The sequence below is a fragment of the Hyperoodon ampullatus genome (genome assembly GCF_949752795.1).
Source record: "Hyperoodon ampullatus genome assembly, chromosome: 1".
In the NCBI taxonomy this organism is placed as follows: domain Eukaryota; kingdom Metazoa; phylum Chordata; class Mammalia; order Artiodactyla; family Ziphiidae; genus Hyperoodon; species Hyperoodon ampullatus.
Window position 1 is genome coordinate 159,051,373 of NC_136914.1, and position 72,089 is coordinate 159,123,461.

The 72,089-nt window shown below is 36.3% G+C and overlaps 1 protein-coding gene across 1 annotated transcript; it reads right to left on the reverse strand.

The window, feature by feature from the left end:
* Positions 1-5,972: 5,972 nt before the first annotated feature.
* TET2 (tet methylcytosine dioxygenase 2) lies at positions 5,973-43,456 on the reverse strand (the record flags this gene model as incomplete). The annotated part of the gene is made up of 9 exons (XM_079696604.1): positions 5,973-7,429; positions 9,421-9,775; positions 12,066-12,203; positions 20,587-20,676; positions 22,634-22,784; positions 35,697-35,905; positions 36,771-36,864; positions 38,263-38,353; positions 40,051-43,456. The coding sequence occupies 9 exons, from the start codon at positions 43,454-43,456 to the stop codon at positions 5,973-5,975; spliced, it is 5,991 nt and encodes a 1,996-aa protein (XP_079552730.1).
* Between the last annotated feature and the right edge of the window lie 28,633 nt (positions 43,457-72,089).

A 72,089-nucleotide genomic window follows, 5' to 3' on the forward strand; every position in this document is an offset into this window, starting at 1 on the left:
CTTGGAGGTCCTAGTGCTGCTTCATAATCAAGAGCTCTTACACTGTTATGCAAACCTGTTTGGTCAGGCGAGGGAATTCGGGGTCGTGTTGTGGGAAGTCAGCTGGGTGGGCACTAACGTGTGGTCAGTGGGATGCACCTTCTAGCAGGAAGCAAAGGGTAGGGAGGGAGGGAGAGGAAAAACTTTGGAAGAATAACCGTGTATTTGAGTTTGTACTTAAAGTTTTACATTCCCATTAATCCTTACCACGTCCCTGTGAGGAATGTACTATTTTACGGACTTTTACAGATGAAGCTTAACTAGTAAAACTACTGCATCCAAAGCCAGGTGCTTTCTGCTGCACTTCTGCCGGTACTTCATCATGTTTCTTAAAGCTCAGTCAAGAGCTACCCATGAGAGAGGGGTTAGGGAACCAGGGGCATTTCAAGTTTCAAGCTACACCACCCAGATTTCTATTACTGTGACTATGCTGTGCAAGGAATATAAAGCAAGTGCTTGGTGAATATGCCTAGAAGTCCTTCATTCTGTGAATTTAAATGACCTGAATTCCTTCTTGTGGGGGTAGGGAAGAAGTGGAGTATCTCTCTGTAACTACTATTTTACTCATCACCTAAGGAGAAACCTCATTTCAGTTTGAATTAAGAATTGATTAGAGAGGAAAATGTCAATGTGAGTCGAGAAATTCCTTTTGAAAAAGCATAAAAGGAAGCCCCCAAAGAAAGCATACTCGTGCAGCGTGTGTGCAAGGAAAAGAGAGGCTCCTTTCAAGAGGGAATGAATGTTGTACCAGACAAGCAAAGACATTTGTGAGAAATTGCCTGGTAAGAGAGAGGGAAATGCAGGCACGTGGCCTCAAAAATATGGGAATAAAAGTATTTTTGTTCTTCGAAAACTTAAGAGTGCTGGTAAAACAAATAATCTATAATTATGGTTAATTCTCTTCTAGGCTTTTTTGCGAACGTTTTCTCACCACTTTAACAACTAGAGAGTATTTCTCAGCGGAGAGAGGGAAGAAGGCAGGGAGGAAGTAACCTCGCCCCTTACCGCAAAGCCCAGTGACTGAAGTTAGTTAGCAAGTGTTTCATGTGGCTCGCACTCTCCCTCTGCACTGATTTGAAAGAAAAGATGCTCCCCCAACTTTCCTTTTTTTTTTTTTTTCTGGACATTCACCTCCAGGTGGCCTTTAAACCAACAAAACCAAATAAAAATTCTCTGAAGCTTGAGGAGAAGATTCCTTGATGAATAAGGTCTTTTCTCACTGAATCTGGTTCTTACATAGCTGATTTGGTACAGAGCAGAATCAGGCAGGAGTCGAAGAGAAGCTCGAATTACCCAAAGCGGGAGGGAGGGTTTTTAGGATAGATCAACTGAAGAGACCAAGGAAAGGAGCAAGTGGTACTGTGTGACAGGGCAGCTGTGTGCATGCCTGCTTGCATGAAAAGGTTCATTCTTGGCAATTATTTCCAGAGGAGGCAAGGGGTCAATAAAGCTTTGTGATGCTGGCTCATTTGTTATTGCCAGCTGTCTCCCCTCTCCACCTGCGGGCTTAGAAGCAGCAGGGCTGCCTGCACCTTCATTTACAGGGCACTGGCATCACCAGCCTCCACTAGTGGGATCTGGATGGGCCCTGGCAGGAAAAGTTTTTGTGCTCACAGAACCTTAAATTCCCCTTGCCCTGCGCAGTGGAGACTAGCAAATGTGAAGAGTGGGAGGTTCCCAAGGTCCAACCAGAGGATAGATCATGAAATGAGTGTTGACAACACCCCCAGAGGGTTGAAATTAAAAAAAAAAAAATTGGTGAACCACTGTTTTTTAATGATGATGTTGCTTCTCCTCTTAACATCCTGGCTTTGAGTAGAGTGCTGGAGAAATCACCCAGGCTATGAGTTCAAAGATTTCCTGGGCTCAGGCATGACTATTTGACCCAGGCTGAACAGAGAGAAAAGTATGGGAAAGGGAACTCCCTTACTTCAGGTGTGATGTAAATGACTTCCCTACCAATTTCGGAAGGGGTCAGGGTGAGGGTTGGAAGACTCAGTCTAAGTAGAACTAGTAACTGTGTTTGATATCTTGTGTTTCTAGAAAGTGTTTCGGCAGGAGTGCACTGGGGTTGTGTGAGGGGTGATTGACATGACAGGGGAAGGAGTAGAGAGGAGGACAATCTAGCCTCCGGCTCCCTGAAGCCATGTGGGGTGGGTGAGGACATGCACATTTGTCTGGTGCCTCCCAGGCTACCTCTTCCCACTCCCATTGCCTAATATTGCCTGCCTTTCCGATAGACAGGAAGAGGAATTTTCCTTGAAGGGTGGACTTGAAGAGGAAAATGAGAATCTGAGAGCAGGGCTGGCCTTAGACCTATGAACTCAACCCTGGCGTCCCTGCTGTCACCGATAGCCCTCAGACTCTACACCAGGAGGGATGGTCAGCCTGCGGTCAGCAGAAGTGCTGTTACACCACTCCTGACTTACACTGGCTACACGTGCAAAGTGAAGGGGCTAACAAGTAAGCTTGAAAACAAAGCTGAATAACTAGAGAAATATTTTGGCCTTAATTATTTCGATGTTACCTTATAGTTCACTATTAAGAATAACCATCTACAAAGTATCTTTAAAAAGCAATTTCTTTTCATTCCCTTTTGCCTCACTGAGGTGGCAGTAATTCAGGCAGTAAATAGAAACTTCAACAATACTTAGAGTGCATTAAATAAATATAAATTTTATTAAAAACACTCACATAGCGTTATCAGGAATGATATAATAATAAACGCTTTCAAATAACCTGCATTCATAACATTACAATACTTACAGTATTTATAACCATCCTCAGATTTTTATAGACAACCAAACATCTCATGAAAATGAAATGAAACTGTTTTTTAAAAAAGCATAGAAAAATGCACACAGAATTCATTATATTAGTGTCAAACTGCAAAAGTTTCCTACACAAGTTAACCACTAGCTTTAGAAGTGAACTGTACACCACTGTGCGTCAATCAAGATGAAAAATTCATTCAAGTAAAGTTGACACCACTCAGAAGCATTTTCAAGTATGGCTATATAGTCAACCTGATATTCCTATATAAGCAAATTGGAGATCTGCTTTCCATTCATTCTGAGGCAGGTTTGATATTTACAATTATAGATCTGATATTTACAATATGCCACTCAATTTCCTCTCTTCCTCCCTACCTAACCTCTCCTCAAACCCCCAAACTATACTTCCTGCTCTTGTTGGCCAGCAGTTTGACAAATGACAGTGGATGATACAGAAACCAAATATTCACTCATATTGGGATGGCTGACTCAAAACCAACAAATGTGCATGAAGTAATCAAATATTTGGGGTTAGATATATGGTATATGCAAAATATTAAAATCATGCAGTTTGACAAATACAAATGTTCTTGAAATGCCTGTAAATTGATTACAGCCAAAAACTGGAGAAATTTTTTAAAAGACAAAAGCCATGTTATAAAGATTTGACCAATAAAACTCAAAGGCCTCTGTTGATTAAGAATTTATTTGAAATGTTAGTAAGAAAAAATGTACACAGACTAAGACATAATTGTACAGTTGATTGCACACCATCCCCCTAAGTGTTTTGTTTGTGTAGAGAAGTCCTCATGGATCTGTGCCTGTATTGGTTACAGGATCAAAACATCTTTATTTAGAGAGTTAAGGACTCTAGCCAACAGTCACTTGCCAAACTCCTGCCTTACAATTTTCCCTTTATCAGCTCAGTGCATTCTATTTTCATGTAATTTTTTTCTGCTTGAAACAGTCAAAAGATTCTCCAAACTCTTAAAATGCTTTTCTTTACAATAAAAAGAGCCAACAGATTTACAAAATTAGTTTTAGTTACATCAGGACATATACAAGTAAAATAGGAGGGATTCAAAAAAAAGGGTTAAATCCCTGAAAAAGAATATATTTATTAACCTACAACAATTTTACATAAACACAGGTGACATGTTGGCATAAGGAGAACATGAGCTGAAATATCCCTGAATTTTTAGAACAAAAGGTTGAAGTTCAAGTTATACTTGCTAAGAAATCAAGTATTGAAAAAAGGTATGCTTTTTTTTTTAATAAAAAAAAGACTTGGAAAAAAATGATGGTACACAATGCTATAAGCTTTCACTCTCAGTTCAATATCCTATTGCCAAACTAGTGTTGAGGTATATGACAAATAGGAACATCACTCAAACCTTTAATGAATTCTTAGCTCACATTATGATATATTTATAGCAGGCTGAGTAGCACCATCATGATGTGAATTCTGCTTCAAATCCATATATATATATATATATATATATATTTAATTTCTTTTTACAGTACTAAAATACTAAAGCATTGCGTTAAAAAAGTTTTGTTTACAATTTAATTTACTTACTATACATCTCTTTCACTTCTTTATACAAATTAATGATTTAAAACCACCACAGCAAACCAGCTGCCTGTTTTTTTTTTTTCTTTTAATTAATAGATTCACATGGAACTAACCCTGTTTATTAATCTTATGCAGGCATCAGTCTGCTCAATCTTCCTGGTAAAGAGGACACTTAAGCTAAGAAATGACAACATCACAATGTACAATTATCAACACAAAGGCAGCGCTGAAGAGCATACAGATCCATAAAATAGCATTGCTTAAGTGAACTAGCTTTGTTGAGTCTGTAGCATGCGGTTAATCACTACCTGCAGTTAACAGAAAATTCATAAAACTCTACATATTTGAGCAATGAACTTGTCATACAATTTTGTACAAAACTGTTTTACAGTATAGCATGTGAGATGAGCACCAGAAAACATGTATTTTGTGGACTAATGTATTCCCTTGAATCCAATAAGTCCCGTTTTGGATTTAACTGGCTATAATAAAAATGGACACATTGCTCATCAGCAGATGCATGGCTAAAAGCAAAAATATTTTAAAAGCTTTCTTTGTTTCCTTAAAAAAATCAACTTTGCATTCTAAAATGAAAGTAAACTTTTTTTTTTTTTAACGTCTCAGTACCTTAGCATTGTTCAAGTTGTCAAAGCTTAGGTAGACAAAGTGCTTCTAAAACACCATTTAAAATATTTATAGATATACATGTTTGTGCACATATACATATTTGTGTGTATATATATATGTACATATATATGTTTATTGTCCTACAAGGACTTCACTGGATGAGCAAAATCCAGAGGCCTTTAAAATGTCCACATTTTAAAAACTAAGCTTGTGTAAGAATAGGTAATTACGATTAAAAACTTGAATGAAAAGGTACCCCCATGATTCAAGGGCACTGCAGTACACTGATAGCATCTTGATGATATAAAGGCATTAATTTTCAACTGTTAAAGACACCATTTTCTTAGCACCATTTCTTAGAACATCCAAACAAATTCAGTGTTTTGCTGTTTATTCATTTATGCTTCCTGTAGCTATTTTGATAAATAAAAGTTAATATTAAGATTACAGTAAAAACCGCATGTTAAAAAGCCATAATTCCAGTATTTCAGTACATTGTATATTCAGCACCAGATGGTATTTTAAGATTCCTGCCCCTGTAATACTACAGTACTTGTTTGATTTGTGTTCCACGACTATGCAAACTTGGTATTATTAGAAGTGGTCACAGATGTGTAGAGTTGTAAGGGGGAAAAATATCACATTTAAATATCATCTCGTCCAATAATAGAACCAGTGTTTAAAAATGTAAATTGTGGAACACTTTCTTCTCCACCTTCTTTTTGCATAGAATGCTTTGGTCTTTTGCCTAGATTCCATCTGTGACCACTTAGGAGTCAGTGGAAATTAAGTGCTATGGTAAGATGACCTCTTTCTTTGCTGGTGAGCTGAGGTTCATCTCACCACATTTGTCAGGAATACTGTGTCCTTTCCCTACTGCCCACATCACGAGAACTACACTATGGACAGATTGGTTGTGGTCTTTTCAAATGAGGTAACCAACACAAGGGGCGACATCACATGTATCTGTTGTAAGGCCCCGTGACCCTAGTGAAGGCGTATGGAGATGTAGTTACTGTGGAGTCTGTGGTCACGGACATGGTCCTTTCGGCAAGGGACTTGATGAAGCGCAGGTAAGTGGGCTCGGCAGGTTCATGCGGCTCAGTGGGCTCCCGTTTCACTTTTTTGCCGTGGGTTTTCTGAGGCACATAGTCTGGGCCATACTTTTCACACTCCTCCTCTTTCTCGCGGGCTTTCTCGGCCATTTTGGCTTCCCAGAGCGCCAAGCCATGTTTTGGCTCATTCATGCTCTTGTGCTGGTAAAAGACGAGTGAGATCCTGGTGGGGTGATTCCTGTTGGGATTCTTTAAAGGGGTTGTGGCATGCAGCTCGCGCTTTGCACACTCGATGAGAATGGACCCATGAGTCGGAGCCACAGCCACTCCCCCAATGTCAGGGTCCAGGAAGCTCTGCTCGCTATCAGACCAGACCTCGTCATTGTCCTCAGCAGCACAAGGCTGCTTTTCCTGACTGCCAGCATCGTGTACTTTGTGGAAGCCTTCTTGGACAGAAGCAGTTTCATCATGGTTAAGACCTGGAAGCGTCTTAGATAACCCATTCGCTGTGTGGGAGAGCATGTCATTCTCCTTGTTTGGGAGATGCAGGGCATGAAGAGAGCTGTTGAACATGCTCGGAGCTGCACTGTAGTTATGGATTAAATGAGAAGATGGGTGATGCTCACCATTTTTATAGTCTGTGTTTGGATTGCTCAGATTGGGTGGTAATCGAGAGGCAGCCCCCATGAAGTGGCCATCCATCTCATGAGCGGAATAAGGAGGAAATGTACCGACATGGTGTACATTTGGTCTAAGAGTACAACTGCTGAAGGCATCTCCTTGCATATTTTGGTTTCCGTAACCTAAGTACTTAGAAGTAAAACTCTGGCTATTTCCGAACCTCGGCTGGTAAAGCGTATGGATGGGTGGTAGATTTAGCTTAGACAGAGGATCTTGGTTTGGATACCTGTATAGATCCATGGGCTGAGACTGGGGAGAATAGGAACCCAGATATTGGGAGCACTTGTCCATTGATATGTTTCCATTGCATTGATATGATGATGGATATTGGTTATTCTGATTCAAAAGCCCAGGGTAGGGGCTCATGGGATTAGAAGAATTCAAATATGAACCTGCAGCTTGGGATGAGGTGGAATAGAGGTTCATAGGGTTGGCGCCTCCATAAATATCTGAAGTGTGTGAAGAGCTTGGATAAGGACTAACTGGATTGGGCCTTCTCGTGTATAGACTGGTGGATCCAGAAGAAGTGTAAGAGCTGACAGACTCTGACTGAGGGTTATCAGTGAAGGGGTGATGTGGCTGCTGCAGCTGTGGTGGCTGCTTCTGTGGCTGTGGAAGCTGCTTCTGCAGTTGGGGCTGGGGCTGCTGCATGACTGGTCCTGAAAGTCGCAGAAGTTCTGTGGACAGGATAAGAGAGAGCAAGGACAAACACGCTCGATCAGCACTTTATGAGAACTAGTGAGGATGTCTACATGTATGTGAGAACCATCACTAGAATTGTGCAACACCCATCACACGAGGACAAGAGCAATGTCAGAGCTCTCTAATCACTGTCTGGCACAAATTTTTGTGTCTAGAGCATTAGAAATAAAATGGCAGAGCACACAGCAGTACATTTTGGTAAATGGTGAAAAATGTAATAAAACATCCAAAAGCCATTCCATTGAGAGCATCGTGTTCTCTGGAGCTTCTGCGCATTTGATCAAGCCACACTCTCTACTTGAAGTGCCCTGCCCCCTCCTCCCCATCTCCCTGCCCTTCCTTGACATAGTTATCACTTCCTCAAGGAAGCCGTCTATAAACCCAACTTCTAGTGCTTTTGTAATACTTTGTCATAGCCACTGCAAACATCAGTCAGATAAAGCAACAGTCATAATGTACTGGAATTATCCATTTTTAGTCCCCTCCTCACCTCACTGCAAAGTAGTCCCTTGAGGGAAAGGACCATGTCTTATTTTACTTTATTTCTCCATTGCCTGGCATGCAATCGAATATGTTAAATAGGTAATGTAGCAAAAAATTTGTTATGGAAGATTCAGCAATGTTATGAGTAAAAGAATGACATTCATTTAAATACCCAAAGCACCTTATACAATTGGCAAACCCTATTTCATTAGCGTGCTTTCCAGGAAGGAAATTTACACAGTTGTAGATACAACTTTAAAGGAACTTACAGCTTTGTAAATGAAACTTTTAAAAGTCATACTTCTGTTTCATGACCACACTTAAAAGAAAGAGTGATATGAGATGAGAACAGATAAATGGAGCCGCAGTGGCAGTCCTGAGAACTGAAACAATCACTGCAGAGGCCAGTTAGAAGGAACTAGACACAAAGTTCTAACTGATTGTACTTTATAGCTAACTTAAAAGAGATATCAGGGAGTGGATAGGATTTACTTCTCTTAGTGTAAGTCAACCAATCAACAAATATCTATTAAACATCTTTGACATATTATTCTAAATTACTTAGTTTTATCCCTGAGCTTCAAAATCAATCAGTAGGGAGATTTGACTTTGTGAAGCAAAGATGGTTGGTTCTAAGCAGAGCATTACACTAATGCAAAAGATATGCATTTTTCTTTTGTTAATGGCTAGGCCAATACCATCTCTGAAATTTGGATATGGACATCACATTGTATGATTTCTCTTTTTAGAGTATTAACTGTAGATAAAGCAAGAAACAGAATATCCACTATCATTGATAAATAATGCTCTATTGCTACTACTACAGATGTGATCTATTTTGATGGGTAAAAGCTTTTTAAGAGCTATATGTGGATTCCCCTCGTAAACCTCAGACTCAACATGGCTAAAGAAAGGTATCTTATTCTCCTGCCCTTCCCTCATAAATCTTATTTTCAAACTTACCTCAATAAATAGTACTGTTTTAATTATCTAGGCTTATAACTTGGGAGTCATCCTTAAATATTTTTTCTCCTTCATTCTAATGGTTTGTCACTAACGTATTGATAATCATTTTGGAAGAATTTGCTTCTGTCATCTTATGCTATATCTTCATTGCTACCACCAAAACTCAAGCTCTTATTACTTCACTCTTGGTTTACTGCATCAATCTCCAAACTATTAGTTCCTCTACCTCTAATTTGGCTTGTCTGTTGTTGATGGATTAACACTAATTTCACCATATCACTTACCATGAAACTGCCATTTATTATAGAATAAAATCCAAACTTCTCCCTCACACTGGGGCTGATGCCACACCTCACTACCATCTCCAAGAACAAAGCCTGGGCCTTGCTACTTTAGAGAAAATTCCAGTACAGAACTAAGACCATGATTGAACATAATCTTCCAAAGTTAACAATGTTCATTTTTAAAATAAGTGTCACGTAACACATATATCTACAATGCTTCACATTAAATTTACCTGCCAACTGTTTCACCTGGCTTCCATTTTCAATCTGTTTTGTACGAGAGGAGGCTGACTTTTCCTTTTCATTCTTATTTGTGCTGTTCTCGAAAGAGGAAAGTTTTTCAGCTGCAGCTTTCTTGGCTTCTAGTTTCCTCTGTCGGCATGTCTTGACTGGCTCTGCTAACATCCTGACTTTCCGTCGAAAAGAACTCAGTACCTGAATGGCACCATTTCGTTTTTTCTCCTCCTGAGCTTCTACACTCCCAAACTCATCCACATCAGAGACTTTGTAGAGAGGCAGAACATGGAGCTGCTCATCCTCAGGTTTTCCTCCAATTTCTCGATTGTCTTCTCTAGTGAGGGTGCATACCTGGTAGGGAAATAAGACAGCACAGACTCAGTTTCAGTCCAGATGACAGCTGGTGTATGTGTGCATGTGTTTTCCCTTCTCAGTATTTAGATTTGTGGTGCTGGCCTACTGGACCAGATTGGTTTGTTACCATAAAACCATGATTGTCTGTCATTAATGAAAATTGCATCAAGATGTACATCAAGATAAACAAGTTCATGTTGACTTTTTTTTTTTTTTGGAATCTATCAGGAACTGTTACCTGCAGTGACCCTGTTCTTCACATACATTTCTGACTAAGGGAAGAAGCTTCAAAAAGAAGCTACAAGTTTCCTCTACCAAATGACTTCCTCTGCTTTTGTTAACATCACATTCGCCTCATCTCATACTTTGTACACAAAGAGATTTCACATCTTTCCTCACAGCTAACTCTCCTTAACTGTGTTTAAGAAATTTCCACAGGATACCAAAGTGAAATCTAAATAATGTAAAATTGAAGATTTGATTGATACAGGTAATATGTAAGTTAACACTGCTTCTACTTTTCTTTTCCCTCCTCTGTACTTTATGAAATCTAATTTATTGTTTCTCTTCTCAGTCATTTCTCTTCTGAAAAGAAAAAACAAAGCTACTTCTGCTGCTTTGATAATTTGATAGTACTTTTTTTCTTTTGTTGGCCACAATCACATTGGCTTTGATGAAAGATTGTTGGTTTTAAAATACTAGCTTTTAGTATTTAGTGTTTTTAATTAATGGAGAAAATGCGACCACAGTTATTTAAAACCCAAGGTAATACAAAATCATTGAAAGATACTCTTGAAAGGAATGTGATGATTATATTAGATTTACCTTTATAAATAAGTTTAACATGCAATGGTATTAAAATGAGCGTTTCACTTTGTACACATAAGTCTTCCCAAATCCTTGCCTCTGAGCACTTGTCACCTTTTCCCACAATTTATCCCTACTCGCTTCTACCTCTCTAGTGCTGCTTTCCATTTCACCTCACAGAACCTGTGACCTATCAGAGACAAATTCCCCTTCATTCAAATTCTCATCCTCTGCCCACTCTCCATCACCTTGCTGGAGAAAAACCTGGTTATCTTCAAGACCTACTATAGCTCCAGCTATCATTTATTTCTTCTACTTCCCAGAATCTAGCAGAGGCTCCAAATAATGAGTAGGTGTTCGATACCTGATGAGTGACGGTGTTAGATATTGTGGATGATAAGTCTCATGTTTGGTCTCCTGAATCAGAAATCAGCAAACTAGGGCCTGTGGCCAAACTGCCTTGCAGCCTGTTTCTGTATGGCCAGTGAACTAAGAATGTATTTTTTGCATTTTTTAAAGAACTTTTTATTGAAAAAATCCCAAACAAAGAATATGACAGAGATCCTACGTGGCCTGCAAAGCTTTTAACAGAAAACTTTTCCAGCCCCTGCTCTAGACCATTAATCCAATACCTTCTTTGTTTCTCAACAAAAATTTCACACCAGATTCCTCGAATTAATTCCACTACTGCTTACTATCTCTCTGAATTCTTTTCTACACTATAATTTAACTATAGTGCCTGCCTTCTATTTTCCATGTTAGGTCTCATTGGTCATCTTCCTCAATTACACCTGTATCCATGTTGATAACTCATTAGGTTGATTAATTTATAGTTTCTGTACTTGAGCTTTTTCATTCTTTATCTCCACTCTGAGTCATCTCTTTAGGTGCAAGGCCACACCCTGGGTTTTGATGGTATGCAACATTGCTCCCCCCAAGACGGATCCATTTTCTCCCCTTACCAAAGCCTTCAAATACAAGGACCAATCCATTTTACCCACTGTAGTATGTAGTTACAATGGGTTCTTTTGCACTTTGAACCTTCTGTAGTAGTTGGTGTGACATCGATGATGCATTTTTCATTTATACTTTTCTCTGCAAGCTGGACTGGTACCTTAGCTCATATGTGGCTTTTTGCTTAACTGATTATAACCTACTAGATATCTGACAGTGAATTTTGAAAGAAGTTTTTTGGGCATCTGATTGTAGCTGGCGAGGCTTAGTCACTGGTTTAGATTAGCACCAAGAATTTCCATGATTTTCACATGCTTGTCAATACAGTTTTCCACTAATGTGACATGCCAACCTGTTATGAGTACTAGTTATGCAAAACAATGTCACCTTGCAATAGCAATCATTCATGAAAACACTGTTCTCTGCAGGGACACCGGCAGAAAACATATTACTCTAAATGCTGCTAACTTCCAGTCCTCTACTCTTCAACAGGACATGCTGCTAAGCTCTCCTCAACACCACTTACCAATGTGCTGCCATTCTGCATGTTGTGCAAGTCTCTATGGGCATGAGCACAGAAGTCCAAACATGCAGTGACCCCTGAGAATGGACGGCCTTCCTTCAGACCCAGACGGCACTCTGGTGCTCTGTGTTCATATTCAATCTGAAAAATAGAAGCGAGTGTGTGACTGGGGAAGTACTTAGGCATTTCAAATTTTTAGGCACACATTTGACAAAAAAGTACAAGACCTGTGTACTGAGCAGGTCAAAAAGGTTCCTTAGTATTATATTTTATATCCCCAAATACAATGGAATGACACAAAATAGAGCAAATGCCTTGACACAGTAAAGTTATTTAATAGTGTTACTGAGACATAATTGACTTACACTTTAAATATATGCTGTTTATTGTACTATATGATTATATATATATACACACACACATACATATACATACACGAAACCACTACCACAATCAAAATAATGTACATATCTATCATTCCCAAAAGTTTCCTTACGCCTCTTTATAATTCATGCTTCCCACTTTGTTCCCAGGCAACTACTGATCTGCTTTCTGTCACTAGAGATTACTGTAGTTTGCATTTTCTAGAATTTTACATAAATAAATCCATTTTGAGTTGATTTTAACATAGGGTGTGAGATTAAGAGTCAAAGAATTTTTTTCCATATGGATATCCAACTGTTTAAACACTGCTGGGTAAAAAGTTTACACTTATCTCATTGAACTGCCTTTGTTGAAAATCAATTGACCATACATGTTGAACCTATTTCCAGACTCTCTATTCTGATCTTTTGTTATGTAATGGTGTGCTGGTGTGTGTGTGTGTATGTATGTGTGTATATGCCAATAATCAACTGTCTTGATTACTAGTAAATGTGGATTTGTAGTAAATCTTGAAATCAGGGAGTATAGGTATTCAAATTGTTCTTTAAAAAAAAAGTTTGATTATTACAGGTTCTCTACATTTCAATTTATTTTAGAATCACCTTGTCAATTCCTTCAGAACACCTGGTGACATTTTGATAGGTCATGTACTGAATCCATTGATTAACTTGGGGAAAACTGAAATCTTAATAATACTTAGTCTTGTGATCCATGAACATGGTATATCATTCCAGTTATTTAGGTCTTTTATAATTTCTCTCAGAAATGTTTTGTAGCTTTCAGTGCACAGGTCTTGTACATTTTTGTCAGATATATATTAAGAATTTCATATTTTTGATGCTATTTTAATTGTTATTGGTTTTCATTTCAATTTTTAATGGTTTATTGCTAGTATACAGAAATACAATCGATTTTTGTATTTTGCAACTGTGCTAAACCATTTATTAGTTCTAGGAGGTTTTTTGGGAGACTCTTTGGGACTTTCCACACACATGTTGTCTGCAAATAAGGATAGTTTTATTTCTTCATATTCAATCTGTATCCTTTTTATTTTCTTTTTCTTGCCTATTGCATGGTCTAAAATTTCCAGTTAGATGTTAAATAGAATAAGATACAAGGATATATTATACAGCACAAGGAATATAGCCAACATTTTATAATAATTATAAATGGAGTATAATCTTTAACAACGTGTGAATCATTATGTTGTACATGCAAAACATATAATATTGTAAATCAACTATACCTCAATTAAAAAAATTAGGTTGCCACAAAAAGCTTGCTGGCAAGATGAGAACTATTCTTGAAAACATCCCTTGAATTTTCTTAAGAAAACATTCATTTGATAAAGAGTAAAAAGTATTTATTTTTATTATTGTATGACAATTGTATATTAAATTTATGTTTATAAATATGGCACAGAGAATATCTTCAACAAATAGTAAAACCTACTTGAGAAGTTAAAAAAAAATGTTAACTAGAAGTGGTGAGAATGGACATGCTTTTCTTGTTCCCAATGTATAATGTGTTTTAAAAAATTTTTTAGCTTTCCATTTACTGAGTTTTCACAGATGGCAAAGCCTACCTTAGGTAATAGGCATGATCCCATCACAATAAAATAGCATTAAAAAGTTTCATGTCACAAAACGGAGCAAGGAAATTACAGTTCCACCTAGCTGAGCAAGTTAAGGAATGAAATGCTTCTTTAACTTGCTGCTTTACCATAAAAACACTAAACAGTTTAGTTCTTTCACCATTATGTGTGATGTTAGTTTTAGGCTTTTCATCTATGCCCTTTATCAGGCTGAGAAAGTTTCCTTCTATAGATGTTAAATTTTGTCAAATGTTTTTTCTCTATCTATTGAGATAGTTTTCCCCATTATGTTGGTTAATACGGTGAATCACATTGATTGATCTTTGAGTGTTAAATGAACCAGCTGCTCCTGAAATAAACTCCATTTGATCATAATATATTATCCCTTTTACACATCGTTGGATGTATTTAGATGAAATTTTGTTAAGAATTTTCACATCAGTATTCATGAACATCATTGGACTTTATTTTTTCTTTAATGCCCTTGTCTGATTTTAGTACCAGGATATTTCCAGCCTCACAGAATGAGTTGGGAAGTATTTACACCTTTGCTACTGTCTAGAAGAGTTTCCACTGAACTATTCTTTCTTTCTTAAATAATGAGTGAAATTTGGAAGGGAAATCATCTGGGCCTGGAGTTTTCTTTTTGGGAAAGTTTTTAATTACAAATTCAAATTTTTAATAGATATAGAACTATTCATGGTATTTTTTCTTTAGTAAGCTTCGGTAATTTGTGTCTTTCAAGGACTTTGCCCATTTCATCTAAGTCATTTAATTTATTTTCATAAAGTTTTAATAATGTTTTCATTATTATTCTTTTACTGTCTGTAGGATATGTAATGGTGTCTCATCTTTAATTCTTGATATTGACAATTTGTACCTTCTCATTTTTTCTTGAACAAATTGACTAAAAGTATTAGCTTTTGGTTTCACTGATATATTCTGTTTTCTGTATTCTATTTCATTGATTTCTGTTCTTACCTTTAGTTTTTCCTTCCTTCTGCCTTTTATATGGCTAAAATTGCTCTTTTTCCAAGCTTCGTAGGATATAAACATAGATCATTGACTTGAGACTTTATATAACATTTCTGATATAAATGTTCAATGCTATAAATCTTTCTCTAAGTAAGCTTCATAGCTGCATCCCATAAATTTCAATGTCACATCTTCATTTCATTCAGTTTGAAATACTTTCTCCCTTGTGATTTATTCTTTGGCCCATAGGTCATTTAGAAATAAGTTGCTAAGTTTCCAGATATTTAGGGATTTTGTAGGTATCCTTCTGGTACAGATTTTCAATTTAATTTCATTGTGATCAGAGAACATATTTTGTGGCTTTTAAATTTATCAATACTTGTTTCATGACCCAGAATATAAACTATCTTGGTAAATCATCCTTGTATATTTGAAAATAATGTTAATTCTGTCATTGCATGGGGAGTTCTATACATAACATCAATTTCGTTAAAAGTGTTGTTCAAGTCTTCTGTCCCCTTACTAATTTTCTGTCTACTTGTTCTAATGGTTTGAGAGAGATATATTGAAAACTGACTGTATCTGTAGCTTTGTTTTTTTTAGTTGTATCAGTTTTTGTTTAATAAAATTTAAAGCTATTATTAGATGCATAGTTAGGATTATCATATTCTCTTGCTAAACTGACCTTTTTATCATTATAAAATGATCCTCTTTATAATATTCTTTGCTATGAAATCTACTTTGCTATTAACATCACTCCAGCTTTCTCTTGGTTGACATTAGCACGGTATTTCTTGGTTCTTGCTTTTTTAAATGTCACAATTGTTCTTTATCAATGTGATTATTCAATATAACAAGCTCTGCCTTTTAATTGGGAGTGTTAAAAAATTTACATTTAATGTGGTTTTTGATATGGCTGGGATTAAATATACCATTTGCTATTTGTTTTGTATTTGTTTTAGCTTTCTTTTAGTTCCATATTTTAAAATATGTTTTGGGATAAATTCCATTCTCATCTCTTTACTGGGGGATTAGTTATACATTTCTTGTTAGTGGCTGCCTGCTTTAAGGTTTACAGTGTAGTGTACAATCTATATTCAAGTAATATACCATTCCATCCATATATAACATAAGAATCTTACAACAGTATACTTCCAATCCCCAAGCCTCTGTGCTACTTTTACATGTTATAAACCTTAAATTACATTTTTAATGTATTTTAAAGTAACTATCTTGTAAAGAAATTTTTTAAATAAGGGGAAAAAGTCTTTTTACTCGCATATCTACTATTTATGATGTTTTCATTCCTTTTTGCCAATCCAGATTTCTATCATATCATTTTTCTTTCTATCAGAGGGCTTCCTTTAACATTTTTGAAGTTTTAGTCTGCCGGTGGTGGTAAATTATTTATTTCAGCTTTTGTATGCCTGAAAAAAAAAAACTTTATTTATTTATTTTTTTTTCGGTACGTGGGCCTCTCCCTGTTGTGGCCTCTCCCGTTGCAGAGCACAGGCTCCGGACGCGCAGGCTCAGCGGCCATGGCTCACGGGCCCAGCTGCTCCGCGGCATGTGGGATCTTCCCAAACCGGGACACGAACCTGTGTCCCCTGCATCGGCAGGCGGACTCTCAACCACTGCGCCACCAGGGAAGCCCCAAAAATCTTTATTTTTGCCTTCACTTTTGAGAGTTGTTTTTACTGGTTATAGATTTCTAGATTGATAGTCTTTTTTTTTTCTTTCTGTACTTTAAGGATGTTTTTCCTCTTTTTTCTTGCATCTTTCTCAGACTTTAAGTCTTATGTGTCTATTATCCATTTTTTCCCTATAAGTAATGTCTTTTTTCCCCCATCTATTTCACATTTTCTCTTAATCACTGTAAGCGAATTGATTTTAATGTGATTTTATATAGTTTCTTCATATCTCCCCCCCACCCCCCACCATTTGGGGCTTGCTGAGCTTCTGGGATCAATGGGTTTATAGTTTTGAACAAATTTGAAAAATAATTGGCCATTATATTTAAAAATATTTTTCTGTCCTCCTTTTGGGACTCTAATTACACATATATTAGTGTAATAATATTGTGCGATGCTGTGATCTAGTTAGCTTTATTCTGTTCCTTGAATAAAAATGTATACAAAATCTAGCTGGTCCTTAGACTCATGCTATCTCATAAGAAATACCATGCAGGGGTCTGTGAATGGATTACTGGAAATTTATCTCTATGTCTGGAAGACAGTTCTAAGTGCATGGCTTTCTGATGGTGTAAATCTGTGCTGTTCAATACGGCAGCTACTAGCCACATGTAGCAATTTAAATTTAAGTTAATTAAAATGAAAAGTTCATTAACTCAATTGCACTAACCACATATCAAGTGTTCAGTAACCACATGTGGCTAGTAACTACTGTTCTGAACAGTGTTGACAGAAAATATTTCCATTGTCAAAGAAAGTTTTCTTGGTTTAAAGTGTCATCTCCACACATGACGAAAGCACATGATTTTGAGATTTGAGCCTGCTAATTCAGTCCTAAAGTTTAATGGTAAGATAACCATAGAAAAGATAGAGAAATATAACTCTACTGATAGACATAAAGGCTACTTAAGTTAAGAAAACCTATATTCTAATTCCGTGGAGCTGACAGAAGAAATGCTGTGAAGACCCAATGAAGCTTAACTTCAGCAATAAGACTTTATGAAATCAAGGAACAAAGCAAAGAAGAACATTCATACATGAGAAATAAAGGTACTATATTCAGTTGGCGGAAGGAGGCAAATACTAAATAGTAGACTTCCACAGCACCTAAAACCTTGATGTGTTATGTATACTGTAGGAAAAGATCACATGGCTGTTTTCTGGGGTCTCTAAACCATGTTAAAACATATGGATAAACTTTCCAGTAGTACCTACCATGCAATATAAAAAACACCTTATTCATTCTTAGCCATTAGTTGATTTAGTTTATATAGACATTACATTTATTTTTTAATCTATGAATGTATGTATGTATTTAAATTTTATTTTATTGTGGTAAGAACACTTAACATGAGAGCTACACTTTTAACAAATTTTTAAATGTACGTTATCATTGAGTGTAGGTACGATTGTACAGCAGATCTGTAGACCTTATTCATCTTGCTTAACTGAAACTTCATGCCAATTGTTTAGTATATCTATCTACACATTTACTCATATACAAATATTAAAACACATCTAAGGAATTACACCTAATCATCTTGTTATAACTTAAAAACTTGGGGGTACCTTCATATTTTAGATATTCCAGGTTCAGGAAATGCATAAAATATTCCAAACAAAAAGTAATAGTGTAGAATATAAATGCTTAGATAATCAAGTTTGTATGACAGTCTATAATAGGAATCAAAGGAGTAAGAACATCAATGCTTGTTCTTCTGTCCCTTTCCCCAGTTAAAGCCATTTGATTAATATCCCCTATAAAAAATTCACTCAACAGAAAATCGCCAAACTTGAAATCTAGCAACACAGACTCAATTTATTTTCTTTTTATAGCTTGATTTATTATTTTGCTCACCAGAATTATTTTACAACGGTAGCAAACCATTCCTTATACTTTTCTGTGACACTGATTAAAATAGGTAAGGTTGTAAAAATAACAGTATTAATCCCACTGTTATTAATAGCATTTAAAATAATTTTCATAGACATTAACATATATCTAAATATCTAGGTTGTGACATAGAACAACTTATAAAGAGACAGTCATTATTGAAGTTGCCTCCTTTGCTCCCACTTAAAAAAAAAAAAAAGAAGAATTGAGGTTTGGGGAAAACATTAAAGTCCACAATGGAAACAAGAATAGCTAAATTGTTGACTAGAATTGGTGCCCTGTCTGTCTCTGCTATGTAGACTAATCTAGTCCCCTTAGAGTCTTTAACATTATTAAGTAAATGACAGTGTTTGCAAAATGTGTCACACTTCACGCTTTCCCGTATCCATGCTGCTGTGTACTCTGCTCTGAATACCTTCTCATCACCTCAAGCTTTCCTCCATCTATCAATCTTCCTCTTAAATCTTTAACCTCTCCTATTCCATTGCTCCTACCCCCAGTCCTTCCTTCACTGGTTTCCCTTCCCCCACTCACCCCTAAAATGTTAAATATTAAAATCATTAGCCCCTTCTCCTCATTGTAATCTTCACTCTGAAAAATTGTATTTACTACTAACTACTTCCTGCATTTTGATAACTCCCAAGTCACAGTGCTAACCTGGATTTTTCTCCCGATTTTTCTTTTAATTATCCTAGAAGTATGTCAAACCTAGCATGTCCAAAATGAAATTTGTCATCTTCTCCTTATCTGCTCCAAACTTACTTTTCCCCACTGATTCCTAATACTAATAGAACCACCTGTCCAAGCCAGAAATTTGGTGGACCCTCAAATTCTCTTTTGCTCATTCTCAAATCTGATTGGTCACTAAGTTTGTAAGTTCCACCAAATATTTCACATACTTATTTCATTTTCTCTATCACTACTGCTATTTCATTAAATCAGGACCTTAACGTCTCTTGCCCAGTGATTGCAATAGCTTACTTCTCTAATTTAATCTTCTATAATCTAAACTGTATTTCATTTATTTGGCTTGAGTGACCTTTTCAAGTTAAATCACTTCACCCTCACCGTCCCCAATATACACTTAGAACATCCCAGTGGTAGGCCTCTTACCTATATGATAAAGTTCAAAGATCTTTGTATGGCCTCCAAGGCCATTTGTGACCTTACATCTCTACTTTCAGGGAGAAGCTTTTTGTTCCTTCAGAAATGTGCATACTTCCAGCACAGCTGTTATCATGTTTTTCTATAGCTGGCATTTTACGTATCTCTGTCTCCTCTAAGGAAGGAGTTTTGTAAAGACAGAGAATCTGCACTGCTCATCTTAATGTCCACAGTGACTAAACACAGCATCTGGTTCATAACAGGCTTTCACTTAGTGCTTTTGCTGTTGATGTTATTGAAACAGTGTAGACTTTACGGTCTTTTGCCTCCTTCACGAGCATTTCTGAACAAATCACCTGGCCTTCCATATAGGTATAACCGAGCACACACTTAGAAAATAGGAAAGGAAAAAGAAAAGGGAAAAATCTAGCAAAATCTGACATATCTCGACACATGTATATACACTTATAAAGTAGTACACCCATAGCTTTACATGTATAGACTTGCTGTGGAAACACTTAACAGGTGGTTAGAACCTATAGTATGAACCATATAATTGCAATTAATCACTAAAGTCTGCTTACAGAGATAAAATTATCCATATGAGGACAAGATTAGTAGGTAAAACAGCTTGTGAGCCTTAAAAGCTCATTATCTTTACAGATTAAAAGACCAAAAATACACTTTTGGATGGTGTAATTTTCATATATCAAACATTCATATATCAAAAACCGAACACTGCAGTGGTTTCAACAATTAGGAAGAGAAAAAGTTAGAAAAATAAAGGAAAATCGTTGCTTCAAAAATATTTTTGGAAAGATAGGCCATCAATAATGAGTAAGTAAAGTGTTCTAATCATTGTCAATAACTGTTTAAACTTACCTGGTTATTATATGCATCAGGTGCAAGTTTCTTGTATGTTGGTGCCATAAGAGTGGACAGGTTTTGTAAATGAGACTCCAGTTTCTCTTCCTGTATAAAATGAATAATTCTACACATTAAATTCTAAATCCATTCTATTCATAGATGAGAGAGGCTATCAATTAGATTTTTTCCCCTACATCTTAGATCCAAATCACAAATATATACCGTCTCATTAAATATCGGCTAGGCCAAAAAGTTTGTTCGGGGTTTTCCCATAACATTGGCCAACCCAATAACTAAATATCATCTTAACGTGACTATTTCTAAGTGAAAAGCATAGACCATATATGACCTATTTTTGTATGTGCTGTTAAATGTCTAGCTCTTTGGTATTTACATGAGAGTAATCAATTTTCTACTTTGCATGCAGATATTTGGCATTTTATTAATATAAGTCTATGCTGGTAGTAGGATTCGGAGAATGAAGCCATACAGTCTTTAAGGGGTCACATTCTCTATTCTTCTCCAATTAGTGGCCGAGGAAGATGAGCTATTGAAAGGATTTGTTTGGTTTAATCTATTTCTAATCTTTATATTTTAAATGTTTATAAAAAATAGCATTACAAAATTTGAAATGATCACTCCATAGAACTAAAAATTACTATGTGATTCAAATATGAATAAAACTCTAAGAACTATAATGTGGTATATATGAAAAACTTTGTAAAGTTTACTTGAGAGGAAAAATGTTCAGGTATATTCACGCCCACCCCCAAGCAAAGAATGTGCTTTTTCAAATGGTAGGGGACAATACTCAGTTGCTCTATTCATACTTAGAAGTTCTCATTTCACATTGATATTTCTCTAAAAACCTTTGGAGATGTAAGCAGCTGGCAGAGGTATACTTGCTTGCATTTTAGAAGATGAGGAGGTTTCTGACTGGAGTCCTCCTACCTAACAGAGGGAGGATGTCACTAGCCATCCCCTGCATTTGTTTACATGAAACACAGAGTGATAAACATGTATGAAGTAGTGGAGAAAATGCTCTCCAGTGTGAAAATTAAAAGTGTAAGACAGCAGGCAAAATTGCTATTCATTAGGTTTATTAAATATTTGTGTTTTCTTATGCAAAGAGGCTATCTAGCACATTAATATAGCTTATTAAAATGTTATGATTCTATGAAAAATTTATATCATGACTTGAAGAGCTTTTGCACTTATTAAACTTCCACTTACTATGATAGTCACAGAAATAAAGTCTAACAAATTTTTCAAAGGGACATATAAAAATTATTACATCAATAGTATAATTGCATATTTCAATTGCATTTAAAATTTGAAAGAAAATTATAACATGTATAGATTTACTAAAAATTTGATCATATATGAATGCTAAATATACTGAGGTTTTCTGATTATTCAATTAGCATACTCTAGAACACATGCTACACAAAAGTTGTTAAACGTGATACCCATCTATAAGTTATATTTTGAGAAATATATTTTCTAGAGAAGGACAAAAACCAGTGATGTCAATGAGAAATCAATGTTCATTTATTTCCACTACACCTTTATATTAAAATCTAAATATGTTTTAGTTACTTGAATGCATTTATTATAGTAACATTAAGCCATCAAATCTCATGGGTTGAAAATGTGACTAGAAATGGACTTTTATGAATGTGGCAGTCACGAACATGATTTCTATAATTCAGGTTCAAAAGATGAAAGTTCTAACACTGAAGTGGTAATATTTAGTTTTAATATGCAAATGACAGCTGTGTGAAACTCTGGAGTTTACATAAAAGACAAAGAATAAGTGTAAAAGGCCATAAGTATAGTTTATGTTGATCAAACTTTATTACTTTAGTATCACATGGTTATTATGCTAATTTTATAAAATATTATTATGTGTGTCTACAGTGTAGCCAAAATTTTACTGATCTATCTCTGAGATGAAATTCTCTGTTAATGAGAGTTTGAGTATATTATATTGTTCACTTCATCTGTGCTCATCAATTCTCCATGAAAAATAAACAGATTATACATCAGGAAGTAAACAAACCTCTTTTGGGTCATCCCCAAGCAGCTTAAATTTTCTTGGGATCTTGCTTCTGGCAAACTTACATCCATTGTAGTACATGCTCCATGAACAACCAAAAGAAAAGGAGGCACCACAGGTCTCTGGGTCCAGCCCCTGACAGGCACACGTTCTCCTGAGAAATCAAAGAACCAAGTTCATGACTATGGATAGCACTGTCCAGGCTATCAATCTCATATTCTGGGTGTCTACATTCCAAAATGAATGCAAATTAGTTTTGAAAGAAGTCTAACTCTACATTAAGCTGTGCCACAATCACATTAGAAAATAACTATTTTGATTGACTTTAAAAGACAACTTGAACAAACATTTTATTGTAGTATAATACATACAGAGAAAGTACACGTAATTTTATAGCTTCTAATCACTCGCAAATGAAACATACACAAGTGAGTGCCACTTAAACTAAGAAACAAAACATATACTTGCACCCCTAAATCCTATCTTATATTTCCTTCCAGGCATTGTCCTCCTAACAGTAACTTCTATCAGAAGAGATTAGCTCTGCCTACTTTTATCCTATATAAAATATACTATATTCCTACTGAATATAGTGTGTATGTATGTATGTGTGTGTATATATATGCCTATTTTTATACTATATATACCATAAACCTACTGAATTTAGTGTGTATGTGTGTATATAAATGTGTGTGTATATATATAGTTTTGCCCATTTTTATACAATGTATAGTATAGTACACACACATATATGTATAGTTTTGACTATTTTTATACTACATATAGTATGCTATATATTTCTATACTGTAGTATAAAAATAGGCAAAACTGTATGTGTATATGTATATATATGTACACATACATACACACATACATAATATACACATGTATATGCAATTATCTAGTATAAGCTTATTTGTGTCTTGCTTCTTTTCTTCAACATTGTTTGGAATATCCATCCACAGTGTTGCATGTAGTTATACTTTATACTGATGTATTTATTCACTTAGTACAGTTTCTATTATATGGATATGCCACAAATTAATCGTTCCACCATTGATGGGCATTTGAGTGCTTTCTAGTTTTTGGCTAAAATACAGTATTGTGACTTCACATCCTAAGTCAGTTATATCCTAAGGGCAATAAACAGACAAACAAGCAAAGAAACCAAAAATTAAAAACAGGATAAAACAACCCACTAGTTAAACTATATTCAGTAGGTATTTTTTCACAGCTGTATTGAGGTATAATTGACAAATAAAACTAAGATATTTAAAGTATACAACGTGATGATTTGATATAAGCATATATTATGAAAGGATTTTCCCATCAAGTTAATTAACACATCTATCACCTCACATATTTTTTTTTTTTCTTGCAATGAACATTTAAGTTCAACTCTTTTAGCAAATTTCAGTTATGTAGTAAGGTGTTATCAGCTATAGTCATTAGATCCTCAGACCTTACTCATTTTATAACTGAAAGATTATATATACCCTTTTACCAACCTCTCCCTATTTCCCTCATCCCCAAGCCTCTCACAACTTTTCTACTCTGTTTCTGTGAGTTTGACTTTTGTTTTTTGTTTTTGATTCCACATAAAAGTAATATCAGGTATCTGTCTTTCTCTGTCTGGCTTATTTCACTTAGTATCATCCCCTCCAGATTCATCCATGTTGTCGAAAATGGCAGGATTTCCTTTTTTAAAAGCTGAATAATATTCCTCTGTGTGTGTTCACAAACCACATCTTTATCCATTTATCCATTGATGGACACTTAGGTTGTCTCCACACCTTGGTTACTGTGAATAATGCTGCAACTGGAATGCAGATATCCCTTTGAGATAATGATTTCATTTCCTTTGGATACATGTTAAGAAGTGGATTGTTTGTTTATGTATGGCTCTCCTGACCTCACTGGACAGCAGTAGTCTTATTTGTAGTAATGATATTATTTTGAAATTACTTATGTATGTTGTGACATGAAGAAATCATTGTTAATGTCAAAAAATAAGAATTTCAGTGTAAGATGAAATAAGTCTAAAGATAAGTAAATACCCTGTAAAATCCTATGAACAGGAAATAGTATGAACTCACGATATGAATTAAAAAGCTCAAATTTTCTTTTTCAAAAAAAAAATTACTTCCTATATCAGCCCACTGAAAATGCCTAAAGTAACAATATCTTTGTAGCAATGGGCACATCTGGACACATACTGTGACCTCTAAATATCATTTCTCTTAGAAATGAATGTAGGTTAAAATCCATGAGGGTTTTTTTTTTCAAATGAATTAATAATGATACCAAAAAGAAAGAACAAACTAAGTGATCATTTTTGGATGGTTACAAAGGCACCAAATCACTATTTTGAAATTTCACAACTAAAAATACTTACCATGCATTATTCTGTCATTTGTTTACAAACTATATTTAATGGTAACCAAACAGTTGATAATGAAAAGTTCTTTAAAGAATTCCGTCTAATAAATGCAGAAGGAATGTTATAATTAGAAGTTATAATTTTACAGATGTCAGCAAAACGGCAGAATAAGGATCTCTGAAAATACCCTCCTCCACAAAAGCAAAAAGAAACCTGGTAAATATTGTCAGAATCAACTCTTCAGAAATATGGAAATTAACAAAAGACTTGCAGCAGTCCAGGAAGCATTTCTTCAAGAAAGGCAATGAAATTTTGGTAAGAAGCTAAGCTTTACAGTGTTTTAACTTGCCTTATTTCCACTGTCCCCAGAACTCCACGACACCCTTGAAAACCAACAGCCCACATTTATGGTGAAAATCAGCAGGCTGGCAACCACTGGAGAGGGCAGAATTAGGCTGGATATCCTCCAAAGCCCCATTCCTAGAGAAATGTCATTATTTTACCTATTTGGTAGTTCTCTAGAAGACACCACTGGCAAGGCTTTCTTCATTTGATCTGACTTGGAGTTCACCTATTGTATATAGCCTTTTCCCCACTGGAGATATTTGTTGAAAATAGTCAGAGGCAATTGTTGAACATTGCAGCTGCCTGAGGTCTTGGTAGACAAAACTAGCTAGACTGACCAAGAAAAAGAGAGAAGACCCAAATTACTAAAAAATTAGAAATGAAACAGAGGATACTACCAATGACCTTATAAAAAGCATTATAAGGGACTACTATAAAAATGATCTATCAACAGGTTAGATAACTTAGATGAAATGGACAAATTCCCAGAAAGCACAAACTACTGAAACTGACTCAAGAAGAAATAGAAAATCTGAATAGACCTATAACAAAAAGACTGAATTAGTAATCAAAAAACTTCCCACAAGGATAAGCTCAGGAGTACATGATTTTGCTGGTGAATTCCACTGGACATTTAAAAAATTAGCCCCAATCCTTTACAAATTCTTCCAAATAAATAAGAGGGAACCCTTTTCAATGTATTCTATGAATCCAGTATTACCCTGAAACCAAAAACAAAGACATCACAAGAAAACTATAGACCAATATCCTTTATCAATATAGATGAAAAAATCCTCAATAAGATACTAGCAAATGGAATCCAGCAACATATACAAAAAGTATACATTATGGTCAAGTAATCTCTATCCCAGAAATGCAATGTTGGTCCAATGTATAAAAATCAATCAATATGAAATACCACATTAACAAAGTGAAATGCAGAAAAAGCATTTGAGAAAAGCACAACACCCTTTAATGATAAAAATACTCAACCTAAGAATAGAAAAAAAAATCTTCCTCAACCTGACAAAGAACATTTACAAAAACCCTACATTTAGCATCATACCTAATGGTGAAAAGCTGAAAGAAATCAGAGACAAGCAATAGCTGCTTGCTGTTGCTAATTCTGTTCAATATCTACTGTAGGTTCTAGCCAGGGAAATTATGCAAAAGGATCAAAAAAAAAAAAAAAAAGAAAAAGGTAGACAACTAGATTGGAAATGAAGAAATTAAGCTATCTCTATTTGTAGATGACATGATTTTGTATGTATAAATCCTAAGGAACCCACCAAAAAAATGTGGCACTAATAAACTAGTTAAATAAGCTTGTAGGATATAAGATTAATATATAAAACCCAATTGTGTAAGTGTATCCTGGCAATGAACAATCCCCCCAAAAATCAAAACAATTCTACTTAAAACAGCATCAAAAAGAATAAAATATTTAGAAATTTGACAAAAGATGTGTAGGACTTGTACACTGAAAACTATAAAACATCACTGAAAGAAATTAAAAACTTAAATAAATGTAAAGACACCCTGTGCTAATAAATAGGAAGACTTAATATTGTTAAGATGTCAACACTTCCCAATTAATTTGCTGATTCAACAGAACCTCTGTCAAAATCCCAGATGGGGAAATTATTAAGTTAATCCTAAAATTCATAGGGACATGAAAAGGACCCAGAGTATCCTGTAGAATACTGTAAGGATTCTGTAAAAGAAAAACAGTTGGAAGATTTATACATATCAATTTCAAAAGTTACTACAGCAACTACAGCAATCAACAACATGTAGTACTGGCATAAGGATAGATATGTAAATTAATATAATAGAAGAATCCTGAAATGACACATACATCTTTGTCAATTAATTTTCAACTAGAATGAGAAGACCATTCAATATGGAAAAAACAGTCTCTTCAACAAATGGTGTTGAGACAACTGGATAGTCACATGCAAAAAAATGAAGTTGAACTCTTATCTCACATCATAACAGTGATCAAAGACCTAAATGGAAGAGCTAAAACTATAATACTCTGGGAAGAAAACATTGGGGTAAATCTTTAATACCCTGGATTAGGCAATGATTTCTTAGATATGACACTGAAAGTACAAGCAGTTAATTTAAAAAAACTGACTTCATCGAAATTAAAAACTTTTGTGCTTCAAGGATATCATCAAATGAAGAGACAACCTACAGAATGAGAAAATATCTGCAAACCATATATCTGATGAGTTCTAGTATCCAGAATATATAAAGAACTCTTATAACTCAAAAACAATTAATTTAAAAAGGAGCAAAGATTTGAGAAAGGATTTCTTCAAGATATATGAATAGCCAATAGCAAATGAAATAATGACTAACATCATTACTCATTAGGGAAATGCAAATCAAAACCATGAGATACACATTATACCCACTGGAAGGGGTATAATAAATAAAATAAATAAATAAATAAATAAATAAATAAAGGCAGCCAATAAGTAGTTTTGGTGAAAATGTGGAAACATCAGAACCTCCATATATTGTTGGTAGGCATGAAGAGTGGTGCAGCTGTTTTGGAAAACAGTTTGGCAGTTCCTCAAAAAGTTAAACGTAGTTACCATACGACCAAAATTGTCACTCCTAGGTATACACCCAAGAGAACTGAAGAAAATATGTCTATACAGAAACCTGTACAGAGATATTCATAGCAGCATTATTCATAATAGCCAATAAGTGGAAATAACTAAAATGTCCATGAACTGATGAACAAAGAAAATGTGGTACACATATATGCAATGGACTATTATTCAGCCATAAAAAGGAATAAAGTACTGGTTAATGTTATGACATGGACTAAACTTTAAAACATTATAAAGACCTAGGAATAAAATATGTAGGAATAAATTTACCTAAGGAGGCAAAAGACCTGTACTCAGAAAACTATAAGATGCTGATGAAGGAAATCGAAGATGATACAAACAGATGGAGAGATATACCATGTTCTTGGATTGGAAGAATCAATATTGCGAAAATGACTATACTACCCAAGGCAATCAACAGATTCAATGCAATCCCTATCAAATTACCAATGGCATTTTTCACAGAACTAGAACAAAAAATTTTAAAATCTGTATGGAAACACAGAAGACCCCGAATAGCCAAAGCAATCCTGAGAAAGAAAAATGAAGCTAGAGGAATCAGACTCCCTGACTTCAGACTATATTACAAAGCTACAGTCATCAAAACAGTTTGGTACTGGCACAGAAACAGAAATATAGATCAATGGAATAGAAATAAACCCATGCACCTATGGCCAATTAATCTATGACAAAGGAGGCAAGAATATACAAAGGAGAAAAGACAGTCTCTTCAATAAGTGGTGCTGGGAAAACTGGAAAGCTACTTGTAAAAGAAGGAAATTAGAACATTCTCTAACACCATACACAGAAATAAACTCAAAATGGATCAAAGACCTAAATGTAAGGCTGGACACTATAAAACTGTTAGAGGAAAACATAGGCAGAACACTCTTTGACATAAATTGCAGCAACATCTTTTTTGACTCACCTCCTAGAGTAATGAAAATAAAAACAAAAATAAACAAATGGGACCTAATTAACTTAAAATCTTCTGCACAGTAAAGGAGGCCATAAACGAAACAAAAAGACAACCCACAGAATGGGAGAAAATACTGATATTTGCAAACAAAGCAAAGACAAGGAATTAACCTTCAAAATATACAAACAACTCATGAAGCTCTATGTCGAAAAAAAATTCAATCAAAAAATGGGCAGAAGATCTAAATAGACATTTCTCCACAGAAGACATACAGATGGCCAAAAAGCACATGAAAAGATGTTCAACATCACTAATTATCAGAGAAATGCAAATCAAAACTACAATGAGGTATCACCTCACACAGGTCAGAATGGCCATCATCAAAAAATCTACAAACAATAAATGCTGGAGAGGGTGGGGAGAAAAGGGAACCCTCATACACTGTTGGTGGGAATGTAAATTGGTATAGCCACTATGGAGAACAGTATGGAAGTTCCTTAAAAAACTAAAAATAGAACTACCATGTGAGCCAGCGATCACACTCCTTGCATGTATCCAGAGGAAACCATAATTTGAAAAGATACATGCACCCCAGTGTTCACTGCAGCACAATTTACAATAGCCAAGACACAGAAGCAACCTAAATGTCCATCGACAGAGGAATGGATAAAGATGTGGTACATATATACGATGGAATATTACTCAGCCATAAAACAGAACAAAATAATGCCATTTGCAGCAACATGGGTGGACCTAGAGATTATCATGCTAAGTGAAGTAAGTCAGATAAATATCTATGATATCACTCATATGTGGAATATTTAAAAAATGATTTACAAAACAGAAACAAACTCACAGATTTTGAAAACAAACTTTTGGAGACCAAAGGGGAAACGTGGCAGGGGGGAGGGATCAATTAGGAGCTTGGGATGAACATATACACACTACTATATACAAAATGGATAACCAACAAGGATCTACTGTATAGCACAGGAAACTCTATTCAATATGGGAAAAGAATCTGAAAAAGAATGAATAACCTATAATAACCTATATGGGAAAAGAACCTGAGAAAGTATGAATATATGTATATGTATAACTGAATCACTATGCTGTACACCTGAAACTAACACAACATTGGAAATCAACTATACTCCAATAAAATTTAAAAAAATAAAAATAAAAAAATATTATGCTAAGTGAAAGAGGCCAGACAGATTAAATATTTTATGATTCTATTAATATGAAAAGCCCAGAAAAGGCAAATCTATAGAGACAGAATGTTGATTAGTAGTTGCTATTTAAGGGGGGAGGAGAATGGGAAGTGATTGCCTAATGGCTTTGAGGTTTCCTTTTGGAAGCGATGAAAATGTTGTACAACTTTGTGAATATACTAATGCAGTGTATTGTATACTTTAAAAGGGTGAATTTTATGGTATGTGAATTATATAGAAATTGAAAAAACTCACACATAACAAAATGACTTCAAGGTGATTTCCTATATGAAGTGGCTTCTGAAAAGGCACCTTTATTTTTATAGGGGCCTTTCAAATATTGTTAGAATTTTTACATTGCAGCCTAATTTTAACATGGCTCAGAATTTGGCTAATGGTTAAATAACAAATCAGAGAAATTGTAATCAAAATATTTACCTATACAACAGGTATTTAAAAACACTCTCAACCTCTTTGGACTTCTAACTGTTAAAAAAAAAAAAAAAAAAAGGGACTTCCCTGGTGGCGCAGTGGTTAAGAATCTGCCTGCCAATGCAGGAGACACAGGTTTGATCCCTGGTCCGGGAAGATCCCACATGCCGCGGAGCAACTAAGCCTGTGCGCCACAACTACTGAGCCTGAGTGCCACAACTACTGAAGCCGTGTGCCTACAGCCCGTGCTCCGCAACAAGAGAAACCACTGCAATAAGAAGCCCACGTACTGCAATGAAGAGTAGCCCCTGCTCACCTCAACTAGAGAAAGCCTGCACACAGCAACGAAGACCCAATGCAGCCAAAAATAATAAATAAGTAAATATTTTAAAAAATAAAATTTAAACTAAAAATTATATCAGCCATTTAAACTTATGCAAGAATAGAAAAACTAGCAAAATAAATTAAATGTACATAACAAATTTATACTTTAAAAATAAAAAAATTATCAATTTGCAAACTAATGGAAACAGGTAATAATCATCGATGGATGTGCTAAACCATTAGGTACGTTTTCTAGTAAACTTTATGATGGGTGGATCAAGCTAACAACTCCTCAACTGAATGCTCATAACATCACTATAAATGGAACAAAGCAAATATTATGTCCCTCTTGATGGGTGTGAAGAACTAAGATTATTTCATCACCACTTATGAAGCATTTTGCTAATATATACATTCACGTATACACACATATTTAAGTCTCTAACTACCAGTGTACAGAAGATATTGGTGACAGAGTAACAAGTTAAGCAAGTGTGCACAGCCAAATCCAGAATGTGAGAAATGTTACAAAGCAAATCACACAGTCTCTTTAACAAATAAATTCATCAAAAAGAGAGGGGAAACTATAATAAAGTAAAAGAGACTTGTGAATCATATACTTTATCTTACAAACTGGGACACTGCTGAGAATAAAAGGAAGTTCTATCAATAACTATACTAGACAATAGACATGAACTGGGACCTACTCAAAACCCTCAATCAAATATAAGATATGGACTTTCTTTTTGTCAATATTTTTTTACTTTATATATATGTATATCTAATATGTATATGTGTATATATGTGTACATTGGAAACAGTATCCAATTAGGGAATTTGAACATGGTCTGAACATTAAATGATATTAAAGCATCACTCAATTTTGAGATGAATGATAATGACACTGTGACTAGGTTTTGTTCATAAAAATAAAAAAAAATCCTTGGGCATATACCCTGAGAAAATCATGATTCAAAAAGACACATGCACCCCAATGTTCACTGCAGCACTATTTACAATAGCCAGGTCATGGAAGCAACCTAAACGCCCATCAACAGAGAAATGGATGGAGAAGATGCGGTACATATATACAATGGAATATTAGCCATAAGAAGGAACAAAATTGTGCCATTTGCAGCAACATGGATGGACCTAGAGACTGTCATACAGAGTGAAGTAAGTCAGAAAGAGAAAAACAAATATCGTACATTAATGTGTATAATGTATTAATCGTGTATATATGTGGAATATAGAAAAATGGTACAGATGAACCTCTTTGCAAGGCAGAAATAGAGACACTGACATAGAGAAAAAAAATATGGACACCAAGGGGGGGAAAGAAAGGGTGGGATGAATTGGGAGATTGGGATTGACTTAAATACACTAATATGTATAAAACAGATAACTAATGAGAACCTACTGTATAGCACAGGCAACTCTACTCAGTGCTCTGTGGTGACCCAAACGGGAAGTAAATCCAAAAAAGAGGGGCTATATGTATACATATAGCTGATTGACTTTGCTGTACAGTAGAAACTAACACAACACTGTAAAACAACAAAGTCCTTATCTGTTAGTGATACACACTGAAGTGAACATAGCTTAGATGATATGGCCTCTGTTTTGCTTTAAAACACTGGTGGGGATGGGGTTAGGAAGTGGGGGGGGGGGCACAGAATATACGGAATAGTATTGGCAAAATGTTGATAAATATACTGCACTCCTCCATTTACGTATATTGGAAAATTTTTATAATATAAAGTTTCTTTAAAAGTTTAATATCACCCATCATGGCAGAGACATTTCTGGCTTTGACTTCCTTATAATGACAGATACACTCCCATAACCCTTACTTGCCAAAAAATTATTGGCTAGGCTTAGTCATAAAATAAAACTCTCAAAGGGAAATCTTTAAAGGAGAAACAGCTGGCTGGGCTCAAAGGAAATGTAAAAATCCGTTTTGATTTTCCCACTGGAAGATGCTCTCGGAGTTCTTTTCTGGACTGACAGTGGGTGGTTATGGTGCATGTGGGCACTGGGATTTATAAGAACTCAGTGATGAGGGTCCCACAGCTTTGAATATTAAAAATGAGTCAGCAGCCCCAATTTGAGATTACCCTCCATTCTTCACAAAAAAATCATAATTTTAACTTTTGCCAGAAATAAAACTTATTTTATAGGGTAGAAGAAACTTCAAAAGCTATATCTGAGTGAAGTCTCTATTGCCATTGGTTAAGTGTCTATTTGAATCATGTACCTCAAGTATATTTTTTGTTTTTGGAAACTTGCTCTAAGTATAGGTAGCTCAAAGCTAGAACGTCATCTAAATAACTACTCACTTTACCTTGAAATTATAGACGAAGTTAAGCAAAAGTATACAGATTGGCCTTTAAAATGTCAATATTTGAAGCACATCTTTTTTTTTTTTTTTTTTTTTTACGGTTCATGGGCCTCTCACTGCTGTGGCCTCTCCCGTTGTGGAGCACAGGCTCCGGACGTGCAGGCTCAGCGGCCATGGCTCATGGGCCCGGCCACTCTGTGGCATGTGGGATCTTCCCGGACCGGGGCACGAACCCGTGTCCCCTGCATCGGCAGGCGGACTCTCAACCACTGCACCACCAGGGAAGCCCTCCCAAGCACATCTTTTAATAGTTTTGTTCTTGTCCCTATTTAGACCAGTTAAACAAATGAATTTTTCTTAATTTTTCTTGGCCCAATCATCATTCATGGTTTTCAAATGCAAAATAACATAATTTAGGAAAGTTCTTAACATAGAATCTGACGTAAAGAAAGAAATTCTATTTCAGACAATGGCATTTATAGGAATCAAAGAAAAGCCTTTGGGGAAAAACAACAGAGATGTATAATATTAATAAAAATTAAATCAATTACAAAGAATGTGAAATATAGTTTGCAAGAAACTTCAAGAAATTTAAATAAAACAAATGTCATTTTCACAAGAAGTTCTTTGGTGGTTTATAAATTCCAGCTACGAAGTCTAAGAGGAAGCCTGCTTTACAAAAACAAGGCAGTGTCGCTGAATTCCTGAGAAAAATGCTATCACCAACATCAGCTCAAGATGCCTTAACTTTCATTTTCTTTCTGATTAAAGACACCTAAATACATTTTTTAAAGGAGAAACAAGGGATGTTAGGGTAAATGGAATATTACTCTATACCTAAAGCAGTCAATCACAAGTTTGAGTCATGTCTTATGAATCAGCAACTTCTACCTTCCAACCTATCATTTGTAAAAGTGGGTTGATGGCCTTGAGGTACACACCATGACATTTTGGGATCATAACTATCATAGAAAGCCAAGCCACACTTTCATATAGGAAAAGTAACTTTCCTAAATAGATTATTTATAGTTGATTTGCAACCCTCCCTACCCACCCGCAATGACCCAGAGGGAGAACCTACGTTAATATACAGTAAAACCATACCAGTTAGAGTAATAGTCAGCAAAAGAACAAATTTGGTTAGCAATGGATTGTTGCAGCGAGCAGCACAATATTTCCATAAGCTCAGTAAACTCTTTTGTAGTTTGGTGGACGCAAAAGAAAGGTGACTAAAGGAAGAAGTGCAGGGACTTCCCTGATGATCCAGTGGTAAAGAATCCGCCTTCCAATGTAGGGGACGTGGGTTTGATCCCTGGTCAGGGAACTAAGATCCCACGTGCCGCGGGGTGACTGAGCCCGTGTGCTGCAACTAGAGAAGCCCGCGTGCTGTGACTGCTGAGCTCGCGTGCCTCAGTGGGAGACCCTGCATGCCGCGAACTACAGAGCCCACGTGGCCTGGAGCCCGCGCACCACAACTAGAGAAGAGAAAACCTGCACGCCACAACTAGAGGGAAGCCCGCACCACAACGAAAGATCCCGCATGCCTCAACTAAGACCCGACGCAGCCAAAAAAATTTTAAAAACTAAGAAAAAAGTGCAATATTAAAATTATTTTAGTACCGACTGTGAGTAAAATAGCTACCTAGGATTTCAGTGCAGCACTGTGAATTTTCCTGTATTCTTTTAATGATATACAAGAATAGCATAGCAGAAGGAAAATAAAAAAATTAAGTTTTCTACAAGTGAAGATGTAAACTTCCTGCAGGTAGATAAGGTTAAAAAACAAAAAACACAAACAAAACCATACCAGCACTTGGACGCATTAAATATATTTAACTGCATACCTTGCTCTCCTATTCCAAATTTTTATATTCCTTGAAAATAATGCCCATCCATAGCCACTAACTTCTTGATTATTTAGTAGCAGTAAAAGTGGAAGTGATTTTGATTATTATTCTGGAAATAATGGACTAGATTGCAATGAAGTCAAAATCAGTTTGTTTCTACAGAACTTCTATAAATAAGCCTTGTATTTTTATGTTTGTTACATATAAAGTCCTTGACCTGGGAATCCTAAAGTTTCTCACCAAACTGTCTCAGATACTGCTACACAGAAGTGGTGTCAATACTTACTAATGTGGTGGCTAGGCACACAAAACAGTTGTCACTTGCAGTAAGCGGACACATAAATATTTTCAGGTTTATGGTATGGTTGAGTTTGTGGGTACAGACACTCAGATTTCCAGCAAGCTGCTTCTAACTCACAGCTACACTGTCCGAAGGTACAGAATATTAGTAAATGAAATTGCTTCGAAGTATCCACGTTAGCATTAGCAAATACAAGTTCCCACTGCATGGCTGTGAAGCAGGCATTTTGATCCCTGTTTTGTAAATGTGAAAACGCAGTTTCAACTCTCTGCCCTCAAACCAACAATTAAGCTTTCCTAGCAGTGGAAAGAGAGGAGAGGCCTGGGATGCACTTACTCTTCATTCAGGGCACACCGACGATTGGTGAGCGTGCCGTATTTCCTCAGTGTCTCAGTGAGCTCGGAGTACAGTTTGTCAGCCAGAGAGAGTGGGATTCCTTCCCACACCAGGATGAGAATCACAATCACCGCAGCCTCACAGGTGTGGCCAGCTCGCTCCCGCACCAAGCACAGTAGCTTCTCCTCGCTGCAGCTTCTGCGAACCACCTGTTCGGGTCACCATTCCACCCCAACACCCACCACCCCAACCAAAACAAAACAAGGGTCACTTGCAGCAGATGAGAGGATTGATTGATGTCCGTATATTTTCTCAAGTCTGGGTCACAATTAGGGCGACATTTACCAGCACCTGCAACTTGCCTTTTGGTGCCCATCTATAATGTCGGGGCTTACCCTGGGGTCAGAACTGGGAGAGATGCAAAAGCACTCGGGGTGGAGCAGACTCGACCCAGTACAGTGGGGACAATGCTCCCTGCACTAAAGCCAGAGCTAGATGGAAGACAAGCAAGACTTTAAAGTTCAAGGTCTTCAAAAATGACAAGATAAAGATTAACTGCAGGGCTTCTCTGGTGGCGCAGTGGTTGAGAGTCCGCCTGCCGATGCAGGGGACACGGGTTCGTGCCCCGGTCCGGGAAGATCCCACATGCCACAGAGCGGCTGGGCCCGTGAGCCATGGCCGCTGAGCCTGCGCGTCTGGAGCCTGTGCTCCGCAACGGGAGAGGCCACAACAGTGAGAGGCCCGCGTAACGCCAAAAAAAAAAAAAAAGAGATTAACTGCAGGTACTTAAAGGATGAAGGACCTCTTCCTCACATGCCGGGAAGAATTACACTTCTAGCAGGCACTTGAACAGACCTCCTCCTCACTATTAAATTTTTTCAATTAAATACAGTTTGTACATGATTTTATACTAATCTGCCTTTTTCTTAAGAGATGACACGTGATAAATATAAGCAATATTCCTTTCAACTGGCATAAATGATTCTCTGATCTGATAACCCAATTCCCAGGGTTAGATGAATGAATCAAAATGCCCAAGACTGAAGACCAAAGGCCTTGTCAAGTCACACTTACCCATTTGGCAATAGGACATCCCTGAGAACTTTTGCCTTCTTTACCAGTATAGATGACTCTTTCAATCCTAATAGCTTTACCCTTCTGTCCAAACCTTAAAGAAATCCACAGAAACACACACACATATAAAATTAGCAAATGAATCTAAGAGGCAACCAAAATATTGAACATTTGAGCATAATTTTACTCTATGGCCACATCCTGAGAAATGAATAGTTTATTTTTAAAAAACAGAACTAAGCCAAGCAAACTGGATAGTAGACTTTAAGCCTTGTATTTCTTCAGTATCAAAATATACTGAAAATTGTAATGAACTATTTTGAAATTATATGATGGGTAAAAATAATGGGAAAGCTTATTTTTATACATAATTTCACAAAGCACAAAACTTTTTAAAGTTTGTTAAATTCAGTCTTCTAAGATACGTACTATTTGTCCTTTACTAAATTTAGTTATTTTAAAACTTGGGGAATCGTAAGATTTTAGTTAGGAATGTTTCTCTAAGAATCTCTCATTTTTTAAAAGGCTGGCAAATAACCAGTATCCAGCAATTTTGAAAATATAGGATAATTCTAGAAATAGATTATATTTTCCCTTTTGACCAAAGCACTACTTACTCCTTGCTAATAAAAGAGGGCACTTAGGGAAATTCACTATTTTTGCCAGGCTACTAGATGATTATTTAGTGAATTTCTATGTGCTAATTTAGAAATGAATAAATTGAATTTGGGGCAACAATGATATGGAATATGTCCTTGCTGCCCAGAATGTCTCCTAATGTATTTTAATGATAAAAATGCCTACCTCTTAAAGAAAAGGCACCCTAGCATAATAACAGCTCAGAGCTGTGGATACCTATATGAAAGTCTCTCTCTGCATTGATTATCTTGCTCATAACAGTCTTCAAGTCTGCAAGATGACATGCAGGAGTAACTGTGTAGATTCAGGTAAGTACTTGCATACCTATGACTGACAGTTAAAAAAAATGCAGCTATAAATAGAATCTGTCTCTATTTCTATTCAGTATATCACTCTTGCCCTCTGCTCATACTAATGGACAACTTCCTTGGAGATAACTACTCATTTATAACTCTAGGTGAATTTAACTCAATGGTTCCTTTCTTATACCACCTTTCCCCCCTTTTCCTTTTTTATCATCAAGTGGGAAAACCAGAGTGGGCGCTCTCTTTGCAGCCTGTGCCAGCACCCTTGTGCCTGGCAGGCTGGCTGGCTGGTTCTTGTTCATGCCTGGGTTTTCTGGCATCCATCTCAAAGTGGGCAGCCTATGCCAGCTTGCAGACTATTAGTCCTGTCAAATATTGTGACTCTCTGGTGAATAGCAGTGTGTAGTGTTGGCAACCCTGGAATAGCTAAGCCTACTAATAATTACTCAATTTACAATTGTTTACTGCTTTGTATGTGAAAGCTGGAAAAATTCTGACATATACAAAAGGATAAACGTTAATCTGCCCTGTGCCTTTGCGTTAATTACCTTTCTTCCATGATTTCTCTAATAGCTGCCACATTAGGACCTGCTCCTAGATGGGTATAAAAAGGACCTTCATCTTTTTCAATAATTTGCTCTGTTGAGATAATAGAAGATTATTATTTTAGACCTCAATTATACTAAATATAAAGGCTACATCCACAAAGCTTATCCCCCACCTGTACATTAAGGGTCCTAAATGTGACTTTAAACATTTTTTTTCTTTAAAATGAGTAAACTGATGGACTAATCTGTTAGAAAATGTGCCAAATAATTAAGTATATGTCCATTCTGCCTGTTTGATAAAAATATATTAAATTGCATTTCAGATATGGGATAAGGAATTATTTTAAATCAAGTAAGTGGAACTAAATAGACAGTGAGGGAATTAGAATATATTATATGTAATATCAACTACAGTTCAATTTTTTAAACTGAAGAAAAAAAATTACAGCTTACTAGATGCCTGTCTGTTATTTGGATGTTAAAAGATTAAAAATAAAATTTCCTGTCCTATCTCACCCCCAGGATTTTGTTCAGTTTATTGTCAAGATACCTTTTTCTCCTCTCGTTTCCCCACAATATTCGATTACTCTGTTTTGAAAATAAGAACATTCAATCCAGACCCATATTGTATGTACTACTTTAGAACTTATGATGAGAGAACATATTGAAGAGAGGGTCAGATAAAAGGAAGAGGCTCTTGTAAACTATCAAAGATGAAAAGTGGGGAAAAAAGGTTTGTGTGATAGGAGAAGGGTGTGAAGATGAGTATAACTTACCCAATGTTGTCTATGACATGTGTGGCACATTAGGCCAGTGAGGCAATAATATTACCCACACACAAAGGGGCAGTATGGATCTTCCCTCCATCCTTCTATAAAATGTGGAGTGTCCCATTTTAAGAGGAATAACATAAAGTGGGTGGACCATTAGCCACATTAGTCGAACGCTGGTTTTTACAAATGTCTTCTACTGTATCCAAGCTGAGTAGCTATAATTAAGATCTTCATATATATATATATATATATATATATATATATATATATATATATATATATATATATAAAACTGCATCAATCAGCAAAAAGTTTCCCTATTCCAACAGACCTATCATGCATCTTGAATTTTAACAAAAAGATGCTTGTTTAAAAAAAGAAAGGGAAATACCATATTTTCTATCAAAAAGATGAAACTTTTAAAGAGAAAATATAAATCACACAATGTTTCAAATGTATACACGGAGAAAGGGCAACTTTATGAATATTCAGAACTTTGGCATTAAAATTTCCCCTAAGTCACCAAGACAGAAGATGATAATGTCCCCTTATCTATTATAAAAGTTAATCTTGTAAAACTACTAATACATTCAATCTTGAATTAAAAAATATTAAAAGCTCCTACATTAGTTTGCATATGGCAGTTATTTTCTCATTTTAACAAGGTGTTTTTACTGCCTGGCTATCTCTCCAGGAGATGATATACAAAGAGTTAACTAGATTGATTAGGCTAAAACAGATACCTTTATATTTTAAATGGTTTGAAGGGAGGGACAAATGAGCATGCATAATTTTTTAATTTTTTTGAAAAATTGAATGTAAGTGAAGTTCTCTCTTGCACAGCACAAGCATCTGTAATTTAAAGACAAGAAATGTAAGCTTCAGGTTTTTATGAGCCTTCACAAATTGCTGCCAGACTCCAAATTTTTAAAAAGAAACAAAAATCCCATATCTGAAGATAAATTTGCTAATTCTGGATAAACACCATGTGTCTCAGTACATTTCTGGCACTTACCTACACATCTGCATGATGGGAAATCATACTGAGTCTTGACAGGTGTATCCAATAAATTTTTTATAGGAGTATCTAGTAATTTGGAAGGTGACTCTAAAAAATTATTGAGAACAGAACCAGCTGTTCTTTTGGTTGGTGTCTTTTCTGAGGAAGGCATTGCTTGCTGCTCTAAAGCTGGGGTGTGGCTATCAAGTTCTGCAGCAGTGGTTTGTCTAGTTAAAACTGTGACTGGCCCTGACATTTCAACTTTTACTTGCTTCTGTGATTTTAGAGTAAGAGCCTTATGGTCAAATAATGATTTGACCTGAAATTGCTTCAGATGCTGCTCCATGGTCTCAAGGATGCTCCGCTGCTGCATGTTATCACAGCTCGGAGGTGGAATCTCTTGCTTGGGTATCTTTTTCCACATTTTGTTTTCTGGCTGTGCTGACATGAGGCGCATACAGGCGTGGGGCTTGGATCCAGGTTCGACCTTAATTGGCCTTTGCATCTGACTATGGCAAGACTCGGCTTGGAGTTGTTGTGTTTGCTGCTGTTCTTGCTTCTGCAAAAGGTGCCACCTTAGAGCAGCATGCTTTTGGATGTCCTTCTGGGGCAGGGTCTGAATGTGACTTCCTGCCTGATTGGGCAAAGGGAACGCATTTGCTTGGTTTTGCATCAGGTACCTTTGCTGAGCGAGCTGTGCAGCTTGTTGACTAGACATATCTTGGTGTCTATTTTTATATCCCTGTGGAACTGAAGCTTGTTGAGGCTTCTGTTCTAGTTCTTGAAAGCACCTGTGAAGAACATCTTGCTTTGGGGTCACATTATTTGGAAAATATTGCATGTGATGCAAGTTTGGGATCTTGTTTCCTGCAAAAAGTTCAGAATTTACAGTCTGTTCTTTATTTTCTGGAACTACGTGTATATTGTTTGAACAAGAAATCTGCACTTTGTTTGCATTTGACTTCAAGATCTGACCATAGGGGGAATTTATACTATTCATATTTTGTACTTGCTCCAGTCCCACTTGGGGATTATGAGTCTGGAACTCACTTGATTTTGAATGTTGATCTTCACCATGAAAGCATTCTTCTGTTTTAATCTGGCTAAAGAATGATGCTTCTCTTTGCTGATCACTGTTGCCTTGGGGATGAGAAAAGGTCTGGGGCATTTGTTCCTTATTCTTCATCTGTAGTTTTTGCTGCTGTTGCTGGTTTTGAGAGAGATGTGAAGTCTGGGATGGTTGTGTTTGTGCTGCCTGCTTATGAGGCTTATGTTGTGAAAGGTGTGAGTTTGAGAATGGGTCAGTCTCGGAAGCCTGTTGATTCAAGTGCCGTTTTAATGTTGGTGGCATGAGCTTCTCAGTTTGGGGATCTGGTCTTTGTTGGAAATGACACCTCAGGGCACAGACTGACTGTCTGTGAGCTTCGGGTGAAGGGTCTGTTTTGGAGAAGTGCACCTGGAGTGAGGGTTTTTGGAACTGGAGATGCTGGTCCACTGTACCTTGAGACTGCCCTTGGTTCATCTCAGCTTGGTACCTTGGTGGTCTCTGCTCCGGTTGCATTATTTTCTGGGTGTAAGCTTGCCCTGGGAGCCCCCCAGGCACTTTGGAATTTCCAGTGTATTGTTTGGAGGTCATTTGATGGGAGGGGTTGGACTGATACTGAAGAATTGACCGCAGGGTTGCCTCATTACATTTTAGATGGGATTCTGCTTGATGATAGTGAGGGGCCTTCAATTCAATCCATCCTGGTTTCAGATAGGGCTGTGTTGGGAGCACAGGGTCTCGTGTTTGTTCCTTGTCTTGTCTCTTGAAGACCTCTTGCTCTTTGTGTCCCATCAACTGCTGGCAGTGGTCCTGTGCATCTCCACTGCTACCAAGAATTGGTGGGTTATGTTTGAGATGTTCTGATAGTTGTCTTGTTTTCTCAGAACACAATGGAACCGTCATTGTCCCTGGAGTCCGTATGTCATTCTTGTTAACACAATAATTCTGAGGCCTTTCTGGAAGCATCGGAGAGGGGTTGGATACTTGTGTAGAGGGAGTTGGACTCTGGGATGGTGGTGCCTCGTGTTGACCCTCCATTTTCACTTCCCTTAAAAGAGTTGTGTTACTTTGGTTGGGGTAATGATGGTGTTCTTCCAAAAGTCCATCATTCAGAGTGCTTTTTCCTTCAGAAGGAAGCTGAGGCACCTGCGGAGGACGAGGAAGGGGAGGAAGCAATTGTGATGGTGGTGGTGTGGTAGTGGCAGAAAAGGAATCCTTAGTGAACACTGAGCTTTGCTTGAAGTAAGCACCATTCATTTCATTTTGCTTTAAATACCGTTCAGAGCTGCCACCAGGAGCCTGCAAATTGCTGCTGGAACCTGAACAGAATTCTTCACCAGATACTAGTTTTGTGGTTCCTTGGATGTTACTGTTTTCTGCCGGAGATGGGCATATCTCAAAAACTGACTTTCGTTGTTCTGGTTTCTGAAAGGGACAGGTCCCTAGCATTGCAGCTGGTTTACTGGCACTATCAGCATCACAGGCCTCAGTCACCACTGCAGCTGGCTCTGGAGGCAGCTCAGAGTTCGAGGTCTGTGGGAAATTGATCTGCCCTGAGGTATGCGATGGGTGAGTGATCTCACAGGACAACTCATTAGTAGCCTGACTGTTAATGGCATGTATGTGAGATGTGGTTTTCTGCACCGCAATGGAAACACAATCTGGATAATATTGAGACAGTGTTTTTTCCAGGAGTTCACCATGTGTGTTTTCCATGGAAGAGGCAGAAACTGTAGCACCATTAGGCATTAGCACTGCCTTATTTTTAAGAAGTAATACAATGTTCTTGTCATGGTAGTTAGCATTTTTCCCTTCCTGTTGGTTCAGAATCTGAAGCTCTGGATTTTCAGATCCACTGCAGTTATGTGATGAAAAACCAGTGAAATCTTTAACTTCGTTTTCTTGGGCTGCAGAGCTAACAGATTCTCTCTTATCACTCATATCGGAGACATTTGGTTGACTGCTGCCTTTGCCTGGATTTCTTTCTTGGCTTTCCCCGAAGTTCTTTCTTTCTCCATTGGCCTTTTGGTCTTGTTTCAGTTTCTTGTTCTGATGGAGCCCAGAGAGAGAAGGTTCACTAACTGTGCGTTTTATCCCTCCATTTTGCAAACATCTGGAATACCCTCTACTTTCTTGTATAAAGTCCGGACTCACGCGACTATTCTGGCTTCCTTTCATGTGGGGTATTCCATAATAACTCTTGAAAGACTGCCACTTGGTGTCTCCATTTACTTCTGGATAAGGTCTCTTGGTTAATGGGCTTCCATTCTGGAGCTTTATAGCCAGAGGTTCTGTCTGGCAAATGGGAGAAGAAGATGGTATCAGAAATGGACTCAGTCTGTTGCCCTCAACATGGTTCGTTCTATCCTGTTCCATCAGGCTTGCTTCGGGGCCATCCACAAGGCTGCCCTCTGAATGAATTCTAAAGCGTATGGAAACAAAAATTAAAGTACATTAATATATATCTAACACAGTACACCTTAGAGAAGAATCGTGGCATTAATAATACTGGAATTCCTAGACATAGCAAACTGTGATACTCATTTTCATGTCTCGGAGTGACAGCCAAGAGCTACTCAGGAAATGATTATTCTTGTCTTACCAGCAACTCTGAAATATTTATGGTCACAGTAAACAAAGATCAAAATCACCAGCTAAGGGCTTCCCTGGTGGCGCAGTGGTTGAGAGTCCGCCTGCCGATGCAGGGGATACGGGTTCGTGCCCCGGTCTGGGAAGATCCCACATGCCGCGGAGCGGCTGGGCCTGTGAGCCATGGCCGCTGAGCCTGCGCGTCCGGAGCCTGTGCTCTGCAACGGGAGTGGCCACAACAGTGAGAGGCCCGCGTACCGCAAAAAAAAAAAAAAAAAAAAAAAAATCACCAGCTAATGTGGGAAGTTCATACTGTATTAGTAAATAGTATCAACTTCCTTCCCAAATAATTATTTTTGTCAAAATGTTAAAAACAATAGAGAAAGACGACCTCCTTTCTTTTTTCTCTAGCACCTTACATATCCAATCATTTGCTTAGTTCTATCAATTCCATTTCCTATGTATTCCTTGAATTATCTTCACTGCCACTTGGTAGCCAGATCTACATTATCTTGCTTCATTATCTACTGTAATAGCTTTTTAAAGATTTCTCCTGAGCCCAGCCTGTCCTCTCCCCAGTCCTTCAAGGATCCTTCAAACTGTTATCAAAGGGAATGTTCTAAAAGGCAAATCTGATGTCATACCCTTCTTAACACACTTTATTGACTCCATAGTGCCTGCATTAGTAGTTCTCAAACTCTTTACCCAAATACACCTGGAAGATAAGGCACAGTCTCTGCAGTGCTGACATTCCAGGGGAGGGGGTAGGGGTGAAAGTGTAGTTTATAAAATGCCTTTTCTAAGTGATTCTATATTTTCCTCTATAAGAGCTGGCTGCCTACTTCTTTTGCCTAATATAAATGGTTTTTCATATGCAGGTTTCTATTTTTCTGTCCACCTACTTCCTCCCACAGATTATACTCCAACTATAACAACAGCTTATAAATACCCAAACATTGTAAGCTGTTTCAGACCTCCATGCTGTTGTTTTATCTGCCTAGAATGCTTTCTTAGTCCTCTTATTGTGCCCTGTGACTCCTGTGTCTGGTTACAACTGTCTCAGATCACCTCCCCTAGAATTTTTTCCTTGATTTTCCAAAAGAATTACTCACTCCCAGTTTTATCCTGCCTTTTGATCTTGTATATGGTCTACTGCTGAACATATCACATTCAACTGTATTTTGTTTACTCTCTCTTACTGGACTGTGAATTCCTTAAAAATATCCTACTCTGTTTATTTTTGTGCTTAGAGTGAGCATCCAATCAGTTTCACTAGATTGATATAAATTTGCTGATCTTGTGATCATTTCTTTATTCAGTCATTCATTCAAACATTTCTGAGATCAATACTGATGGGGATTTCAAAGTCCAAATGATAGGGAAAGCAGGAAGAAATGGGCACTAAAAAAGCAAAAATAATCCATTATATAAAGTGAATGCTGCCCCATTCATTATAGAGTCATGCTTTATTTTCCCACAGTTTTTCCCATTAAATTTATTTTAAGGCTATAAGTAGAAAAAAAAAATCAAGACTATTTTCCCTTTGGGCTATAAAAAAGCTCTATTAAAATAGCCATTGCTTACTAACCAATACAAATGAAACAGAGGAAGAAACAAACACTGGGAAGCAACACTAAAGTTATCATTTGCAGAGAATAAGATTGTATACTGGCCAACTAAGAGAATCAACTGGAAAACTGTTACAGATGACAGTAAAGTAGCTAGAAAAAAAATCAACAGCCTTGGTACCTAAAAGCAACAACCAGTCAGAAGCTATGGTGGAATAAAAAACTGTAATAGAAAAAATATTTTAAAAATACTAAGAACAAACTTAAAAAGAAATGTGAAAGACCTATCTGAATAAAACGTTAAAACAATACTGAGGGATACACAAACACAAAAACAAAACAAGTAGAAAGATATAATATGTTCTTGTATAGTTGTCAAATTACTCTATTCATTTAATGTATTTTCATAAAAATTCTAAAAGAATGGGTTGAGTTATTAAGAAGCTGACTCTAAAGTTCACGTGGAAAAATAAACAAACTGGATAACCAGGAATAATCTGAAAGAGAATCTAGTGGGGCTTGGGCAGGGCAGGAGCCAAATGGAGAGATATTAAAAAGCAACAAAAGCTCTACTGTACTTAAAACAGCTTGTACTTGCACATAAATAGATAATAAGGGTGTTTATAAGACCAACGGAATAGAATAGAATGTCCAGAAATAGATTCAAACACACATAGAAATATAGTATGAGGTAATGATGGCATTTCAAATAAATATATTAGAACAATGGAATAGTTTTCTGAAAAAATGATACAGTTGGATCGGTCCCTTACATCTTATACCAGAATGTATTCTAGATGGATTTAAATTCTGAATATGGAAAACAAAACCCTAAAAAAGTTAAAAACAGCCTGAGAAAACTTAAAAAAAATAATCTAATGACTGGACAAGTTCTTTGTGACACAAAATCTAGAAGCCATAAAAGATGAGGAAGTTCAATAAAATTTGTGCATGTAAAAATAAACCCATAGCAAAGTTAAAAGTTACATAATACTTAATATATAGGACTCATACGAACTGACAGGGAAAAGACCACCCATTGAACAGGAAAAATGAGCAAAGGACGTGGACAGTTCACAGAAAATGAAATGCAAGTGGCTGTTAAATATTTTAAAAATGTCCATCAGAACTTATAAAAAGAAATGCAAATTAAGACTGCAACAAGATACAGTTTTTTTTTTTCAAATTGGCAACAAACAAAAACTTTAATAATACACTACGTTGGCAAGCATATGGGGAAACAGACATGCTGTCGCATAGTTCTCAGGAGCCAAAACTAATACAGATACCATACAGGAGGATTTAGCAAAATCTACAGAATTTCATAGAAACTTCCCTTGATCCTTCAGTTTTAAACTCTCATCTAACAAATATGCACATATTTGTTAAACTATGTATGCACAGTGTTTTGCACTAGCAAAGTTTGGAAACAACCTATATTTTCAGATGAAGTATTTCCAAGTAATTAAATGAAATAAAGAAAGCTGCAGAACAGTATGTATAAGAATGCCACAACCTGTACCTTTACAAAAATAAAAATAAAATCAGTTCTGGGAGAATATACAACAAACTGGTTATAATACTTTGCCTCCAGGAAAAGGAATGGAGAGGCTGGAGAATAGCACTGAGAGGGAGATTGTTTTTAACTGTGTCATTTTGGAACTTTTAGGCATGTATATTAATAAATAAAACTTAAATCAAAAGGTCATAATTCCTAATGACAAATAAAAATAACAGAACAAAGTGATATCTTTATTTCTGCTAGACCTACTTCCTTTCAAATGTTAAGAGATGGGCTAGATGTGCATAGTCACTAGTCACAAATGGCCATTGAGCCTTTGAAAAGTGGTTAGTCCAAATTGAGATGTTCTGTAAGTATATATACACACTGGATTTCAAAGACCTTAGTGTGGACCAAAAAACATAAAATAACTCAATTTTTAAAAATATTTATTACATGCTGAAACAGTGCTATATTGGATATAATAAGTAAAAAATATATCATTAAATTTCATGTGTTTCTTTTTACTTGTTTTAATGTGAATACTGGAAAATTTTAAATGTGGTATGTGGCTTATGTTGTATTTCTATTGGGTAGCTCTGAGCTAAACTAATACTCTTAATTATCCTTTCATAAAAAAAAAACCTTTAGTTTCCAGAATCATGAAAATTGATTTGTAGTCTTTGATGTAAGGAGCGTCTCCAAAATCAGGGGCATTACCACTTTTGAAAAATTAAGAAGCATAGGAGAGCGGCCAAGATGGTGAAATAGAAGGACCCTAACATCACCTCCTCTTAAGAGCACACCAAAATCACAACAATCTGCAGAAAAACCATCCTTGAAAAAAGACTGAAACCTACCAGAAAAGATCCTCTACAGCTAAAGACATAAAGACGGAGCCACAAAGAGACTGGTAGGAGAGGCGAACTCCCAATGTAATCAAATCCCATACCCCCCACCAAGGTGAATGACCCCAAACTGGAGAATAATTATATTGCAGAGGTTCTCACACAGGAGTGAGAGTTCTGAGCCCCCCACCCTGGGGGTCCAGCACAGGGAAGAGGAGCCCCAAAGAGCAGTTGGTTTTGAAGGCCAGCAGGGCTTGATTGCAGGAGCTCCCCAGGATTGGGGGAAATAGAGGCTTCGCTCTTAAAGGGTGCACACAAAATCTCACGTGCACCGGGACCCAGGGCAAAAGCAGCAATTTGATAGGAGCCTGGGACAGACCTATCTGCTGGTCTTGGAGGGACTCCTGGGGACTGGTGGTGGATAGAGAGGGGGGAATTCATCTGCATGAGCTCTCCCAGAGACTGACATTTTGGCACCAAGACCCAGCCCCACTCAGTAGCCTGCAGGCTCCAGTGCTGGGACGCCTCAGGCCAAACAACTAACTGGGTGGGAACACAGCCCCACCCATCAGCAGACAGGCTACCTAAAGACTTCCTCCGCCCACAGCCTAGAAAATGGGGGACAATATTTGCAAAGGATGCAACAAGGGTTTAATTTCCAAAATGTACGAACAGCTCATATAGCTTAAAAAAAAAAAAAAATCCCAAGCAACCCAATAAAAAAATGGGCAGAAGACCTAAACAGACATTTCTCCAAAGAGGATATACAAATGGTCAATAGGTACATGAAAAAATGCTCAACATTGCTAATTATTAGAGAAATGCAAATCAAAACTACAATGAAGTTTCACCTCACACAGGTCAGAATGGCCATCATCAAAAAGTCTACAAATAATAAACGCTAGAGGGGGTGTGGAGAAAAGGGAACCCTCCTGCACTGTTGGTGGGAATGTAAATTGGTATAGCCACTATGGAGAACAGTATGGAGGGTCCTTAAAACACTAAAAATAGAACTACCACATGATACAGCAGTCTCACTCTTGGGCATATATCCAGAGAAAACTCTAATTGGAAAAGATACGTGCACCCCAATGTTAATAGCAGCACTATTTACAATAGCCAAGACATGGAAGCAACCTAAATGTCTGTCGACAGATGAATGGATAAAGAAGATGTGGTACATTTATACAATGGAATACTACTCAGGCATTAAAAAAGAATGAAATAATGTCAGCAACATGGATGGGACCTAGAGATTATCATACTAAGTGAAGTAAGTCAGACAGAGAAAGACAAATATCATATGGTGTTACTTATATGTGGAATCTTAAAAAATGATACAAATGAACTTATTTACAAAATAGAAATAGGCTCACAAACTTATGCCTACCAAAGGGAATAGCAGGGGGTGGGGGTGGAGGGGTGGAGTAGGGGAGATTGGGATGTACACACTACTATATATAAAATAGGTAAACAAGGACCTAACATATAGTATGAGGAACTAGACTCACTATCCTAGAATAACCTATAGTGGAAAAGCATATGAAAAAGAATATATATGTGTGTGTGTGTGTGTGTGTGTGTATAACTTAATCACTTTGCTGTACACCTGACACTAACACAACACTGTAAAATAACTATACTTCAATTAAAAAAATTAAGAAGCATAGACATAAGCTTAGATAATTCTTCATAGACTAGGTTAATTAGCTTTCTAAACACTACAGCAAAAAATGCTTCCCTTTGGCAACTGTAAAATTGATTTACACATATACCAAACAAAATGTATTTACATGTACATTATGTTGTTATATATTATATAAAAACTTGTAGTCTCTGTATACTATATTGTCCTTAATTTTTTAGATAAAAATATTTATATATAAAGTATTTAACACATTACTCTCTATTACAATCCATACCACATAATTTGGACATTCTTCAAAGTGTCAAGGGCAGAATTACAATGGATGGAGTTTGCAAATCTTTTATGAGCATAATAATAGCTTCTAAGAAGAATGAAGGTGACTTAAATTAAATTTTTTTCAATATGGAGTTTTAAACACAATAGCCATTTTTAAACACTAATTCTGTTATTAGAACTATTCTGTCCATGACAGCAATTCCTTTACTGAATACAACCATCAGATGTAAAAAGTTAAATGGTTAACTTTTTCAGGGAGGACAGGAAAATTGTACATTATCTTTTTGGATGAGGATAACTTGTTATTTGAGAATTATTTGTTATTGGTCTATGAATCTAATTCAGAATATTTAAACCAATAAAGTGCCATTTTAGAGGGAGAAAAAGGAAATATTTTCTTTGACTTCTGACTTCTTTCTGTGGCCAAACCACACTTTTTGTGTATACACCCCAGAATATTACACAATCCAGTAATCTTCTTGCAACAGCACTCTTATAATCACCTAGTGCTTTTATACTGATATTGGAAGCATTATTTATTTTTAATGAAAAAAGAAAGAAATGAGACCTGTTCATTTTGATCACTGTAGAAATATTGAAAAAGCTTTCATGCTGGGCTTCGCTGGTGGCGTAGTGGTCGAGAGTCCACCTGCCGATGCAGGGGACACGGGTTCGTACCCAGGTCCGGGAAGATCCCACATGCCACGGAGCGGCTAGGCCTGTGAGCCATGGCCGCTGAGCCTGCGCATCCGGAGCCTTTGCTCCGGAACGGGAGAGGCCACAACAGTGAGAGGCCCGTGTACCGCAAAAAAAAAAAAAAAAAAAAAAGTTTTCATGCTATAATTTTTACAGTGTATATAAATATACAAAGTTTTTTTCAAGCTTATAAAAGTCAATAATTTATATATGACAAATCTTCCAAGATAATTTTTTATAGATATCTACCTGCTAATCTGTGAAAATAGAGTTAACAGGTTATTTTTACAAATTGAGGGGAATAAGGAAACTTTTTCCATAGTTTAACTAAGTTTTTTTTTGAATGAGTGAGTGCAAATTTTTGCTATAGAGATAATTTTGTGTGGCATTCCTTTTGCTCCTCAGAGACTAAGAACAGAAATAGTTTTTATTCATTCAGATCTGCTCTTTTACATGACTGATATCAGAAATATTTTGAATTCTCATAATTGATTTGAGATTCAAATGAAATATCCTTCATTTTTTCCTACACTAGAGAACATATAATTAATATGATGTATAGTATTGATCAGGATACTATTCCATTGTGAAACTGAATGTTCAATTTTTTTTTTATTGGAGTATAATTACTTTAGAATGTTGTGTTGGTTTCTGCTGTACCACAAAGTGATTCAGCTATATGTATACATATATCCCCTCCCTCTTGGACCTCCCTCCCCCCCATCCCATCCATCTAGGTCACCACAGAGCACTGAGCTGAGCTCCCTGTGCTATACAGCAGATTCCCACTAGCTACTTATTTTACACATGGTAGGGTATGTCAATCTTAATCTCCCAATTCGTCCTACCTTCCCCTTCCCCCCCATGTCCACATGTCAGTTCTCTACGTCTGTGTCTCTATTCCTGCCTTGCAAACAGGTTCATCTGTAGCATTTTTCTAGATTCCATATATATGCACTGATGTATGATATTTGTTTTTCTCTTTCTGACTTACATCGCTCTGCATGACAGACTCTAGGTCCATCCACATCTCTACAAATGACCCAATTTCCTTCTTTTTTATGGCTGAGTAATATTGCATTGTATATATGTACCATACCTTCTTTATCCATTCATCTGTCGTTGGACATTTAGGTTGTTTTCAACCTGGCTACAGTAAATAGTGCTGCAATGAACATTGTGGTACATGTGTCATTTTGAATTACTGTTTTCTCAGGGTATATGCCCAGTAGTGGGATTGCTGGGTCATATGGTAATTCTACTTTTAGTGTTTTAAGGAACCTACATACTGTTAACAGTATTCAAATGTTTTTAAAGTAATGCCAGCTCTTGGAGGTTTGTATATGGTAATTTATACCAAATAAAATTGTAATATAGTTAATGCCAAATAAATTTATATCTATAAAAATCAGGAGAGAGAATTTTCATTTTAGAACAAGACTCAATTTTTACAATAGGGACAATGACTCACCTACAAGGACATTGGCCAATTAAAACTAAGGCACTAATTTTTTTTTTTTTTTTTTTTTTTTTTTTGTGGTACGCGGGCCTCTCACTGTTGTGGCCTCTCCCGTTGCAGAGCACAGGCTCCGGACGCGCAGGCTCAGCGGCCATGGCTCACGGGCCCAGCCGCTCTGTGGCATGCGGGATCCTCCTGGACCGGGGCAGGAACCCGTGTCCCCTGCATCGGCAGGCGGACTCTCAACCACTGCGCCACCAGGGAAGCCCTAAGGCACTAATATTTTCTTAAAACTGTTATGAAGTTTATATGCAAGGGCATAGGCAGAAGAGCCTTTGGTAAACCTGGAAAGGATGATTGGTTAAGCTTACCCAGTGATGTTTTTCATGGTGTCAGCACTTGATGTTATAGCATTTAGTTACAGTTTCAAAATGAACAACGAGCTTTTAACATATTCCTCAAGAGATGTTCTTACAAATGATGGCTGATTTCAAGCTATCAACCGCCAGCTCACAAAATTCCTGAAAACTTCACAATCTGCTCTTGCAAACTGTTAAGAGCTGGTTCTAGGTACACTACTGTTAGGGCTACCAAAATATTAACAAATCATATTTCTTTCTTTTCTTCTTTTTTGGAAATCGAATGAAAGTTCCCCAGGGACAAATACATGCCATATTATTTGGGTAGTCTTCCTTGTTTCCAGAATAGTAGTGGACAAAGCGCTCTTGCCCACAGAATTACTGAACAGCATTTTAAACTTTTGGGAGGCTAAGAAATTTTAAAATTACTTATTCAAAATGAGTGATAAATGTGAAGTTCATGGTTGTAACAATGTACAAAACATTTCAGAGCATAAGAAAGAATCTAGTTTTACTCTCTCATTTTACCGATGTAAAAACTGAGCAATTTGTTCAAGTTAGGCATCAAAATAATTGCTCCCACAGGGTCTAGACTGGCAGCTCCATAGAAGCTCTTCCTGCCACATAATATTAAGAAAAATGCATAATTCAAAGAGTAGGTTTTATTTTGTTAATAAATTCACACTTTGCCAACATTTTAGTTTTTTTCAGGCTTAGGATAAAAAGATAAAGTATTCTTTTTACATATCTGTAGGACTGTAATTATTAGCATGATTAAAGGCATTGTGCATGTATTTCACCAAGGTATTGTTTCTTTGTGTGAGTTGGAATAGAACAAAAAAGAAGATGTAAACATTTAGTACATGGAATTTGAAGTTGCCACAGAGTTATTCTGATCCCTTCCTTGCTACCTTTCTCGATTACCTTTTTAATTGACGCTGGGATGCTGATGATTTTCCTCTAAAATAGCCGAGCACAATTTATAAAATTTCCCTAGTAATGTCATTGAGAGAATTGGAGCTCAACTTGCATTAGTTCATTTGCGTATTCAGTCTAGCATCAGTTGAATCCCCACTCAGTGCAAGTGCTCTGGGGTGGAGCAAAGACAAAGAGGCACAGGCTCTGCACTGCCCCGGACTGTGGTTACGGTGACACATTGTGACTGTAAAGGAGAGGGGAAAAGCACTTCCAGCTGTCAGGGTCTGCATGACATAAACCCAAATTTCTCTCATGAAATTTAACTTCATCTCCCTCTTACCATAATAAGAGAGAAATACATGTCCCACTAAGTTTTAAAAGAATGACAATGAGTGTTCGCAAAACATATCTATCAACATCAGTGAGGCAGAAGAACTAGTGTCCTATGTAGAATGCATATATATCAGTAGTTACCAGGTACAGAGGAGACTATGTAAAAAACTCAATGCATTTTTAAAGAAACTAGTAACGTTCAATAAATGACTTATGGAAACTTTTCTGGCTATTGAATCCCTAATTTAGGAAAAGACATGGCATATATTCATCTGCTTTAACTGCTCTGTTATCTTCCCTAATCAAAATGTAATAAGTAACTCATTACTTAAATTGTATACACACACACATACACGCACAGTTTTTGATTATGTGGTAAAGCATGAAGTTTCTTTATAGGTTTACCAAAAAGGCTTAAACTTAAACTTTAAGAACGTGACTTAAACTTTAAGAATGGACTAAATATAACACTCAAATTCTAAAACCAGCTTTGGCATTTTGTCAAAGCCTAAAGAGGCAGTTTTAGAAATCATCTACCTAAATGACAGGTGTTAATTAAATCACAGTTCAAAATGTCATAATTTAGATCTTACTAGTCATATTATTTATGTTTCTCCCTTTATTCTAACAGTCTAATATACCCCATGAAGTATGGCCTTCTAAGGAACCAAAAAGAGTAGTTTTGTCTGCTATAAATACCACCAATTTTTTTTCTTCTGGAAATTCTGAAGGTCAAATTATAACCAGGTAATAGAAATGTGCAAGAATATGTTATGGCCACTCTATGATTTCAGCTAATGCTCCAGAATAATGTTTCATAAGCTATTAGGGAGAGGGAGAGAAAGAAATATATTGAGATAGAGCTTGAGAACTTTAAAAATGCCAAGTATGTCAACCTGCATCCTCAGTGTCAGAGGTACACGTTTATGAAGTCTGTTTATCTCAGTTGAAAATACTAGCCTTTTGACTAGTAGCTAACATTTTGGTTTCCTAAGACCAAAACAGGTTTTAGCCACAGCAGTTTTCCTTTGGTATTTGATTTTGTTCCTTCTCCCCCCTCTCTGACAATAATTTATTATGAATTCAAGTCACATCGGCAGCATCTGTGAAACAATTACTGCATCTAGGACTGACTCTGCAGTCTAATCCATCATAATTATGACAGGCCTCTTTGAAGATGCTATGATGCATGACTTAAAAATAGCACATTAGTGTGCAAATGGATCAGCATCTCATTTCACCAATATGCATTTAGGGTTATAATTTAGCTCAACACCATTTGACTCCTTTTGAATCACTTGAGAATGGTGGCTGCATCTCTCACCACATAAAGCTGTAGATGATGCTCAAAATTTGTGAAGAGGGCTTTTACTTTTTGGTTTATTGATTTTGTTGGTGGTGCATTAAGAGAAAAAAAATACACATCATTTAAATCTCATGTCAGCTTTTTCCAAGGAGACAAAAGAGTCAATTTATAGATCTGTATAGCTGCCATAAGGCAATATTTTTTTTTATAAAAAATCTTTGACTTCATGTTCTAATATTGAAAGTATATAAAATACTCTTCCATCATCAGATGAGTCCTGCTTACTGATACATGCACACTGCTGGGGATAAATTCTTAAGACTAGTTACTTGCGAGGACTGTATCTACTAAAGTACATGTGTCTCAACATCAACCTTAGGAGATTACTATATATGTCTCTATCACCTCCATGACAGACTTTGCCCCTATTGTAATTCTGGTGTTAGGAATTTATTAGTTCCTGACATGGAAAACATTGAGTAAAGATGATATATTTGACTACACTTCCTGCATAGATGGCACTATTTTCCAAAACTACTATAGATTCTTCCTACCAAAATGGGAGATAATTTGTGTCAACTACACATTTATTTCAAGATATGTGTAGGACAATGGGCCTGTTTTGTCTATTGAATGTCCCTGTGGGTAGTGCTCTAAAATCCTGACAAATTTCAATACTTATCTTCTGCATCTGTCAAACTCCCTCCACTTAGTTTGACTTTCTTTCTTAATATGTAATATTAGTATGGTTAAGTCCCACTCTGGAAGTAAGCAAAGTGTTTTTTATAGGGCATAACTTATGAAGTTAAAAATTATTTAATATTAACATTAATTTAATATTAGAGCTAAAATTTTTAAGGAAAACAATCTATCCAAAACATATTTTCAACAGCTAACTTTATGTATCCAAACTACATGTTAAGCATGGAACATAATGCATTATGTATGCATTAAATATGGAGAATATAAGGTGAATTAATATTTTTACTGCAAAATTGACTTTTCTATTTCTCATCTTGTAAGAGCTTTCAATTTTATTATTAAGAAATCTCTTAAGATGTACTTATCTTGGAAGAAAAAAAAACCAGTGAACACACAAGCATATCAAAATCTCAAAGAAATTCCTGCATTTCCAGAAGTGCATTAATAAGTAGCTACACACATGACAAGCACTTGCTTTGCTCCTGCTGTGTGTTATACATGGTTATAGGAGAGACCTTGTCCGGTTTTTCATAATCCTCAGTAGAAACTATATAATTCCAATGTTTGAAGTTTTAAAATTTGTTTCTTATCTTAAAATAACATTATAGACACAACTGAATAACATATAGATTATTTAAGGGAGGAAAGTCAGGAGAAATGTCACTGAAGATTAGAGAAGAGGCATACAGACGGAAGTCTGCATGTAAGATGTGGACAACTGACCGTTTAGAAATAAATCTGCTTACAGTTTGCAACTCTAGTCAACTAGTTTCCCAACTGGTAAGATGGGCATGCTCTTTTGTCAGTTTTCAATTATCCATGTATCTGTTAATCCTGGGATTGTTTCTCGAACTGGGCTTATTCCTGGTCTCTAACTCTCACCAAACTAATAGGTGCTGAGGGAAAAGATCATCAAACATAATTATAAATATCATTTGTCACAAGCGTTATTTGTTTCTCATAAATTATAAAAGTTATTCACATTTTTCAGTTTCAGTCCACTCATAATTAGAATGGTTAATTGTGAGCTGGTTATTCTTACTAGGACACTAGTGTACTCTTATTAGAATACACTCGATACAATGCTTGACATTTTCAATTAAAAAAATGTATTAGGGGCTTCCCTGGTGGCGCAGTGGTTGGGAGTCCGCCTGCCAATGCAGGGGACACGGGTTCGTGCCCCGGTCCGGGAGGATCCCACATGCCGCGGAGCGGCTAGGCCCGTGAGCCACGGCCGCTGAGCCTGCGCGTCTGGGGCCTGTGCTCCGCAGCGGGAGAGGCCCGCGTACCGCAAAAAAAATAAATAAATAAAATAAAAATGTATTACAGAAACTGTAGTTGTTTGTGTTTGATCCTGCTGATATCCTATCTGAGAATCTGTCTAGGGGACAAGCATACCCCAGCACAAAGAGGCTGTAGGGTGGACTCTGTAGGCAAAGCTGAAGTGGGTGTGGTGATAGAAGACACAAAGCGAAGACAGACTTCCTGGTCAGGGAGCAGTGCAGTAAGAGCCCCTGCAGGCCCCTCTGAAGAACCCATGTGTGCCAAGAGAGAGCCAGTACTTTGATTCCTGCCCCATAGAGGGCATCCAATGGCTAGTCAATGTCAACTACCAAAGTAGCAACATTCAAAGTCCTGCAGCCTTGTTCAGGTGAATAAGGAACCTTAAGCTTTTTTCATCCTTCCTCCTAGTGGCTGGTGTTTAAAAGAGAGGGGGCAGGGGCAGAGATATTCAGAGTGAGACTCTCCAAGTGTTGGAGCCAGAGGTTAAGACTGTGAATCAGGCTTCACTGGGGACTTTTAAGATGAATAGGGCTGAGTTTCAAAGACTAGAATAAAACTGTTCTAATTACCAGAAAATGCTGTACAAAGTACAGAGTCTAGTCAAGAAGACACCATAGGGATAGTAGGGCAGGAGGGACAATATCATAGTATGTTTGGGTAAATTACAGGGAAAAATGCTTTCATTTTTATACCCTGGAGTATGACTTTTCCAATAAAACTGTCACATAAATCCAACAAAACAATTTCTAGTAATATAAAAGAACTTTATATAATTTCTGACAGGGTTCATAATCATGCAATGACAGAGGCAGAGGCATAAGAATAAAATGTCGATGTATTCATTCTTTTAGTCAATAAATATTTATTGAACATATCCTATGCCTATGTGCTATACACTGTTGTAGCCAATAGCAGTACACCAATGAGCAAAAGAAACAAACAGCCCTGCCCTCTTGGATTTGATACTCTACTGGGGAGAGAAACAATAAACATAATAAGGAATAAACTGTATGGTACAGTAAGAAGATGTTGAGTGCTAAAGAAAAAATAAAGAAATAATAGGGCAGGGGATGGGGGATCAGGAGCACCAGGGAGGGTCTGCAGGTTGCTGTATTAAATACTACAGTCAGAGCACGTCTCATTGAGACAGTGAGATCTGAACATAGTCTTGGAGCCAATTATACAAGAAACATCCAATTCACCACGATGATCTTAACTAATCAATGTGTGAAACTGTATTATTGGATACACTAGCCCGTGTCTTGAGCCCTAAAATCAAGAATGGAAAAAGAAACAAAACTACCAAGATGTACAAGATAACTATATTAGAGTCACCTAAGTTGTCACAACCCCAGGGGACTTTAAAGTATTACTGTGAAACAAATTAATAACATACCTAACATTTATAGAAAAACTTCATACTAGGGATCTTTGCAACACAGGCATTTTGGCATTTGTGCACTGTGTTGTATACATGAAATCTGCTCCTTCTCAAAGGTGTTTTGTTCCCTAACAGTGCCTCAGAAGGCATGCCATCTGTGTTTCTGAGAAGTTTTATACAACTTTGAACAGCTCCATCCTCATAGCAATCTAGTTCTAATCTGCTACAGTTACTATGACAACCTAGTCATTTGTTTTCTTTCTATTTTGAAACAATCAGTGATTATTTTGGTTCAGTTAACTTGTAGGGGGTTACAAAGTTATACTTGAGGGTAAAATGAATATTCTACAAAAAGATGAATAATGGAGATTCTATTAAACCCATTACCCATCAATGGGCTATCAATTTAAGATACTTCAGTAGTCCTAAAGAAAACCGCCAACATTATTTCATAATATAAGTAAAATAATTTTTGTCCATCCAGGAAAAAAAAGTAAAAGAGATTTTCTAGAGGGTAAAGCATTAGGAAAATGAGAAACATCAACTATTTGATGTTATTTTAAAAGATTATATAACCATGTGTTCACCAGAAACATGTTCCCATATGTTAAGAAGGTTACTCTCATCTTCTTTGATCTTCTGTGTTCTGTTAGAATCTCTGATGAACACTTTATATTGCCCAAAATTATAGTGTACATTTTAACTGGTATCAAAATAGAAATAAAAAGACTATAAATGTTTTTCCTCAAAAAGGTTCTTACTTCTGGAAACACAATCTAAGGGATCCAAAAGTAGTATTAAATATAGTCTCTATCATTAAGAATTTTTAATTACTAAATTGGCTGGAGAAGACCTACACATACAAGACCAGCTATTCAGATCTAGTCCTGGATATAGATTTTTGAGCAAGTCACAACCTCTGTGCATCACAATTAAAGAAAAAACAAAAACAAACCCCAAAACAACCTCAATTATAATCTGAGGAAAATGAACATGATTATGTCTAAGATTTTTCTGAGTGCTAAAATGATACGATTCTCTAAAATTGATAATGATAAATATCTACTGGTGTCTCACTGAAAATAAGTCATCACAAAGCCTACTCTTGGAAAGTATACTTTTCACCTCATTTTACCAATAAGTAAGTAGAAGCTAAGAGAGCAAAGAAGCCTGGCATAGCTAATACAGGGCAGATGTAGGTACGAAACACAGACCTGTCAACTTCTGAGCCAAAGTGTGGCTAGATGGGGGTGGTAGTCCAGGGAAGAGAAGCAGGTTTAGCATCCTTATGGTTATATGAGCACTCCATATACTGGGAAGAGAAAGTCTGGATTGGCCAATATGAGTACAGTCACTAGGCGAGCAAATTCTTCTACAGGCAATGATGGCTAAGCTTTCTTCATTGAGGTCTAGACAAAAAATATTCCTTAAACTCTCCAAGTCCAAGAAACACTGGGCACTCTGAATGCAAATATCAATACTTTGGACAATGCACGTAAATCATATTTTGATCACTAGAAATGTGAATTTCTGATTATGAATTGAGAAATACATAAATTTGTTTAAACATCAACCTCATGTGCATTTGATGAAAACAAATCACTTTCCCTCAATCCAATCAACTCTGAGAGAAAGATAAAATTAGTTTTCTGGATTTTCAGATTAAGGAGCAGAATCTGGGCAGTGGTGTCCATCCCAAAATGATACCTTCTTCACATCTCTATCAAGTCTCTTTATAAGTGCATTGCTAAATATCCTAGAGATTAGTCTGTACATATACGTGGAAGAAAACAAATAAATAACCACATTATAGGAACCAGGTCACATCATATGTGATATATAAAGCACTAGTTCTGGGCTTCCCTGGTGGCGCAGTGGTTGAGAGTCCGCCTGCCGATGCAGGGGAGATGGGTTCGTGCCCCGGTCTGGGAAGATCCCACATGCCGCGGAGCGGCTGGGCCCGTGAGCCATGGCCGCTGGGCCTGTGTGTCCGGAGCCTGTGCTCCGCAACGGGAGAGGCCACAACAGTGAGAAGCCCACATACCGCAAAAAAAAAAAAAAAAAAAATAAAAAAAATAAAGCACTAGTTCTATTGGCTATTAATATGTATTTTTTAAAAGGGAAAGACCAGGCTGAGAGAGAATAAGTAAGGAAAACTGGGTTACAAATAAATTTCAAACTTTAATGGAAGCCCTCAAAGTCTTTAATATGATTCTGGGATCCCTAAAAAGGAGATGTGTGTGTATGGCATTTCCCAGACATACCTTGCGTACAGAACCACAGTTTACAGAGTAACCTGTGAAACCAACATCCCATGGAACAGCACACACTGGAAAACCCTAATTCAGATATATATGATGATTTTATGCAGTTTTAATATGTACATGGATCTTGAGGCATTGATGAGAACTTGTGGTCTAGCAGAATATAAATTCATATCTACAACTTAGGTGTAAAGAGCTCTGAGTCCATCTCTGAAAGCCAAAGACATGCACATATGCAAGTCTTGCTTTAACTTCAAATTAAACATGTAAAAACTATTTTCCCTGTCTAATTTCTTCCAATAACATTACCATTCTAATATTTAAACTCTTCCTTAGAAAGGGCTCTTGGCTTTAGCTCAAAATCCCTTCTGTCCTGATGAAAATATTCAGAAATGGCTACAAAATCTCAAAACAAAATGTTTTGAAACAGTGACTCAAAACTCTGTAACTAATGGTAACAAATCTTTCTTGGTAATTTTAAGAGTAGCGGTCATTTAATTAATGCCCAAAGTGATTTACATCATATATATATATTTTAAGAGACAAATACTTGGTTTTAAGATGAAATCTTATAAACATAGCCTTTGTGATGTCTGTGTTCCCACCTGCTACATCAAGAAAGCCACTCCTAATTGTCCATCACATAAAAATGTAATGGAAGCATGCAGACTGACATAAAGTAAGTTTTTATGTACTAAGTTTAAATAATAGAAATAAAATCAGATCAGAGTTGAGAAACTACAGTAATATAAAGAATCCAATTAAGGGTAATATTGAATAAAATAGGAATAGGAAACTTAGCTTTTCATATTATTTTCTAAACATCAAAAGTGCCAATATGCTCATATATTAAAGAGAAATAATTCTCCTATCAAAGATTTCTTCAGCCTTGAAATGAACAATTAAACTTTTGATAACATGACCACAAAACTCCTCTTTCTTTCTAAATGCTTCCAAATATGCTGTGTATTAGACAGAGTACAGTCTTTAGCACTAGTGTTGAATACAGTATAAAACAACCTTGAACATAATTTTAAAAATAAAATAAAGACAAACAGGAAAATTCAGATTCCCGGCAGAAATTTTACTTATATTAAACTATCCTACTTTGCTTTAATACTCAGAAATTGATAATTTTTTTGTGTGTGAGCTAAATAGACCATTTAAGTTATGTCTATAAAGTTAAGAGAAAGGCTGCTCTCAGGGTGTAATGTAGCATTGCACTGATGTAAATCTTCATAGGGCATGTGGGGAAGATAAGAAGAAAAAAAATTAAAAAAAAAAAGGATTGTAAACTCACCAAATCTAAACATTGAGAAAAACTAAAAATATACTTCCACTATGTCTGTATCAAAAATGCTATTTGAATTCAAAATAAGACCTAATTACCTACAAAGTAATTTCCATACAACCAGAGCATTATTTAGGGGATATCACAAATTCACATGTCACACCAAAGGATGCATTAAAGGTTGATTTGGCTAATGATTTGCCCAATAAACGTAGTTATATCTGTTATCATGACTGTAACTAAATCTGCTAAAAGATGAATTAGCTTTTTGTTTGAAAATAATTTCAAATTAATAGATCAGTGAATAATCCAAGTTCATGGCATTTTCATAGAACAAAACTAGAATTTTCTAGAGAAAAAATCTAATAGAAAATATAATACATTTTCTGTCTTAACTTGTATCAAATTGTCATGTTTATACTTCAATTATATTTGAATATGGTATATGCAATATAAATCTGAAGCAATGTACATTTAAAATGTCACCAACCCTCTAAAAGTTGTAGCTTTTCCTTGTTCTCTTTCCATCTTTCAGTGGGAATAAGCACTCTGACTTTGTCATCTTATAAACATGGTACCATAAGTCTACCAGTTAAAATACACACTGAATTAGGATGAAGAAAAAGAACTTCTCAGATTAATTTATAAAGGTTACAGAATTGTAGTAACCAGAAGTACCAACATTTCCGTGAGAATTATAGAGAAATAAACACATTTTAAATATCCATTTGTTTTAGTCTTTGGTTTTAAAAATATTGATTTCCACTCTACTTGTCCTCTTTCATCTCCCCCAGAAGCTCTAACCAAACTCCAAGTCCATTAATTCTTATATTCAAAGTGTGGAAATGTTTTACACAGTCTTCTAAACCCATGGTTAGCAATAAGATCATAAAATACTCTGAAGCAAAATTAATTTTATTTGAGGGAAGAACAATGAGTAGAAAGAAACAATGGTTAGTCTCCTAATGGGAAAATTACTTTAGTCACATATGGAGAAAACAGAACTCTGAATAGTCAGACTTCTCTATTCAAAGGTATTGACTTATAGTTAAAATGTTCCTCAGGTCACCCATTTATGGCACTGCATAAAAATTCTACACTGTTCTGCTGAAAGAGGTTATGGGTTAGAATCCCAGAACTGAGTTGGCATTCTGGTCCCCTTTCAGTTTCTTACAATTCAAGGCAAACTCTTTCCCATGTTTAAATGTTCTCTTTGTGGCAAGAGGTAGCATGAAGAGATGGTGAAATCATTGCAGCCAAGAAAAAAAGAAAACTGGCTGATCTCATCTTAACTGCCGTTAACGCTTTGAGATGATGCTTAAAATGGCATTATTGAAGCAATGCTGGGAAAATGTTGTATTCCTTTCTGTTTCTTCATTCAGAATACTTTCAAAACTCTAAATCTTTCCTCAGAACCCACTCTGGCATTTCCACCTTTGGAAGACTGCCACAAAGCTACCAGTCAAAGATTTTAAGTACCTCCAAGCTAATTTAAGCTTTAAATAATTGAAATTATAATGTGCTGCATAAGAATTCAGGCTTTTTGGTAATAAATATAAGTCAAGAGTCACGAAGTTTAAAAAGCTCTTTCATTAATTTTCTTGAACATATATTTCATGATCTGGCAAGTGACCACAAGATGTTACTATAGAGAGGAACTGAAATAACCCATTCTTTTCAGTTTAAATGCTACTTACTTGAAGAATATTAGACTTTATTAAAAGGTCTCATGTGGCATTTTCTGTAAAAGTAAGCATTATATCTATATTACTATACATGACAAACTTTTACGGTATACTTTTTGACACATACTTTCAAATTTGTAGTTCAACTCACCATTTATTGAGTCTGTGAGCTGAGTACGTGCTAGGTGCCATGAGAAACAAAATGACTGGTGACAGTGTTCTCAGGGAGCTTATACCTAATTTAGAGGTGGATCACAGAGTTATAAGAAGATACATACAGGAATTCCCCAGCAGTCCAATGGTTAGGACTTGGCACTTTCACTGCCAGGGGCCTGGGTTCAATCCCTCGTCAGGGAACTAAGATCCTGCAAGCCACATGGCACGGACAAAAAATAAATAAATAAAAAAGAAGATAAATGTCATCAGGTTCATATGAACATGGAACTATGGAACACACATCAAAATGGAGATGATTTTCATAGAGTCCCTGAAGAATTTTTAGGATTTCTTCAGTTGCAGTGAAAGAAGCACATCCTAGGTGGAGGGAAATGCTTAAGAAAATTTCTAGAAAGAAGACTTGAAACAGAGGTCTTAAAATAACAAGAAATCTATTTTGGTCAAGCAAAGGTATATGCAAAACCTTAAAATGAGAAGGGTATAGATGTGATAGTAATTAGGGTGTCATTTTGAGTAAGGCTACTTGTGATTATCACTACAAGCTTTGATGCACAATCACTCAACTTGATTAAAATTGGCTAAAAAATTTAGTATGCTTCTTCTGACTTTACTCCTTCTGAGTATACCTGAAGAGCTGAGAATCTCCCTAAATTCTACCTTTATAACCTTATGATAACCAAGTAAGTATACTGTCAAATTTCAGCATAGATAATGAATTCTAGTCCTAAAAATAGTCACTGTAGGCTATTTCATACTTCAGCTGTACATTTCCATCTCAGAAGAAGGGTTGAGAAGTTGAGTCAAGATTTAAGCTCAGACTTGATGCAGTTAAAAAGAAAACAGAGAAGCAGATGCATTTGCAAAATAAAACTTCCATGGAGTCTTTTGGTGGGGGAAGGGTGGAGTGGAGAATGAATACATTTTTTTTAAATAATGGAAAGTTAAAAAATTGAGACTAACAACATGAATTCAATTTTCAATGTATTTAAGCTGAAAAGAACAGCACTAGAAAATATAGACAGCCTTCACAACTTCAGTTTCCAAAATTTTTGGTATCTTAACTTTCATTTAGTGTGCACAAAGTGAATAATTTGACTCTAGCTTAAAATATAGGTATACAAACTAAACTCAAAGCAGAAGGAAGGAAATAATAAAGATTAGAGCAGAAATAAATAAAATAGAGAACTGGAAAACAACACAAAAGATTTACAAAACTAAGAGTTAGTTCTTTGAAAAGATAAACAAAATTGACAAACTTTTAGCTAGACTAACCATGAAAAAAGAGAGAGGACTCAAATTTTAAAAAGAGGAGACATTACAACTGATGCTGCAGAAATACAAAGGATCATAAGAGACTACTATGAACAACTATACACCAACAAACTTGGACACCCTAAAATAAATGTATAAATTCCTAGAAACATACAAACTACCAAGACTGAATCATGAAAGAACAGAACATCTGAACAGAACAATAATGAGTAAGGAGATTAAATCAATAATCAAAAATCTCCCAATAAGGAAAGGCCCAGGACAAGATGGCTTCACTGGTGTATTTTAATAAACATTTAAAGAAAAAGTAATGCCAATCCTTCTCTAACTTTTCCAGAGAATAGAAGAGAAGGGAACGCTCGCAAATGAGGCTAGCATTACCCTGATACCAAAACCAGATAAGGGTACTACAAGAAAACTATAGGCCAATATCCCTAATGAATATAGATGCAAAAACTCTCAACAAAATACCAGCAAATCGAATTCAACAACACATTAAAAGAATCATACACTATGATCAAGTGGATTCATCCCTGAAATGCAAGGACAGTTCAACATACCCAAATCAATAAATGTGACACATCACATTAATAGGATGAAAGATAAAAATCATATTATCATCTCAATAGATACAGAAATAGCATTTGACAAAATTCAACATTCATGATTAAAAAAAAAAGGACTCTCAACAAACTAAGTGTAGAGTGAATGTACCTCAACATAATAAAGACCATATATGACAAGCCCACAACTAATATCACACTCAATGGTAAAAGGTTGAAAACTTTTTCTCTGTGATCAGGAACAAGACAAGGGTGCCTACCCTCACCACCCCTATTCAACATAGTACTGGAAGTCCTAGCCAGAAGAGTCAGGCAAGAAAAAGAAATAAAAGGCATCAGAACCAGAAAGAAAGAAGTAAAATTTCTCTATTGGCAGATAACATGATTTTGTATATAGAAAATCTTAAAGACTCCACCAAAAAACAGCCCTAATCAACAACTTCAGTGAAGATGCAGGATACAAACTTAACATACAAAAACCAGTAGTGTTTCTACACACTAGCAATGAATTAGCTGAAAAGAAATAAAACGATTCCATTCACAACAGCATCAAAAACAATAAAATACTCAGGAATAAATTTAACCAAAGAAGATGAACAATTGCTACACTGAAAACTACAAAATATTGATGAAAGAAACCAAAGAAGACACAAAAAAATGGAAAGGTATCCCATGTTCATGGATTGGGAGAATTAAATATTGTTAAAATGCCCATACTCCCCGAAGTCATCTATAAATTCAATGCAATCTCTATTAAAATTCCAATGGCATTTTTTTCAGAAAAAAAAAATCTAAAATTTACATGGAACCATAAAAGTCCCCAAATATCCGAAGCAATTCTGAGAAAAATGAACAAAGTGGGAGGCATCACACAGCCTGATTTCAAGCAATATTATAAAGCTATAGTAATCCATGCCAGTATGGTACTGGCATTAAAAACAAACACATAGACCCATGGAACAGAATCAACAGCCCAGAAGTAAACTGATGCATATATGGTCAACTAACATTTGACAAGGAAGCCAAGAATACTCAATGGAGAAAAGACAGTTTCTTCAATATATGGTGCTGGGAAACTGAATATTCACATGCAAAAGAATAAAACTAGATTCTTAACTTATACCATTCACAAAAATTAATTCAAAATGGATTAAAGACTTTTGTTTAAGACCTGAAACAATAAAACTCCTAGAAGAAAGCATAGGAAAAGAAGCTCGTTGACACAGGTCTTGCTAATGATTTTTTGGATATAACACCTAAAGCACAAGCAACAAAATAAAAAATAAACAAGTGGGTCTACATTAAACTAAAATGTTTCTGCACAGCAAAAGAAACATCAATAAAATGTAAAGACAACACATGGAATGTGAAAAAAATATTTGCAAATCAAATATCTGAAATTAGGTTAACATCCAATGTATATAAAGAATTTATACAACTCAGTAGCAAAAACCTCAAATAATCCAATTTAAAAATGGACAAAGGACCTGAACAGACATTTTTCCAAAGAAGATATAGGAATGGTCAATGGGTACATCAAAGGTGCTCAATACCATTAATCATTAGGGAAATGCAAATTAAAACCACAATGAGATATCACCTCCTGACTTTTAGAATAGCTATCATCAACAGGACAAGAGATAACAAATTCTGGTGAGGATGTGGAGAAAAGGGAACACTTGTACACTGTTCTTAGGATTGTAAGTTGGTGTAGCAACTATGGAAAACAGTATGGAGGATCCTCAAAAAATTAAAAATAGAACTACCATGTGATCCAGAAATTCCACTTCTGGGTTTATATCCAAAGAAAATAAAAGCACTATGTTGAAGAAGAATCTGCACCCCCATGTTCATAGCAGCATTATTTACATCAGCCAAGACATGGAAATAACCTAAGTGTCCCTTAATGAATGAACAGATAAAGAAATATGAGAATGTGAGAAATGTAAGGTAAAGAAATGTGTGTGTGTATGTGTATATATATATATATATATATATATATATATATATATATATATACACATACACACACACATACATATCTATATATGAATATTATTCGGCCATACAGAAGAAGGAAGGCCCGCATGTGCAACAACATAGATGGACCTTGAGGGTATTATGCTAAATGACATAAGTCAGACAGAGAAAGACAAATATCATATGATCTCAATTATATGGAATCTTAAACAAACCAAGAGAAGCCCTAACCCCTACTTACAGAGAATAGACTGGTGGTTGCCAGAGGCAGGGGTGGGGACGGCAAAATGGGTGAGGGTGGTCAAAAGGTACAAACTTACAGTTAAAAATAAGTAAGCCACAGGAATATAATGTACAGAATGGTGACTATAGTTAACAGTACTGCCCTGTATATTTGAAAGTCGCTAAGAGAATAGGTCTTAAAAGTTCTCATCACAAGACAAAAATATTTTTAACTATATGAGGTGATGGATATTAACTGAACTAAGCGTGGTGATCATTTTGCAATAAATACATATATCAAATCATTATGTTGTGTACATTAAATTTATACAATGTTGTGTGCCAGTTATATCTCAAAACTGGAAAAATAAAAAACAAAATACAGAGGGGTGTGTGTGTGTGTATGTATACCTACAAATACAGGCACACATACATAAACAATCCGCTATAAAATTCTAAGTTGCCTATCTTTAGAAGTAATTGATTTTGAATACACAAGAAAAATAATTCAACACTTGAAACTATCATAAGCTTATTCATTTAATAGTGTTTTGTGATTAAATATAACCTTTGGAAAGTCTGCTGTTCCTCTCAATCTGAGAGGGGCTTCAAGTAAACTGTACAGGTCATTTTGCAAAACAGAACAGTAGGGAATAAAGAAGAGGTTCTCTTCATTATGAGTAAACTGGACTTGTTAACCCTCTGACAAGATAGAAACTGCATGGTTCAAACACTTAAATTTTCTCCTATTTGGGGGACAGAAAAAGTGCTAAAATGAGAATAGTTAATTTTTTCCTCAGCCTCAATTTCTCTTGAGGCTATAATGGGAATAATCAAAGTTAAGAGTATCTGTCTTCACTGCCACCTACTTGTTCACACCTTATTCCATCATTGGCATACTTCTATTTGCAGGGTAAATATGAGGTACCTGTAGAGAATCTCAATGACATAAGTTGGAATAAAAAAGTAGGCTTTGCAGTTAGGTAGATCTACATTTAAATCTTCATTCTTCCACTTACTGTGTGATTCTGATGGAGCCTTTGTTTTTTAATCTAGTGACAACACTAACACTAAAAGGGTTACTAACTATTAAGTGAGATAGATATATGAAAGACTAATGGGATGACTTTCTGTTCCCCATCAAGGCATGTATATTCTGCTTCTCTGCCTTTGTGCCTCCATTACTTCCTTCTTACAAAATTTCCCTACCTACCTGCCAAGGTTCAATAAAAATTCACTTCCTCCATACAGCTTTTCCTGTTCCCTTCCAGCCAGAAGAGCTGCCCTTTTCTGAATTCTCTTTTCCTGAGACCTGTATTAGGACACTCTCACTTCAGTGACATCTCCCCTTAGTTACTGTCTATCTCTCATTGCTCCTTCTCACTGTCCTATCAAGCTCTTCTTCCTCTGCTTATTGCTTAAATGCTGGTGTCCTTGGAATTCTAGTCTAGAACTTCTTCAACATTCATTCATATATTTATTCATTCTATTTAACAGGTAGTTATATTCAAGGTATTGCTCTGAGTTCTAGGGATGTAGGGATGAACAAGATAGTCTAGATTCCTCATTAGTGAAGCTTATTTAGACAAGTAAACAAATAAAACAATTGCAGATTGCTAAATGTTAGGAAGGAAATAAGTCTGAATGATGGGATAGAGAGGGATTAAAATGGAACTATTGAATAGAGAAGTTAGGGAAAGACTCTTGAGTTGCTAACATCTATCTGAGCTGAATGAAAAAGCCAGTGGTAGGAAAAGTTGGGGGAAGAATGTTCCAGTCAGAAGGAACAGAAAGTACAAAAGCACTGAAGCATAAATGAACTTGGCTTATCTGAGGAACAGAGAATCTGATCTGGTTGGTTCTAAGTAAGCAAGAGAAAGAAAGAGAGAGAGAGAGAGAGAGAGAGAGAGAGAGAAAGGTTTTAAGATGAGGTTAGAGGTATGTAAAGGCCAGGTAGGGGTGAGGCACTTAGATTACTATTTAAGTCCAATGGGAAGCCATCTGAGCATTATATGAAGAATGGTTGCATACTCTGATTTGGACTTTTAAAAGATCACTCTGGTAGTTTGTGGAGAATGAACTGAAGGCATTAAGAGTAGATGCATCAAGCTGGGAGAATGCAGTAATCTGAGAGAAAGGCTATGATATCCTGGACTAGGGTGACAGCAGTGGAAATACAGAGAAGTGAATGGATTCGGAATGCATTTTGGAGGCAGAAATGAAACCACCTGGTGATGGATTAGATGTGAGGGAATGAATAAAAGGGAAGAAGAAACCAGGATAAGCCTAGAGTGTTATTCTGAGCCACAAGGTTGATGATGGTGCCATTTGCTGAGACAGAGGTGAATGGGAGTAACAAGATTGATGGGAAAATTATGAGTTCGGTCTTGAACAAGCTAAGTTTGAAACACATATTATCATTCAAATGGGTATACTAGGCAGGCAGTTGGGTATAAAAGTCAAGAAGTAAGAGGTCTAAGCTGGGGTTAACTTTGAGCTGTGTCAGCCTAACAGTGGTATTTAAAGCCATAGGACTCCATGAGATTATCTTGAGAGTACAGTTAGAGAAGGTGGCCTAAGATGGGGGCTGAGAAATCTTTAGAATTTAGAGATCCCAATGAGAAAGAAATGACAACAAGGTGACCCAAGAGATGGCCAGAAAGTTAGTGACATAACCATTTCCTGAGTGACCTATTTAACTCCCATTCTCTCAAGTTGCAGATCGATCGATCTCAGATCTCTACTTCTAGTCCTCAGCAGAGTTGCTAATTTAAATTTGCGATTGTCTCCTGGTCATCTATATACTCTAAACCGAATTCATTGTCGTTTGCTCCAAATTTGTCCTCTCTTTTATGTATTCCCTATCAGATTGAGTGGTAATATCTACCCAGTTACTTAAGAAGAAACCCTGATGTTCAATTCTTTCTTTCTTTTTACAAACATCCCAACAAATACGAAGAATTATTGTCTCTACCTTCTCATTGTCCCTGGAATCCATAAATTATCCACATCCTCATTCTTACTATCATGGTTCTTACTGTCACCATCTCATTCCTGGATTACTACAACAGGCCATTAAATGGCCTTCTTGCCTCTGGTCTTCCCCTTTTGCCTATTCTCTACACTAAAGCCCAATGCTGAACACCATTGCTTCTCCACTTACTCCCATCCTTCAGTAGACCCTCTTAGCCTTGATACTCCTTAATCCCCTTAATATGACCCTAAAGCTATCAGGATCTGGCTGTGACCTCTCTCTAAACTTTTCTCTCATGGCCATTTGCCCCAGCCTCTTATTGATGTATTTATAATTTCAGTTCCTTTAACTCAGCAGCTTCTCTCTGGCCCCTGTGCCTTTGCACATGTGGTCTTGTCCTTCTCACTATAACAAATCTTCCCCATCTCCTTTTTCTTCACCCTTACCATTCTGAACAAATTAATTCTCATTTATTCCATTTAGATATTAGTGTAGACAGTACTTCCTCTAGGAAACTAAATGACTTTCTAAGGGAGTGTTAGATGCTCTCCAGGATGTTCCAAGAACACCTTGTATTTCTCCTCATCATAGCACTTAACACACTATGTATCTGCCTATTTCCTTCTCTGCATCCTCCACCAGGCTTAAGCTTCTTGCAGAGAAGAAGCTGTATACTGGTTTCATAGTCATAATCATAATATTTAACCCAATATCTGGCAGAAAGTAGGCACTCAATATTTGTTGAATGAATGATTGTGTATACATATTCTCTCTCCTACTGGTTTATAGGAATCTTAATATTTTCATTTAGCAATTAGGTCTTTTAACACAGAAATTTATTTTAGTGACTAAATGCATTAAAAACTAGAACACACAGTACTCTATAAAGAGAAAATGTACTGTCAGGTGTAGATAAGATACTACCTAGTTATTGAATTAGCAATTGAGGAAAAATAAGTTTAAAATCTCTTCCCATACATGTTTATTTCCAACCCAGGTCCCAACACACACACACACACACACACACACATACACACACACACACACACAAATCCTCAAAAAAACTGTTTAGCTTTTAGCACATTAGATAAAAGTGCAAGGGCCTCACGTAGGGGATTGGAGTCCTTAATTCCCTTGGTGACTCCTCTGGTTATCACTAACAAGGTTTGTCCTTCTTTGACTCAGTTATTTTGGACTCCCTAGGGGCAAATTCCATGTCTTATCTATGTTCCCTCCTAGCCTGAAAGCCTAGCACAGGTATGCAGAAGGCACTCAAAAACTGCCTGTTCACTGAATGAAAATAGAAGAGATATGATTATTCTTGATAGGCTCCACTATAAACAAACCAACCAAACTGAAGTATCAGTAAAATATCTGTAACTAAATATTTTATGTCACATGGGGAAAATATTAGCATTTTGGTGTTCCCTGATAATTAGAAATAAACTCTTTAGTTTTCTGCATCTGTTTAAAATAGTAATTTTATAGCTACACATTGAAGATTTCTCAATTTTCTTAAAGACATCTTTTATTAATAAAATATCTTCACTGTGGAAGAGTAAAATCACGTATTTAATTCCATTAAGAAATGCAAAAACATATGTGAGACATCTGCTGTCAGATTTCTATTCTGTTCCCATTGTGACAAATCAACCTGGCATGTATTCTATTTTAGTTAAAAGAAAGTTCAGTCATGAACCTGTATCAAAGGGC